We start from the raw sequence: 72,089 nt of genomic DNA on the forward strand, positions 1-72,089 counted from the left end.
CCTGAATAAGCTCCACTTAATTTGTTCCATTTTCTTAAACTCTTTATTTTTAACAAAATTTAAAGATAGAATAAAATAAATTTTTTTATTAAAAATAGTTTTTATAAAACAAAATTAATTAAGTACTTATTCAGTTCAGGTATTTTACGTGTTTATAATAATTATTATATGCAAAGCTAGAACAGTTTGTTGAATTTTTATTAGCAGTGTTTGTTACACAAAATCTTAATTTTCGTGGTATTTAAATAATGGATGAAACGGTAATAAAAAGTTACTTGAAGGGTTTACTTAATCAACCTTAGATAATATGCATGTTTTAAAGATTGATATTTGTAATTTTTTTTAATTTATTTTAATCTTTACACGATCAGCGGAAAATAATGCATGGTCAATATTTTAAAATTACATTCCCTTTTATATTCGTGGAAAGTTAGCCCTTGAGTATATAAATTCTATAAAATCTCATCTTATACATATATTTTTATAAGAATTAACAATATCTGCTACCAATCTATACTTTAGAAGAATTCTGTCTAAGTTAAGAAAATCGTCTTGGTGTTTATTTTTAAAAGAGATTACGCGACAAGCGTTATCGATACATTACGCGAGAGAGATTCGGCGAGAATCTGTGTGACTAATTAGCGTGTCCCTTTTACCCGCGTGTCCTTCCAGTTCAGCGATTGTCGGCGAGGAAGCGGCATGTATGTCTCGCTCTCGCGAGCCACTCGCATCAATTTAGGTTTTTCTTCCACAGTCAACGAAAAAAAGGGCGCATGATCTTCACGATTGTGTGCGCTCACAAAGCGCCGACGTGCCGCTGAAAACGTTCCGTCGACTTTCTTTTACCGCGCGTTATATCTTCTTTTATCTCTCTCTCTCTCTCTCTCTCTCTCTCTCTCTCTCTCTCTCTCTCTCTCTCCCTCCCCTTCGTTTCTCCATTCTCTCCTTAGTTCTCTTATAACTCCTTCTCCTACTTGATTTCACCCCACCATACTACGTCGCTCCCTTTCGCTCCCTTTAACTTCATCCGTTCCTTCTTTCTGCGTGACGTTTGATGTTTCGCGTTTGTGCCGGTCATTCGGCGCAAGAAGCGCATTATAGACCGTAAATGTTGGGACCAGATGCTGAATTCGTCATCGGCCCGCTGCTCTTTGGGCCCTTTAAGAATTAAAATGGAGGATTATGTTCCCTTCCTTTCGTTAATCGTACCCGCGGCTAATATGTGACGCGAGCTTCTAATTCTTCATTCATACGTCGAGCTATTGAGCGCGATTAAAAATATTCTTCTTGACGGTAGAAATATATATTATTGCTTTATCTGATTTTATTAAGTTATATCAAACACAGACATATTAGTATTGTATTTGGTTGATACAGCAATATTTAAATCGGAACTTAAACAAAAATGCAACAAGAATAGAAGAGAAAGTAAAATATCTTAAAATATTAATAACTAAACAGAAATAATTTATAACAGGAATAAATAAAGACATTAGTAATAAATCTTGAAACAGTAATAAATAAGATAATAAATATACACAGAAAATATTTGATAAATTATAATAGAGTAATTAAATTTTATACTTCGACATATATTGACATAAACGAAATACAGAAAATTAGATCTGCATATGACATTTGCTGTGTCCAATTTCTGTGACGCGACTCAAAGGCTCTTGATGGCTGCAGACGAAGGGACCTTATGCTCAGGTTCTTTTTATTTCGACGACCATTTCCATAATATGGTAGAATCAGTAATCTAAGGAGCGGGGTAAAATGGTCTCGTGAATATTCACAGGAGCGCGTTCGAAATGAGATGCGGATGCGTGTCTGGTCGTAACAGTGCACCAATGCGCAAATAATGACACGACGAAGGAATAAAGGCCGTCTTTGCCCGTCTTTCCTGCAGCCATCGAGAGTCAACATCGGGAAGACTTAATTACTCGGCCCTTTCCACGCACGCGATCTTACTCATCGAGCCGGAAACCTCAGGTACTGGGTGACCGTGAAACAAAGTGAGGGATGTCGTTTGACGTGTGTTACGATAAAGAAAAGCGAAACCTTACAAGATTATATTTAAATAATTAGACAAAATAAAGAATTATTTGTATTGTTTGTTAGCCAGAGTAAAACATAACTAAAGAAATAATTAAAATTATCAATTAAAGGTATAGATATAAAAGTACACACATATTATATATAGTACGCGCTATTGAATAGATATGTAAATATTCTTTTACTGCAAACCAAAGGCAGTTTATTTGCAAAATTTTTCTCTCGCGATCGGGAACTTTTGACTCGATCCACCCGTTAGAGGGGATCCGATCTCGGAGCATGAGTAATTCTGCAGGCTTGCTGGCGACGTATAATGCACCACGGTAAACTAAAAACACACCGATCCGTCTCCGGCGGTTTTCATGTGAGCCGTATATGACTGCAATGCGTTTTATTATCGCGGAATTTCAGGTCAATTGTTAAATTGATCGTCAATTTCCATTCCGGGAATCTTTATCTCGGCCAGCGGCGTCGCCAAGGTCGACGTCCGTGAGCATAGGCGATCGCGAGCGAGATGGAAAGATAATCGGGGAAGGGAAAGTAAAACTGGATAGAGGAGAAGACGGAAAGAGGGTTAGAGAGCGGCGCGAGAGCTGCACAAGCTCGTAAAAACGGATAATTATCGATGTCTGGCGCTTTTATTGCAGCCGCCCGTCGATCATGGTCCCGCCACGAAGACGGCTACGCGATCGCGTGCGTCTTCGAGCTTGAATGTGTTCGTTAGATTTCCGCGATACGGTCGTCGATAATATAGTAATTATTATGATTATCAGAAAAATACCGTGTTGTTTTCCATTAAAACGCACGGCTCTCCACATGTTTGTTTATTAATTTAATTAATAGTGGTAGGTTTTCTCCCCCAATTCTCTCGAAAGTGCATGTTTTATTTTGCTATTTTATTATTATATTTTTATATTATTATATTTTCTTTTTTTTTCAGATAATTTTATTTTAGTTTTAATGAATCTAAATTAAATCAGTGTTTATTCATAATTTCTTTTTAAGTCTTCACATTATTTTGCAGGCAACGGCGTTGTTATTTAAACAATATAATAAAAGATAGAGTAGATAAAGGAATACAGGTGTAACTTGAATAAATGACGGCAGTTTCGCTTTTGCATCGGCAATTAACAAAAATCATGGTGTTGCTAGTGGTAGAGAGCAGGATCAAAAGAGTGATGCGTTCATAGGAGCAAATTAGAGGGTGGTTCGAACTGGGGTAGTGCGGTACGTTTGACGTCGAATGGCGTCGGAAAGCGGCGAGAGCTCAGGGGCTGAACAAATGAAATGAAATGAAATGTTGTTGCTTTCTGCGCGAGGACGGGAGTGATAATAGAGAAAGAGAGATTGTCAGTCGTTACACCCCTTCCGTCTGTGTTCCGTATACCGGCGCAATTCTCTGTTAGATTGCTTATTTGCCTAATTGTGTGAAGCGCCCGATAAATTTCTACAAATCGACGCTTTGTTTTGCAAATTTTGTCCTCGTACGAACATCCAACTTCTGCAAACTCTGAATTTGCTCGAGATTATCAGAACAAAGGATAGTCTGATTTGTCGAATCCGGAATTGTCCTTTGCGAAAAAGGAGATAGAGCGCGTATACGTCATGTAATGAACACACGTAAGGGAGATTGGAGCTCGTTGACCGACTTATCAATTTTAGACTTTTACGAACAGAACTAATAAGAGATTATTATCAAAGAAAAAATCATATGTCAGCTGTTAGACACATTTAAGCCGCCACCTAATAATTTGCTGCATATACAAACAGTAATATAACTATCTCTAGTATTGCGTTTTGTTTATACATTCAATTAGTTAATTCACTAGTCAATAGTCAACTATAAATACTCCCTACAATTATTTCTTTCTAAAAAAACTCTTTGATATTATTTTAACAATACGCACTCTATTTGCACTTTAATGATGCAATGCAATTGATATATTCATTAGTTGTCGCATTTCGATGGAATCGTCGCCAGAAGAATTGTTCACAAGAGTCACATTTAAGTGAAGTTATACCGCGCGCTCTCTGAAAAAAAAACCGAGTATCGTGAAGCATAACTGATAAAATCCATCCGCAGAAAAGACGATCCTCTTATGTAATCCCCAACTTGTGGCTCGTTAGCGAATCGGGATCAATGGGTTCGTCGTGGCGCTCGTAATTTTATGGGATTCCACAACAACGGGACGCATCGGGCGCACGGCGGTTTGGTATCGAGCATAGGGATCGGTGAAGTGGAGTGCGGTCGCGGTCGGGGGGTAGTCTTGTTAAAAGTAGCCCGCCTCATTGCCTCCAATATCTGGTAAGTACTGCTCTTTTGTAAGGGCACCGCGCTTGGAAGCCGAGCATCTCAATAGCCACTCAAACTCACCCGCGACGCCCATATTGTCACATGGGCATAAACCGTGCACATATGCCCGCACTCGCGAATCCGTAACATGTACATATATGATCCTCCTTCAGAGTCGAGCGCGATCATCAAAAGTTTTTACGATTATTATCAATCGAAAGTTGCGACGCGATTGTAAAATAAAGACACTCGCGGAAGTAATGCGTAAGCTATCTTGTACTTAATCGGCGGATGCCAAAAGGAATATCTGTGTGTATTACTACAAATTTGCATTGGAATTATTATATTGTAAATAGAGTACGAATGCGTAAAGACGTTTGCATCTCCTGAATGTTGGTGCTTTCAGTGTCAAAGATGTAAGATAAAACTTCCCGACACTGAGAAAAAATCTGCGAGAAAATGATATTTGCGGTTATTGTTGCATAATAAAATATTTATAAACAGGAATATCATTTTTATAGTAATTATTACTGTAATATTAATAATAATAAATATATGTTTGTAGTAGTTGTTTTATAATATAATATGCTATATTAAAATCTCTGTTTTGGTTATTGCAACTATACTCGTAAGTTGCGTACATCAAAATTATAATTATAACTTTAATACAGTTTAAACAAACTATAATTTATATTGTTGGATAACTGTAAAGATAAATGACTACAAATTATAATAACATTATGATTATATTATTGCAACTATCTTTTTCTCTAAGTGAACGATACTCGATGTCGAACGTCGGAACGATGTCATTTTAAATATAATATTGAAGTCTCGGGGTTCGAAGAGGTTACGGGGAGGAAAACGGGTCCACGCCGGGGTTAACGATGCTGCGGCCTCTCCGATGCCCGGGGGTTACTTATTTCGCATATCAGGGCACGGGTCGGGGCGCGGAGCATTTCTGTACGGAGGGCGCGCGCGGCCGGCCAACACCTCAAGGCAAAACGCGGCCGCATATAAAAACGTGAAATATCACGGGTGTTTCCTTATCGCCTACCCGGCCGTATGGAAAAATGAATAAAATCTCAGTAAGCTGCGCCAGGGGAGATCGCGCGCGGCAGTCAAGTCGCTCCGGGCCAGTCGGTCGAATCTGATTCCGTATACGTTTTTAGCATACTACAAGTCGGCCGAGCATCGGAAATAAATCGTTGCGTGCACGACATTCGTATCCGGCATTCCTCGCTTCGGCGTTCACAAACATTTACAGGCGCAAGTGTGAAGTGCGCCAAGTGCGTCGTTATTGCTACTCTTCCAAGTGATGTAAGCGTGCGATAAAGTGCGACGTTCAATATTTTAGCAGGATATTACATCGATTTGATTAAATTCAATTTAAAGAGACAAGTTGATTCCTATTAGAAAGAAGCGTGAAACAGTAACGTTAAAATGTTCACGGTAGCAAGCGAAAAGAATCTATAAAGGAACGGAGGCAGAGGTAGGCCGCAGCTAACCAGAAAGGAACATCAGGGTTGGACCAAGAGGGAAAACCCGGGGGTGCGCAGGAGAGACGAGAGAGAGAGAGAGAGAGAGAGAGAGAGAAGCACGTAGCGCGCGAACAATAAGCAATAATAGGTAATGCAATTCAAACGTGGAGGCTGGCAATACTCCGAAGCCGACGTGGTGGTTACAATGCCGGGAAATGCAAGACAGGCATTTCCTGCAAAACGCGACGGCGGCGGCAACGACGGACAGGGATGGTTGAAGGGGGAGGGGGACGGGGGAGAACGGAGACAATCATACAATACAGGACGTTCGGGGTAGTCTATCGCATATTTGCCTTTACGCAATTCTCCACTCCGCGCAAACGCTTCGCCCGCGATATTACGCAATCGCGATTTATCCAGCGCGAGACGCGACGCGACGCGACGCAGTCATCGTCCGGAAGCGTGGCTGTATTTAATCCGCGGATGCTTCCAGCGCGCTCCCTTCGTGTTACCGTGATGAAAGCGCCGCCCGAGTATCTGTACCTCGCGTTTCCGCAATATTGGCAAAATAACCACGACGACGAATGCCATCCCGTGTCGCGACACATTTTTCCGACGCAGGGCAAATCATAGTAAGTTAAATGTACAAGTACGTAACTAATTGATGACGTTTTTACAAATTGTGAATTAACGGCTAATAATAATAAGTGAACTTGAATGATTATTATTTTCGCGAAATTTTATGCTATTCTATAAGTCAGAATTAACTTAGTTATTCTCAGGATAGCATTGTATTTCATATTGTATTGCAATTACCTTGAAAATATTAATTTAATTAAATATATTGAAGTAGTGAATATGCTTAAGCTTATGCTTAAAGACAACACGATATTTCTTATGAAATTGTGACTGTATCTTTAGATTTGCAATATGATCTATCTTTAGATACATAGACTTCGAAGACGTGGCATGTTTATTAGAAATTCATAAAGTTGTTTTACGTTGCATAAAAATTTAAAATGAATTATTACTTGTCAAAAACACAAGTTTACATATTTCAGTCTTTCCAAAGGCTAGAGTCACCGTTGCTCCTTCTATTAGTGCTTAATGCAATAATGCTTTCAAAATTTGAAATGGATTCCATGCCTTTGTTACCTTTGTAGTTCCTCTTAGAAAAGAAATCTACACACACATGTAAAATAATTTAAAAAGTGATGAACGTAGTACAACATAGTCAAGTTTATATGTACGTCATAGTTATATCTCATTGTCTCAGTCGTACTCCTTATTTAATTATTAAAAAGAAAGATTCTTATTATTTAAATATTTAGAAAGTCAAACATTAAGAAAAGCAAATAACTTTTAAATCAGAAAATGACCAATACCAGGGTCAAGGATTGTTCATCAATAATTTATAAAGTAAATATTTAGATAACTGATTGATGGTAACAAAACTAAGTTTATTTTAATTTAAATGAAAATTGTGTATTCAAATTGATGACTACTCAGCTCAGAGTTTACATAAATCATTATAATATATGCAAAGCACATAGTACAGACTTTTATAATTTGTAATATGGATATATATTACGTAAAGGCATATAAAGAACCTAATGTCACATAAAAAATTAACTTAATTCTTTATATTAAGATTGTGAATAAGTAATTACTAAATATTTGTATACTCGCAGAAAAGACTTGTTTATTCCTTATAGATACATACTAGGCTTTAAACATTTACTTACCTATATTATGATAGACTATCAAGTGCTTTCTTAAGTGATTTATTCCAAGAAATACATTAACATTGCAATTGCAAAATTTAAGATTTCATGGGAAACAAATTCATATACGCTTGGACATATCGTGCTTCTCGTAACAGCTAACAGAAGTTGATCATAAGACGCTTAAATTGTATAACTGATAAATATATCTGATAGTATAAATAAAAGGCCTTTATAATTTGTATCGAAATTCTTTCTACCAAATCTCGTTCCTAACGAGTCTCTTCTCGCTTCGCGTAGCAAGATCCCCGCAGAGAAACTCGAGACGAAACGTCATCGGTCTAACTCAGAAGGCAAATGACACGAGAAATATAATCCATGCCACCTCGGGCTTTGAACCCGGAGAACTTCTTACCCTTTCCACTCGACATCGTTATAACTCCTTACAGGCTTGGCCTCTCTTTCCCTTGCACCCGCTTTTCCCCTTTCGTCTACGTCAATCCCAGAGAAAGCTGGGCATTGTCGTGTCGAAATTGTGCGTAACTACGACAATAGTTCGGCAGGATTGGGCGAAATTAATGAAAACTCGCGTAGGTTCCACGAAGAAGGGATGAAGAAAGGGATGAGACCTCCCCAGAAACGGATATTCCAACCGTTCGGGAAGGGAGAAGGTTCGGCTAATCGTGACAAATACTGATCCGGGATTGCCGAATTATAAACTAACATCTCGAACAAACTTCTCCCGGAATAACATTCTCCTGCAGCTCTATCTGATTACCCCTTCGAATGCTGGTTCAACCAGCTTGTACATCTTAAGAAAGTTAGCTGTTCTGAATTTTATTAAAACTTTTACATACATAACATAAATAAAATACAGAATATACACGTTTTGTGTAATTTATATCATATTGATTTATATTTAAATATTAATTATTAGATATGAACTAATTAATTCATATCTTAAGTTTATGCGGAGAGCATGCTATTCGACTGTATTGCATCATTTTATTTTTATTATTTATATAAAAATATAAAATAAGAAAACAGAATAAGAAAAGAATACCTTAGGCCTTTTGACGAGACATGTAGCGCGACAATAAAGAGTAAATTAAACAACTAAATAGATAAATCTCCTAATGCCTATGTCTTTTGTATTACCTTATATGGTTTTTATTGTAGAATGTGGTGATCATCAGATAAGAATTCCGCAATTGCTTTTTAAGCTAAAGATCCAAGTTCAAATCCATCCCGACGTATTTGATTTTTAATTAACCACCCCCTCTCGGAAGATAATGCAAAACTACGGAGAATTTTTTTTCATATTTCACATGTCAATAAATGCGTCAAAATTAGATGTCATAATTTTCAATTAAAACATAGATTTAATAAAAGGAGAGACACGATTTTTACAAAAAAAATTCTATAGTCTTTCTTCTAGACTTAAAGGAATAGTTACATTAATAATCGCAATATTTGTAATAATGTTCCTTAGGGTCTACTTGAAAACTTGCAACTGCTTATTAACTATCGATATTCATTGCTGCATCATTGGATTCCACTATTGATTGTTAAATTATCACATTCACATTATTTCTCTGTTTCCCTGTATAAAAGTCTTTAAATATTTACTTACCTACATACAACAATTTCAACTGATGAATCAAAGAGGATGATTTCGCTATCTTTATATCTAGCGACCGGGCGTGTAAAGGATAACGGAAAGTGGGTGGTTGAAGTTATAGGATGAACGTGAGTAGGCGGACGAACGGCAATGTTCCGACCCGGCGAAGAGAGAAAGGAAATTGGATGATATTTCCCGCAACGATCAAATCTTATTGCCAATTGAAAGAGGAAAGTTCGCGGTACGTTTACTCCGAGAAATCACCGACGACGAAGAGGTGAGCTGGCGAAAATGGCCGCCGCGATCTGCGATTCCGCAAACCACTCGTAGCTGTTTCCATCGTGATAACAAACTCGTCTGCGAGAAAGTAATGCGAGAGTAATTATAATCAGATTGAATCAGCGAACAATTAACGAAATAAATTTATTTTGCAGATACAATTTAATTTCGTATTTAGTGTCTCTTCTATATAAAAATTATTTTCAAGATCCCTCTTAAAAAGAAAAATATTTCTTGCATTCTTTTAAAAATGGTGTTAGAATTTCTTATGATCAGAATTACATTGGAACGATTACCGAAAGTAATCTCAGTGACGTTCTTAGATTTGTAAACTTATGGCAGATTGCAATCTCGTATTGGACGATTTCCTTTCATTTATTTGTATCCCCTTATCACATCGCACATCCTAGTAATATTACCAGAAGCCAAAAGATTGTACGGGCTGAAGATCGCGGTCCAATTTCGATATCCCTCCTCATAATTTCATCTATCAGTATCCGCAGAAGAGAGAAAAAGATAGCGAGGTCAAAGCAGCCGTTTTCGCGGGAAGATCACGTTCGGGGAGGATGAGGCGGGTTGTAATGAGCGGACGAAAGCGTCAGCAGCATCTAATGTCAGAAATTATAGCATATTGGCAATAAAATCCGGAGCGGGGTCCGCCCTCGCGCGAAAAAGCTCAACGCAGTCGCCGTATCTATTTGTGGGTGGTCCGTTTATTGTAACAAATGTCGGAATCACGTTTTGCCATTACACGGTCTCGGGGGAATATCTGATATATACACAGATAATATTCCCAATCACTAATCGTACCATTGCCCCTTATGGATATCATAATAGATATTGATGCAGAGCATCTCTCGCGTAATAATTGTAGTCCCGCGGCCTCGTAATAAGTTTATTCGACTAATATAATAAATCCAATGATGAAATTTCAAGACACTTTTTAAACTTTGAAATGTATTATACATGTGATCCCGATTCAAAATCAATTTGCACACCATCCTTTTCGTTAACTGCATAAAAAAGTTTGTAGAGATAAATTAATAAAAGTTTATTAATTTATGAGCTAAATGTGTGTACAACGAGAGAACAACACAGAGACAGCGATACGAATTAAACATGTAACAGTTGGATTAAAACGTATAACATTTGAGACATGTACGATTTTTTCTCTGTTAAATTTAACAAAGTATGACACGTGTTTAAAATTGTAACAAAACATTCAGCGGTACGAAATACATGAAATACACGAAACACAAATAAATGTCAAATTACTTTAAAATACACGCGCAACGCACAGCAATATTCTTAATATCAATAATTATATACAAAAATTATATATATAATTAAATCTTTAATTATTGGCATAATGTGTCGTTTACTGTCACTCTGAATCACTATTAATATCTGCGTGTTTAGCGGAGAGACGGGAAAGTGCAGTTTTACCAGAGATTCTTCTGACTTTCATCCAATCTAGTATTTCCTTCGTGTCTTTGATATCTGGTGATCTCATGTTGAAATTACCTTCCATTTCAGACCTATCAGTTTCAGATGAATGTACATTTGACTTTACACTGCTATCTGTCTGAAAATTTTAAAGATGTAGGATATTACACGTGAGATCTCTTCGTTATGATTAAATTTTCCCATTTTTACGTGCACGCTAATGTAATAACAATTCACAAATTTCTTAATTTAAAAAAAAATAAAAAATTCTCTATTTTAACAGTTAAACGTCATGCGTTAATCGTTTAATTTTCGAAATTATATAAAATATTTATTATTGAATTAAATACTACCATTATGTATTTTATATTGTTTGTACAGACCTGGCAAGTTTTGTCATCGCCGAATTTAATGCTAATGCCATCTTTCTCATCGGAAAAAGTTGTGGAATCCTCACTTGGAGCTGGCGAAACATTTAATGTCACCGAACTAGCGTGTTCAGGCACGAAGCAGGAACTGCTCGCGAAACTACTTTCGGTTTCATGGTCTTTTATGATTTCTTCCGGCTGTCTTTGATTCTCAGCTGAAAATCCCTCCGAGTTATTTGAACTGTTCGCAACAGTTTTAAAATGTTTTTCCTTCTCTTCGATTTCATTTTGAAAATGTCTCATTAAAATCTCATATTTTTGTATTTTAGCATCTCTGTTAGTTTTAAGTAGAATTACTTCCAGTTCTTTATGCTCTAGTTGCATCTTTAAACGAGTTATTTCATCTTGGTTGTCACCATAAGTCTTGTAAATTTCGTTCTGGAGCGCTGTACTATTTTTAAGTTCCGAGAATCGAGATCTGAAATCGTGAATCTGCGCTTTCATAGTGTCTTCCACATTCTTACGCAAATCTTTGCAGTAATGCAGATATTCCTTAGCCGAGTCGATACTCTCACTAGTTTCGTTAATTTGCTCGCCTAGATTTCTCGCTTTCTTGCTGTTCGCAACGTTTAGGTCAGCTATATTGCGTACTTCACTCTTCAACGAGATAACTTCGCCCTCCCTTTTTGTTATCATCATCGTTAATTTCTTCAATTTATCCTCGAGGTTCAATTGGGTCTCCGAGCATTCGTACAATCGCCTGCAAAGTTCATTCCTGTCTCTTTGACATCTGTTCCCAATAATCTCGAAATCGTGTATCTTCTGAAGCAATTCGTCGCCTTTCGCGAGCTCGTGTTGCATCTCAGCAACCTTTCCGTCGAGCTCGTTTATCTGCAGAGTTTTTTGCAACACTTCTTCCTCTAAACTATCAATCCTCGGTAAGTGTTCATTTGCGCACTTACTGAACGCTTTGTCCAACCGCTTACGCATCAAAGATAGTTGATTTTCAAAAGCTTGAGATTTTTCTATGTATCTTTCTAACCACTTGGAAATGCGACTTTCATTTTCTTCCTTGACTACCAGCCTGCGGATTAGTTCACGAATTTCGCATTTATATTCCTGCATTTTATTCTCCATCGCCTTGAATAAATCGTCGCGTTTGGCTGCAACTTCACTGTCCTCTTCTGTCAGTCGTTCCAGCGCTCCTTCTTTGCGCAGACACTGACATTCGTTCGCACAAGCCGTTTCATTTAACGCATAAATCACATCCCGGATAGTTTCCAGATTCTGAGACAATTCGGTAACGTGTAACGTCTCCTGATAGTTACATTTCTTCGAATTTACTCCATCTATCCTAAACGATTCAACGGTTTTCTCCATTTGACTACACTGGTCGACGACACAAGTTTGCGTGGACTTGTCTTCGTTTTCGCGAATACTTGTGCGATCGCTTACACTGATAGATCTCCGACTTTCGTTTTGTAATTCGCAACTTACACCCGAATCGTCTTTGCTGCTTCTGTCGCTCGATCTGGAAATTTTACAATCAGTATTACTTTCGAGAGTTTTGCAATCGACATTTGATACGTTCGAGAATTTCTTCGTTGATTCAACATGATTTGTTGAGACAATAATCCAATCGTTAAATTCGTGTTGCTCGACAGCAGATGAATTTACGCACATACGTAAGGAAGTTTTCTCTACGGACATGTTATCCAGAAAAATGCTATCTGCTGTATCGTCAAATGAAATATTAGTCGATCGATCACATTTGCACTTTTCATCGATCATATTCTCATTTTGTGTATCAGTCAGGCGCTGTTGTATTTCAGCAAGTTGTCTTTCTCGCAATTGCGCGTGATGCTGCAGCTTGACGATGCAAGCCTCTTTACGTGAAAGTTCCTCCTTCAGTTCTCTTATCTTGATCAGAGTGTCGTTCAAAAGATTCTCCGATTTTGACGACTCCTGTTGCGCTGCAGAAGTGATTTTAGCATCTCCCTTTTCCACCGCACGCATATATTCGCTCATCTCTTCAAGTTTCTTTCTGGTTCTTTTTAATTTTTCGTCCATTAACCCTTCCAAATTATTCATGAGACAATCGGCATCGTTTTTGATGTTTTCAATATTGCCACCCCATTTACGAATCCCAGCTTGCGCGAGCTGTCGAAACTTTTTCAATTCTTCTGTTACCAGAGCCAGTTGAAAGCTACAGTTATTCTTCTCGCAGAGAATTGTCTCGTTTTCTTTTTTTAACTTCTTCATCGCTTCTTTCAAAATCACCATTTTGGAGGTGACCTGCGCATTCTCAGCTTTGAGCTCTTCGTAAAGCACGCGGCTATCGTCGACGTAGTCACCGCTATCTCGTCGCCTTCTCTTCTTATGCCGTAGATTATCGATGCGCCCTTTATAAAAGTTTTCGACCTGCCTGACGGACCACTTTAGCAGATCGTGCCCGTCAGTCTCGAGCTTCTTGGTATTCTCCTTGTAAGTCGCCTCCAAATCTTCGATCATGCGTGAGTAATGATCGGCCAGTTGTTGCCGAATTGCGTACTCGCAATTTAGCAGATCGCTTTTTACAACTTCCAATTCTCGCTCCAGCCGTCTGTTTTGCTCTCGTATATTTCTGCACGCCACCGAATCGGTACAGCCAGTCGATTCTGCGGTCTCGAACGAGCTCCGTTGACTAAACGGTGATGCCATAAAGTCATCATCGCACGTTTCCAGACTGTGAGGGGTTTCTCCAAGTTCGCATAGCTGTTTGAATTCCTTGCGATGATTATTCAGCAGCTTTCTGACTATATCGCAGAAACTGAAAATGCCCTGCGTTTCGTCAGACAGACCTAATCGAAAGGCGATGTTTACTATAACGTTTAGATTTTCTTCACCTGAGAGGGCCCGTTGACATATCCTCGTTAACTTGGACTGGCGAAACGGCGCCATCTGATTCTGACTCACAGCCTTGAGACATCTGCCGAGCACGACCAGGCTGTTGTTAACGTTGCTCACCTCACGTATGTGCGATTTCTCGAAATGCGTGGAGCCAGCCAGGTCGCAGAAAGTCAACGTACTGAGTGTCACTTCTTCGGCCGCGTGATCCTTCTGGTACCTCAACAATTCCATCGTGAAAATGGTGTGCGATGGAGAGCCCCTCGATTCCGGGTTTGCGACAGTTCTCAGCCTCGACTGGCCTGCCATAAGGATCCGACAGGCCTCCAGCGCAGTTATGGCGTGCACCTTTTGCAAACCGCAGACGTAAGCTCGCCCTTGGGCTGCGTTCATGTACAATCTCAACGGGGAGCGAGTTTCCGCGTCGTCCAGCAGATCGTAAACGTTTCCGTTGTAAATCTCCGCGAAGGACAGCCACACGGCGCACATCGACTCGCTGCAGCAGCCCTCGCACTCGTCCGGGGGATCCGCGTCCGCTGGCCGCAAGTTCTCCAGGAACAGTCTGGCCTCCGCGGACGTCGAACGTCCGTCCAACACTCGCGCCTTCAGCTCCATTTCCGCTGCCCGTGCTGTTTCGTTCAGGCGAAGCACGGTGCTCTGAAACGTCGGCTTGTACCAGGGCGCGATGGTGCAGTTTATCGCCGAAAACACGAGATCGATGCTACGCGTTATTACACCGGGCGACGCGGGCGTGCCGAACAGGGTGTAAGTCTTCCCGGAATCCCTCGTGCCATAAGTCATGATGGTCGAACTTTTACCGCCGAGGAACTCCGCGACTCGATGTTTTATGGATCCCTCGAACACCTCCGCCTGCGAAGTTTCTGATCCGAAGATCTTCGTAAAGGTATGCTGCCTGCCGCCCCCGGCCTCGCTCGATCTCGCACACCTCGAATTTCGACTGGATTTATCCTCGAACGGCAGAAACGTTAAAAGAGTTCTCGGATTGAACACGGCGTAACTCTTTGGAATAAGTGTCTCCGGCGTCGGCCTGATCCTCAGATACATCTCGACTGTCGAAGCGGATACTTTCGAAGCTCGTCGTGATTCCATATCGGTGATCCTCTTATTGCATCGCGGCGAAGGGAAGAAACTCGTCTTCATTTCCTGGCCGCATCTGCTTGCGTACGTGTCAGGGCGTTCCGAGGGATTTTTTACGGTTGACGTCATATTGAATTTCGACAGCGAGTTAGAAGGTGCGATAAAATAATCTATGTGATTCCAAATATTGCAGAATTAGTATTTGTCTACGATAATCAGAGAGATTATTTCATATCCATGCTTTGCGATATTTCTGGAAAATTAGAAATTAGAAATTATAATTGCATCAGATGCACCATATAAATAAATTTGTAAATGAAAACTTGCTGATATGTAAGTAAAATTACGTGAATAAATATGATTTGTAAATGAAGACTTACTTCAAAGATTTGTACATATTTTGATTATTATAAGATTGATACTAGTCAAAATATATGTGCGATAAAATGATCAATTGATATTCCGAATGTTTGTCCGTCAAAGAGGTTATTTCATATCCTTTTCACATGCTTTGCGGTATTTCTGAAAAATTTGAACGTTATCAGATGTTTGACAAAATAAATTTATTTGTGAATAAAAATTTACTTAAAAATAATTTCAACTTTTACATGTTCTGAATACTACAAAATTGATGGAAGTCAAAATAAATGTGAGATGAAATGATTAATTGATTCCGAATATTGTAAAATAGATATTTGTCAGAGGAGAAATGGGTTATTTCACATCTATGCATTATGGTATTTCTGCAAAATTAGAATGTTGTGTCAGATGCTTGATAATATAAATAAATTTATAAATAGAAATTTGTGCGCTTACTCTTCGAAGACACATATTCTTCAAAAAATTTTCATAGGACGTCTTCAATTTTATGACACTGCTCCCGCCAATGTTGCTGTCACAATCTTCGAGATCGTGTATTTTCGTTCCTGAATTATGTTCAAGTTGAACAATTAAGTTATATTCACATCTAAGAACAGAAATATAAAAGACACGTATTATACGTATAGATTCGGTGCTATAAAACATTTTACTGTCACTTAACCTTGGTTTCTATGTACATTTTGACGTGTAACAAACGATAAACGTGTGACAATACGTTTGATGTTTGGAGATACATGGAAATCAAGTATTAACGTTAACACATTATTTTTAGGCATCTTCTGTGTATACGATTAAGTCATTTACGGTAATTTTCATTACTGTTACAAATATAAATAGATTCTTTAGCGACTTTTATATATACTTAAACATTTCTAGAAAGTATTTGTATTTAGTGGTTATTAAAAAAAATATAAATGCTATAACCAAAACTATAGCCAACAAGCTTAGAGAAATGTATGGTTTTTTTATATAAAAATTTATAACTTTAAAACAAAACTGATTTAAAGAAAATTACTTTTGTAATTTAAAGTTGACCTTTGACAAAAATGTATAAGTATAGGCTTTAATAAGTAGAGTTATTTAATAATTTGTGTGAAAATGACACTTTTTAATATGTAATATAAATAGCTATAAATTGGAAATATATTGCACTAACATATTAAATAATGTATTTTTTTAATTAAAATTTTTTTATTAAAATAGTGTTACAAAAATTTAAAACTAATTATAGACAACATGTTAAAATATTATTTATATTTAATGCAATTGTAATAACTTTTCATTTTAGCTAAAAATTACTGCTTAAAGTTTAATTTTTTTAAATCTTTATGAAGAAATTTCTTCAACATAATAATGAGAATTAATTAAAAATAAATATAAATATGTATACAAATAAAAAATTGAAGTTTTTTGAAACATTCTAGTTCGAAATCATGCTTGAACTGAAGCAAATGCATCAGGCCTATTCTTTAGGTGTGAAAGTTTTTTAAGGGAGGAATACGAGACAGTTATTTATAACAGTTCATAGAATAGAAATGCGTTGAGTTATTCGTATCAAAACGTGTAGATAGAAGGTTAATTATAGTACTTTGATAATTAAAATAAAACAAAGAATGTAATAAATCAAGCCAGTATCATAAAATCCCGTCGCGCGACTCGCCAGCTGCACCGTTCGAAGAAGTACCTAACTTCGTCGCTAATATGCATGTCGTAGTTTACTCGGGGAGACACATTTCCTCTTTCGAAGCCATTCATCTGTCGCCAAGGCACGCCGACGCGTGCTCTGACCGCGCAGACGAACCCGCAGAAATTCGGCGATGACATCCACGATACATACGGCAAAACGCGCGGATGGGAGAGTCCGAAGTCGAGACGTCGAGGGAGGAGGAGGAGGAGGAGGAGGAGAAAGAGGAATCCTCCCGCAACCGCCTCGAAATATCTTCAAAGACGAGCAAGCGGCAATTTATATACACGCGTGTCGCCCGGCTCATTAAACGCAGCCAATCAAAGCCGAAGCTAATAGCGGCCGCGGCGCGCACGGCGCGCGGCGTGTCCCGTAGGATGGGACGCGCGATGCGCGAAATCCGCCGTAATCTCGGCATCGGAATCGGACGGAATCGCGGGCACAAGTCGGCCACTGTATGCACCGCCCGTGCGTATGCACCGGCACCGGCCCGACCGCCGAATGCGGTCCGAGATCGGCGGCGCCTTTCAAGCCACAATCGACCCCTTGTATCGACAGCGCGCGGCGGCCGTCGCCGACCCCACCGCCCCTTTTCCTCTACCGGGATTTCGCTTTTCGTCTTAGCCGCTCCCTCGGATGTATATCGCCTCATCGCACGCGCGCGTCTTCAACCGTGTCTCTTCCCTGCGCCGGATTAAAGCTCTCGCCGCTGCTCGCCGCTTCGCTCCTTCGGTGGTCCTTCCGCGTCTCCGTTAATCTCGCGTATCAATGTGTTTCTTCGGTAATTGAAAATGGCGCGGCGATGGAAAGGAGGCAACAGAACGATACAAAAATGACGTGCTATGGAAAACGTGAGGATCATATATTAATTGACTATATTCGTATTTTACATTGTTTCTTTTCAATCAAACTGATTTACTTGCAATCATTTTTTTTTTTTCTCAATAATACAAATCTCCATAAATTCGCACTCTGGTTTATTTCATGCGTAATACAAATTTTTTTCTTATAAAAACTTATAAGGAGCTCGAATCACCGGCGTATCGAGACGAAACTTAGTCCAGGTCGGAGACCATAACAGAAACTCGAGGGATCTTAAGTATTTACGTCATAATAGACACATCACTTTTGATCTACGGCATAACTCGCGATACGGTCCAACGTGCCGGTCGTAAAAACCTCGAAGAAGAAGAAGAAGGAGAAGAAGAGAAAAACAGGAAGAAACAAGAAGAAAGGGGAGGTCCACTTTACGGTGAGAGAAAGAACACGTCGATATATAGGCGCGCTCGTATATAAGATGTAGCTCTGGTGTATGAAAAATAACAGCCGTTGTGCCTCGCCCCCCTCTATATCGGGCGTTAATGCCTCCGCAGTGGATTGATGTTCCGCCTTTATGGGTTATTTATTTAATACTGACAAATTTCACCCGTTGCCGCGCCCGCCCTCCTTCCTGTGCCGCCGATGGTCCCGCCGACCATCGCCGGCCGCTTCTTTTATAGCGCTTTTGATGGCGTTGGAGAACGAAAATGGCACTCAGTGCCAATGATTCAACGGAGAGTCTCGATACGAACATAAAAGAGGAATGCGCGTCTTAAAACTCTCTGCGAATCAATTCGGACATTGTTCTGTCACAGTATTTTTCCATAATCTTGTAACATTTTCTGTTCCTAGTGTCACTGTTAAAGAAATTATATGAAAGAATATTTGTTACAACGCCATACATTATAATCAAAAAAAATTTGGAAATATTTGCAATTTTTCGCATTTTATGAAAAATTGAGTATGAAAAACCTGTGCAAATCAAATGTACTGGCTAACAATTTTAGCCCATTTTTGTTGTTGTGTTATTAATTAAAGATATTATCTTATGCATTTGTACTTGCATTTTTATATTGATGTATTAAATCTATCTTTTATGCATTTCATTTGTGATATTATATCCAGAGACACCCGCACAACATTTTTGTTAATGCACGACATTTTGTTAAAAGATGTGACGTATACATCTTATATTATAGTGCGTATCTCTGAAATCAATTATAATCGAGACGCCAAACGTTCGTCCACACTGTCCACGGCGGTAATGCAATTGGCAGTCCTCAGTGCGATTGATCCGTCTGAATCGATAAGTTTTATTACGTGCATGCCCGGGGCGCGTGTGCGTCGATGCGTGTCTCGTGGCAGCTGCGGCGGCGGCGGCGGCGCGTAAGGAAGAATGATGATGATGATGAGCACGACGACGACGACCGTCGCACGCGAGCCGAAGAGGGGAACGCGCTTACACCGCGCGTGTTTCAAATCAACTCAAATAATAACGACGAGTTATAAATGCCACTAGACGGCTAACCGGCCCAGACTGATCCCGGGTTAAGATACGTGCGTATCTTCGCGCATCTCCGTGCATCTCTCTCCCGGCGACGACGTCGCGAAGTCATGTACATGTATGTCCACGACTTTACCAACGTAACGCCATGCTCTACGCGCATCAAGGTCTACGCTAATCACGCCGGCAGTGCTCTCTCTCTCTCTCTCTGTCTCGGTCGTTATGCATTATCGGTACGAAATAAGTACAAAAAGATCGGAGAGATTTACCCGAATATTTATTTTCTTTTCTTCTTCACGCGCGGCCTCGGTGACTCGGTTAGACGCGACTCGTCGGGTGGTTGATGAACGTCGCGCATGTAAAAATAATAAATTCGGTAAATACGCGCGGTAAAATCACGCCCACGCGCGCGCTGATCGAGAAGGGAAAATTCCAAATAAACGCGGTACGGCATTATTAAAGCGAACATCGCCGGTTGCAGTCGGCCTGGTAATTAGATGCAGCGAGGTAGCGAGTGAGTTATGGCCTGGTAATTGCAGAGCAGAGACGCGCGGCGTTACCCGCAAATGTTAACGATTGTCCATGTATCTTCGTGATGATCGTGATCACAAAGAAGGAAACGGGTAAAGTTCTCATAAATATCACTCCGATGCAATACGCACGTATACCCGTACCGCATGCACTCGATACGACGAGTGCGATTCCCGGTCAGCTAATTACATCGTAAACGCGTGTAAAGCTGCACGAGGCTACCTGATGTCGAAAGTCGCGCTCTCGCCACGGCGGGCGAATAATATTTGCATTACCGCCACTTTCTGCGTTAATAACGGCCAACTTGCGGACCAATTAAGACACATCGCCGAGCACATGATCGAAGGGGCCTTTAGTGACAGTTGGCCGTCATTAAGGCGCGGCGATGACCGGCCATGCGAGGGGCCCCGTATTCGTTTTTAAACAATTTCATAGCACGAGATGCGATCCCTATCGCCGCGTATCATCTCTGTGAGATCATCGGTGATCGTCGTCCGCTGCGAGCGCAGCGTCATTTCCGCTCAAAGCCATATCGGTCGGATTAATGCGATCGTCAAACATCTGTCCGTATGAGGTAATGCATCTCGATCGATTTCGATCGAAACTCGTGTGAATGCAGACAGTTGCACGAATAATTTTACGCAAATGCTTGTCTCAAATAATATAGTAATACATATAAAATGCTATTGAGAATGGAAACAAATGCTTAATTTACTTTTTTTTCTAGTAACGGTCATATTTAACAAATTACAGTTATTCACAATTAATTCCATCACCGTAAAAGATAATAATTTAAAATAAGAAACCAAAGATAAAAATAACTTATTAAAATAAGAACTTTATTCAACGATTGAATTTATTTTTATCAGACAATGATAGGAAACGATAATATTTCTTTTGGAATAAAAAACGATAGTTTAATATAATAAGTAACAAGATTTTGTATCGGTTTCTATATCGCTTTCTTCGTAATATTGTTGATAAAAGAAAAATACAATCTTGACAATACACTGAAAAAAGTCTTGTTGAATTAATTGAAAATCTGGTTGATGTAAACTTACGGTTCAGATTCTAGTTGAATCTACCAGATTTTCAATTAATTGAACAAGATTTTTTCTTGAATTAATTGGAAATCTGGTAGGTTCAACTAGAATCTGAACCGTAAGTTTACATCAACCAGATTTTCAATTAATTCAACAAGACTTTTTTCAGTGTAATAATTAACAGTTTGTAATTAAAATATCGATTTAATTGTTTTTTATTCCATAATTAATTTTTTATATTAAAATTAATTTAACGTTGTGTGTACAAGTATTCTTTTACTTATGACAAAGTTACGTTACAATACTTTTGCCATAAGTCGAATTGATCGTAAGTTAAAGCAATAAGTTCAATAAATTATTAGATACTTAATTTATAAACATTCAGAAAACATACGTAGAAAATAATGATTTTATTACTAAAGATTACTAAAAATTACTATAAACTTTAATTTTAAAAATAACTTTTCTGAAGAATGTAATTTTTAATGTATAATATTTAATATTCATTATATATATAACAAGTAAATAAAAATCAAATTTATCACGATCGTGCATACTATAACGCGAGTTAAAGGAAAACATACCATGTATAATTTTGGGTTTTTCTACTTTAATGAACTATTTTTTTTTATTCAATTATATTTAAATATTACAACATCAAAATATAAAAAATGTTCTATTATAATTTTCAAAATATACTTAATTCCAATCTTTTAATAAATCCTGTTAAAGCCCACACATGATACTTCATTTTCTCGCGACTAAGAGCGAGAAAAAATCCATCACAAGTTTCATACAAGAGAAGATGGTTGAATTTCACGTCTCTAGACATCAGTTTCTCAAGCGGCTTCGGTCGTTTCGCCTCGAAGATATTAGATTTATCCATTTGTTTGCCGAAAGTCTCATAAATATAAGCTCCCTTTGACGGCATCCCACGGGTCTTATCCGCCGTCATGATCTCATGGGTAGGCGGATAGATGAGTGCGCGGGGTGCGACGGCATACGACAGAGGGGATGGGATCGATTCCGTATAGTTCGCCTTCGTACCGGCATCAGTATTCCCAATTAACGGGATCCTTTCATCGGCCAAAGATACGACGACGGGGGGGAGAGGTTACATTTATAAATATGATGATCGTAAAAGGAGGCATTACCATCGATGAGACGAGGCAGATTTTCCGACGCTTCCTGGAGAAGCGAGACTTTGTAGGAGGGAGAGAGAGAGAGAGGAGGGATGGGGAGAGGGACGCAGTTATTGCACGGAGAAAGGGACGAAATTGATGGCGACGCAACGGGACGGGTATGGGAGATCTTACGGATCGTGTCGAGCGTAATCTAAAGGGAATAATTAATGCCCGCTTCATTGGCGTAAGCTTTCGCCAATCGCGAAATTTCCAAGCTAATCCTCATGTTAATTAAGAATGTTTCTCGCATTCCGTTATGCACGATTATGGATTATTATAGGCATATTGATTTTTTACAGACGCAATTCCACAACGAAAATACTTCTAACATCAGATTCGATATATGGAAATAAATTTAAATTCTTCTCGTATAAACTTGACGCCCTACGTCACGTGGTGTGTTTACCAAGGGAACGTAACTCATTAAATGTACTTTCTCAGAATTGTTTACAAATAATTGTTTAATTAATCTCGCGGTACCGGCAGTTGGTTCTAACTTTTGACGGTGTTTGTATAACAACAAATTTCAATGCATGGAACGACGAGTTAGACGCAGGCAGCTGCACGAGGGCTTATAGGGGCGTCGCTGGAGCTGATCAAAGACGATGAAGCTTCGGGGAGGAAAATTGGTAAAGAGGGACTCTATACGCGCGCTACAAGCGTATCCGTCGAACGGTTTTACGCGAGGCGTGGAAGAACAGGAAGGAGGGGTGACAGCATCAGAACTAATACTCTGTTATATCAGGAGTTAGAGGTGTTAGCGAATTATGTCGTTTACCGGATGTAGCTAGAAGAGGAGAAGGAAGAGAAGAAGAAGAAGGCGAATGCCGCATGTCAAAGAGATGGGAAAGCAAATTCTTTACCCGTCACTTATCGTCTTTTCGACGCGATTAAAAGGGAATGAATAATTATCGAACAACAAGTTATTCATTATCATTTATATCTATTATTTTAATTGAAATTAGAAAGTCTTAAGCTTGTTTATACTTCAATATCCCCAATAAGCACTAACAAATAGTTATAATTTCCTAGTCAACAATAATATAACTGTTATTCGTTATTTAACAATTATATTGCTGAACAGAAATAATTTTCTGAATTATAACTAACACTAATATAACTGTTAGTTGGTGTTTACTAAATTGTGGACTACTGAAGCTGGTTTTATAAGCTTTAACTGCGTTGGTATATATCTCTAGATCTCCGAAAGAACGCGCGTAGCGCGTAGAGAAAACAGAATTGATGCTTCTTGGGCGTATTTTCCCTTAATATATATTAAGTGTCGCGCGCGCGAATTGAGAGCGGAGAAAAATCGTCGCCGGTAGCGCGAAATGGCCCGGGCGAACCTGCGGTCCACGATCTGTCCACAAATCATCGACGGGCATCCGCCAAACTGTAATCAGTGTTCATTAGCCTGGCCAGGCCGCGATTCTACGGGGTTTCTCCCGTGGGGAGATCTTTTCAATAACTCTTGGTCGGTGGTAATTGGCGGCGGGCGATATCTCTCGTAGCTCCACTCCTCGCCTTTTCTTGCTCCGGGGTCCTCCACAATGTCGTATATAACAATATCCCCGGCTGTCTCGACCTGACCGCTATAGATAGAGAAACATTAAGTGTCCGGGACACGCACCCACACAGACGACGTGCTCGCACATCGTGAAGAAACAACAAGTAACCGACGTGGATATGTCCTGCGACGCACATTGACAACGATCGACCGCGACAGCGTTCGAGAGAGGAGGACGGAAATTCGTGTTGGCTACCGATGCCCACCCTTCTTCCATTTCATGTCTTATAGATACCTCTGGACCAGTCGTTCTCATTTCCTCTTCCGCCAGAACGGTCTCGTGAAAAAAATCGCGAAAAGATAAAAACCATTGCTTAAACTCACGATTAAACACAGTTTACATTATAAAATAAAGTTTATCAACGTATCTCTCGAAGAAAATCAAGTTTTTCGTATGTAACAATATAAACATTTCTATAAGCTTAATTATTATTTATATTAGTTTCTATTTCTTCATCACAATATACTACTTATGCTTATGATTGGAAATCCAGATTTCTAAGTAGACTTCTTATAATAATGTTTAAAGGTAACGCACAGATACAGATGGCACATATTTGAGAACCGCTGGTAGAAAAGCGGTGGATTGGAAGGGGCTTGGCCAAGGGGGATTGAACAGACGCACATTGGGTCATAAACGTTTATATTGCGCTCATGCGCCAGTAATGCCGATATTGGCAAGTTATTGGTCCCCTCCTTGAATGTGGGACCACCTCCGGGTATCAGCAAAAGGTTGCCGCAAACGAAGCGTATTTTCGCTAATCCTGGAAAGAGTATTGCTCGGTACAACGCGGAAAGTTTAATTGGAAATATCGGGGAAACCGAAAGTGCCGGAGGACAGGGTCGGTAACGGATGTCCCGAACTGGCGTATTAAACGAGAGTATTCATCGTAACAGTAGTCATATCCGCGTTATCGAGACACTTTTTCGTGAGTTTCATGTTAGTTATGTCGGAGAACACAGTAACTTATAATTGCCTTTAATTTAACTTTTTGTTTAGATATTTAAAAAATAGAAACATTGTATTTTTAAATGTACTGAAATTACATAATACGTCATATATCTGAGTTGAATAAGATCCAACACTAAATAAGGACCACTTTTGAATTTAGCACTGAAAACGCACTTTATATACTTAAAAATATGTGTCATAGAAGATAGGCAAAGAGGAGCTGAGAAATTAGGTGCATATCTCACAGAATTTTCATTCAATATATACAAATATTATGACAGAAAAAATTAATAATCAAGTACGTTTTTTATTATAGCATTATTATAATATTATAACAACATTGCTATTTCGCAGAGTTTTTGCAATGAAATATTTCTACAATCTTCCTTTGTTGTTATGGTCTTAGAGTGAATTGTTGAACTTTTTAAAAGTAAATATAATTAGAGAGAATACGCGTTATTCAGATCAAATTATTACCTTTCTTTCTTTCTCTTTTTATTAAAAAAGTTGATGAAATCGGGGGCTTCTTAGAGAACATCGAGGCCGGAGGAATTTTCTTCCCGGCGATACTTGCTAGACCCAATCAACTGATATCGCGGGCTTAAGCCTCCCAAGAGCAGCAACTCCTGATACGGCGGTAGTTCGACGACGGTTAGGCGGCTTGATCACGAGTTAGTGGTTCGAGATGGCAGCGCTGCCAGGATAGACCGTGGAAGGAAGAGAAGGCCAAGCCGACTTTATGTCGGGACGTAAGCCGGTTATAGGCACTGCCGATGTTATTTGATGGCCAAATGCACTCCACGAGCGCGGGGGTGACCTCAGCTCCGCTCGCCTTCTAGCCGATCTCTATCGTCCGGCTAGAAGTATTTTCCGAGCCACCTCCACGAGCCTGATCTCCCCTTCTATCAACGCGTCGAATAAAAAAAAAAAAATTCAGTACACCATGCTTTGTAAAAACACGGGATATATATTCCTGGGAGCGCGCGTTATCAGTCTCAAAATTGATGTTTAAAATTTCTACATCTGCAGATTTCAAAGATATTCGATTCGATTTGACTCGACCTCGCAAATGTTGGATTCGCACACCTCTACTTGCAGTTATGTATTACTTACTGTAGAAGTATTTACGCGGAAATCTATGCGCGACCAGCGAGACCGTATTAACCGTTGGATTTAGCGAGTGACTGAGACGTATCTTCACTTTCTTCCTTTTTTTTTTTCTTTGAGTTTATCGTGGAGAAACGACCGTGAAAATGGCAAGCCTTCCACGCGCGAATATTAAAGGGCCATCGATAGTCGAGCATTGCGCAAAGGTACCAAGGAACGACGCCCAGCAGCGTAGTGGTAAGGGCGGACAAAGGGAGGCAGAGAAAAGAGAGATTCACCGCGCCTCCACCTGCCTCTTCTCTCCGGCCTGACTCGCGCTCGGGCGAGCATAAAACGCGCCGCGCGCATTTCCCACCCCCTCCGCGCGCATTAATACCTAACCGCGCCCGCAAAACTTAATGAATTCTTTAGCGAGATCAAAAAGAACTCCGGTCGGCCGATACGACGAGCGGCGGGAGTGGGTTCCTACTTCCTCTTTTTTTTTTCCTTTTTCTTTTTAAAGCGCGGGGAGCGAAATTGAACGGCGATATTCCCGGTACGGTTTAACGACGACGTACACCTCCGACGTACGCCCTCCCTCGCTGCATCCCCCTATGTTCTCCGTTTCTCTTAACGAGGCGTGTTCCACCAAAACTTCACAGTCCTCTACCGCCCTTCCTGTCGCGAGGCGTTAGCGCGATATATTTCATCGATTTGGAAATCGCGCGTCTTTACAAAAAATTCATTTATTCATTATCGTTACATATTTCGTCTATTAAAACATTGAAAGATGTATTAATTAGTGGTGACGATTGGACAATTTGAATAATCGCAATCTCTCTTTAATTTAACATTAATGATAACGAAGTTCTTATCCGAAATTAAAAACAACATTGTTCAACGATGCCGTAAAGAGTTAACGAATTAACTTTATACTTTATATCGAAGAAATTTAAAATAGATGTGATATATTTTTTATTTACCACTTTTTACTTACATCTTTTTACATCTACAGATGAATTCGTGGACAGTGTCCGACGTTGAAATTTCAGCGAAATTTGTAACTCGGAATTCTCAGAGGAGAACAATTCATTACCGAAAGTCTACAAGATTTAATAAGACAGTGATATGCCAAGGTGGTCGCCGCGTGACATAAGAAAAGAGGAAGCAAAAGAGACGGACAGCGACACGCCTTCGGTGAGCTCGCGCTATTCAAGAGAAAACGGCCACCACCTTGGTGCCCTGGCTGAATTGCTCGCGACTGCATGTCTTAGGGTGATTGGGAGTTATGACTCCTAAACCGTACTCCTGGGCGTCGGAAGGACTTGACACAGGTCAGATACCGCCTCGTAAAATGTTATGAGAATTAATGTCATCCCCCCTTTTATCCTCCAACCGCCACCCATCTCTGCCTGTTGCCACCCCCTTTATTCACCCCTTGCTATCCGAGCATTTCCTCCGACACCGACGACATCACCGGCGCGATGTCCTTTCGGTATAGCCAATTTCGTCGTTACGGTGACCACAACTTTTGTGGCTAATGGAAAAGTCGATACCCGATTGCCCGGCACCGACCATTAAGACAGCGAACGACCAGTCGGTGCGTTAAGATTCGCCCGGCTGCCCAGCGATCACAGATCAATCGTGAGATTGCTGCTCTCAATTATAGTTTGCGTGACGTTTATACGTTTGAGTAACTTTATACACATATGTATGACTTTAAATTGTATTCAATATTTAAAAAATTAATCATTTCAATATTATAAATGTGTTTCTCTCTGACACATTATGTATTTGTGCCACGAAAAATTTATCTTTTCATGTAATATTTAGATGTTTTTCATTTAAAAATTATCTATGCATAATTATATAGAAATAAATATAATTAATTATATATAAAATATAGAGAGAGAGAGAGAGAGAGATCCATAAATATATTTTATGTATAAGTTTTCTGTATTCCATAATATTGAATACCTATATATAATTGCATCTACAATTTTATATTCTATTGTATATTAATATATATATATATTAAACAATTTTATTAGTTCTTCAAATTTCACTTTATACAGAAAGAGAAAATTATTCTTTTATTTTTTAGATTTTCTTATTTTTCTTATGTATACGAACTGATGAAAGAGAATACGAGAGATATGAGATAATAAGAGAAAAAACAGAACATGAAAATATTTTGTGTAATTATATTTCTATTTATATATGTAATTATACATATGTACACACACACATATATATATATATATATATATCGAATTATATATAATATAAACTTGCTACTGAGTTTCTATAATTTGTAGTATTTTTCATATACTTCGATAATCAGTTATTTATTTCTTTAATATTTTTTGAATAAAATTTTTTTTTATATAACATAACAATTTATCAAACCAGTTGCGTATTATTTATATTATATACAGCCAACGATATCAATTGAAACTTGTGCTCTGTTTCATTTAAGTTATGAAACGCCTGCAACTGAATTCAAACATGTTAATATTTCGATGGATACGTGCGTATTATTGAATACGGTTAAAGATTTTATTTTCCGAGTAATTATCGAGAACAAATTTAATTAACTAGGCGTGTCGTCATGATGCCGGTGTACGATAAACCAGAATTTCCGTATTTCTCTTCTCTCCAATTTCTCCCATACGTGAACATTCGAGCCGTTGAACGAATGTATTACATAGCCACACATCAATGTCGACAAGTGAGTCACGGCACTAATTATAATATCTTCTCTTTTTTCTTTTTTTTTTTCAATCGGAATCTGTCACAGCGGACGCTATGCGTGACGATGCAATCATTTGTGTGACACACTTTTCGTTTCATATCAACAGACTGCATCCCGCATCGAATTATAACCGGAACCTTTTAAAATGATGTACTTCCTGGATTTAACAAGCTGCGTTGAGTAAAGTGTGAAGCGCGCGTGTATTATGTGGGTATTTTCGAAAACTTTATTAATTATTAATTTAATTAAAAGAATGACTATGAAAATTTAATATTTTCTCTCTAGTTTAATCAATTACATTTAAATAAACCAAAAGTTATAGAAGAAAAGAGGAATTTGAATTTTATATCAATTTTGCTTTATACAACGAATATTTTACCAATTAAATCATTTACCAAGTATAATTATACAATTATATTTTTTCTTAATTAATAAGATTTTAATGTTTATGTTAATAGGAAAAATAAATTAATAAAATAATCTTTTTTTATAACTTATTGTGTTAAATTTATCCTAAAATGTCTGACATTTTTTATTGGTGGAAAGTAACTTTTGTCACAAGACTTAAAGAAGCACGCATTCTGTTTTGCTGTCAAAATTATTTGCAAAATCGAAAAATATACAATCTACCCAACAATGCGCGACAACGGGTTCGCATAGACGAGCGTTCATGGTAACGTGGCCTCATAAAGACGCTATACATCGGCAATCGCTGGATGAGTGGCCTTTTCCGGTCGCCCACCAGCGTTCCATGGCGTGTGTATATATATTAGCACGGCGGTGTTGCGGCCGTCAGTTTAGACGATGATTTAGTGGAGGCATTGATTGGGTCGATCAGAGGCCATATCATCTCATTTAAAGCCTTCCATCATCGGTGGCACTATTTATAGAGTGGCTTATCGCGCGTTCGTCCGCCTCGGCCGGCGGCCGTACGATGATGATGATCGAATCAATTTTCGTCCGCGTTCCTTTCGCGCGCGCGTGTCTACATCCGTGTAAATGCCGGCCGCAGCAACGATTGGAAGATTGCGCAGACGGAAGTCTTCGTGGCGAGACCTCCCGTCCTTTCAATATCGGCCTACGCCATTCATACGCCCGCGAGTCATCCGCGCCGCCGTTCATTAATCGACGCAGACGTTCGGTCGAAACAAACATGTTGTTTCGTGGTGCAGAATCGTAGCTGCCCGCGTCTTCCGAGTAGAATTAATTTTAGACGAAATAATGAGAGAGGTCAAAAACTGTCTGGCCCGCTCGTTTGTAGAGTATGACACGATCGCGGGCTGCGGGGTACCTCTCTGTAACAAACACATCGTCCACATCACCAATAAAAATAACAATTCGAAAAGGATGCAAATTACATTTTTTCCTTCTCTTTTTCTCTTTGCGATTTATAACGCGCGCTGCGATCCGAGCATGCGAAAGGGATGCGTTAGATATTTTAAAATGAATCGAGTAAAAAGTCGACGGTATAAAAATTTATAAAAATGTATGTAATAATAGTTCTTCTGTGGATAAAGATCCGTTCTCCGCGTGTCCGGCCCATTCCTCTTTATAAAAGAAGACCATGTATCCTGAAACGTCAGAATTCACAAAAAACGGGAGCTGTTGCGGGAATGACGCGTATTCTGTGTCCGCGATTTCCGAGTTACGTAAAATTCATACGAAGAAGAGACCAGCGGCGGATGATATGATTTGTTGCGCGAGAAACGCAGTGTAAAAGACCGCTACGCATGTAATTACGAAAAACATAAATTCTTACCGTACGCTTCGTATCATAATTAAAACGAATGTTTGAAATGTAACACTGCGGTATCATTGAATTATCCATCCTCTGTCGTATCCAAGGGCTCTTATGCTAATTTAATTCTTTGAAAAACCAGATTCGGGAAACATACGTATGTGAAAAGCTGTGCTTGTTAATAATATGCACGATGAAGCGATTATGTATTCCATATGACCGAAAGAACATTTTTATACGTTTAGAAGTGAGCACATAAACAAATTTACATAAACAAATGCGTCAATGAGTGATAAGAAAAAATTAAATAATTACTAAATGTATTGCTATATACAATTATCTTCTTATAGAGAAGAATTATATTAATAATAAGACTAATAAGTATAATATAAGTAAAATATAATAGGTATAGTCAGGATTGAGAAAGTTAGTTTTTAACAAATTAATTTGTTATCGTTATCGTTACTTTTTACGTTTTTAGTGCTAAAACAGCATCGAGTTAAACACAAAATTTATTTTTCTAATAACATCTTGCGTATTAAATTCGTAAGATCACAACAATTTAAAGAGAAATTTTTAAATGCTCAAAAAATGTAAATTAAAAAATTTAGGTCTTTATTAAATTTATGAATTTAGCAGAATTTATAATTTTGGCACCCTCAATTTTGTATTAAAAAAATTTTAACATGATAATTTTAAACTCAAAATTGTTCGAAAAATGTATGGGACAATATGATTAGTTTTTAATAACATTTTAAAAGTATATTTAAGATGATTTCAAACATAAACTACATATATTAGATGGAAACTAAAGTTTGAACATACACAATGAAAATTGTTATAAATAATTTTAAAATATAAAAATTAATTTGTTAATGTTATTTAAAGATTTATAGTATTGCGATTATTAAAAAAAAGCACAACACTATTACTAATCCATTATTTAAAAAATAATTGTAACGCGTTATTTTTTACCATAATAGTAAAGTACTCATATTGTTATAAGAATATATCAGAAAATAAATAAGTAAGCTGAAAAGGATAGATTCAGAATTAAAGTAGAGAAATCACAAAAGTATATAGAATAATGGCAATTTACAGCCAACACTGCATATGTACAAAATGTATCATCAAAAGGAAAATTACTAATAAACGATTTGGTCCGTTTTTGTTTTTGACCTCAAAGATGATAGCTCTCCAAGCAGTCTACATCATTTTCATTGCTTTGTGGGTTTTATACACGGAAAGAACAGTTTTACTAAAGTATTTAAAAATTTAGTTAGATACAGATCTGTGAACATAATTTTTTTAGATTATCATAATAATTATATGCAGGATGCCCAAGCATGACGAGCAGTGCTGCAAAAAATTCTGACATTCTAGCAACCAACTTGAGCGTCCTACATAATTATTTTGACAGTCTAACAAAATTATTTTCAGATATGCATCCTAGCTAAATTTTTGGGTACTTTAGTAAAACCGTTGTTCCCGTGTGTATTTGACTGCTTGTTTTGATATACTACGGAACGTTTTTTATGACTATTTGCCAGTTATTATTTTATCTACTAATTTAATTTACTGAAAAGTGTATTTATTGATTGACTCGCACCGCTCACTTCTTTATTCGGTAATAACGAAACAAGTAATTCATGCACGGTATTTAATTTTAATTTTACTATTTGTAATATGCAGTCTCTCAATTTTATTACATGTAATTTATTGTACATATTGAAAGTGATTCAAAACCAAACAGAACCGAAATGTTAATGTGTAATTTTTGTTTAGATTTATATATTTTTAGATTTTATACATTTTTGTATACACACATGCGAACATTCAGTGTTGGCTCTGAATTGAAACTGCTTTTTTAAGTAAATAAGTATATTTATGATTATATATATAATAATTAAGCATAATATAAGTATACGCAAATAAATTAAGCTAAATTCAGAACGGCAGTCTCCCGATTTCGAGATTGAACAACCCTTTCTGCACCAATTAATTAATATAGTTTGCGAGAGATCGATGGCGAAGCTCTACAGAATCGGCGGCGAGGAGAAAAAGTTCAAACGATTGATACGGAGCGATGTGATCAGACGTAAAGGAGGAAAGAATATCGCAGAGCGAGAGAGAAAGAGAAAGATTTAATTAGTATAATAACAAAGGAGTCAAGAGGCTATCGGTATCGCAAACGCAATATTTTTCCATCGAACGTTCACACAGAAGGAAAGAGAAGAGGAGTAAGAGGTGTGCAAATTGCCTCCCCTCTCTGTCTGTCTCTCTTTCTCTCTCTCTCTCTCCCTCTCCCACCCCTTGTAAATTTTCTCTTCCTCTTTAACTGGCATCTCTCGCCAGCTCCGATGTTTTTGAATTAGCGCGGCAATGATTTTTCACGGCGAGAGACAAAGCGTTCCTCGTCGGTCCACATTTTAATCAATATACGCGTCTTTCTGGTGTGCCCACCGCGAGAGGCTTCCCCTATTGTGCCCCCAACCTCCTCCCCCTTGGCTCCTCCCTTTGGATCTCGATAAAAATTAATATTAGGACCCGTGTTTCTTCGCACAGAAAATATGCCGTGCACCCTTCGTGTAATAGGAGGCATTGTTTCCTATATTGGCTCTCACGTATCAGTCTCGGATCAAAACAACGACCGTAATATCGTCGCCCATTGACGGCCGCTGAGAAATTATTTGAATCGGTTCTTTGATGTCAATCTACAATTTATTGATGTTTGACATGCGCGAATAGTCGCGCAGTGTTCTGTCTCATGCGCGAGTTGCGAAATATACGTATGTGTATCTGTGTACAAACGCATCACGAAGCGTAGCTTCGTCGAGATTTCGTTTATCGTTTAAAAATAATTGCTTCGTAAAAGTAAATAGTTTGCGGCGTTGATCACGGAAAAAGAATTCGCAATGAAAAAGAAAAAAATGTATAAACAAGCAGTATCGTGGAGAAGGGTAGGTCGATTAGAAATGACGATCAGTCAGAAAGAAGAGAACTCGTTATCTGTGAAACATTATCACGCTTATATCTGGCAGAGAGCAAAATGATTCTTCTGAGGAAAACGAGAGATAATCGCGGGGACGTTCATTCGATAGAGGCAGACATCTACTCCTCGCCGATACGCCGCGCTCATTCTCGTCGCTCGTGAAAAGCGCAATCGCGATTTCGATTAATCTCCGAACCGGTTGTAAGGGCCGACGCGCGAGATTGTCTTCCCTTGTAAGGGGGAAGACGGTGTAGAAGGGACTCGATATTCCGGCCTCGTCGCTCAGGTTTCCCGACGCGGAATTATTTCCGAGGGGTAGCGGCGAGAATTAAGGCTTCTTGCGGCATAAAAAATCTGTGTAATCAATTATCGAACCTTTTACCCCATATTTCACGGCCAATGAGTCGCCACCCCCGCTACCGGCTCCTTTAAGCAGGCGAGAGACTTACCGACCCTCTCCCTCGGTACTTTTTAGCCGCGATCCTTGGTCCTTCCTTCACGCAGCCTCACCCTTATCTCTTCCCCCTCTTCCCCTGTCATTTCGGCTCTTCGCCAAGGAGAGGAATAGCCAAGTCTTTGTTTGAGATATCAAATATTTATTTTTTTAAATAACGCAAGAAGCGCCCGGGAGGGCGGATCGCCAGCATTTTTTGCCTTAATAAATTATCAGCGATTATTGGCCGCGTTTGCCTAAGTGAAGCGATTTCTTTATTCTTTTTCTTATCCTCTCTCTCTCTCTCTCTCTCTCTCTCTCTCTCTCTCTCTCTCTCTCTCTCTCTCTCTCTCTCTCTCTCTTTCTCTCTGTTTATCTCTTTCCCTTTGAGTAATTTTAGCTCCTTGGATGCTTTACGGTTAAGTCTAGAATCGATTTGACTGTCTGATTGTGAGACAAATATATTGGAGCACGTTGCAAATTTTCTATCAAATATTAAAATCCGGCCGTTTGCAGAAAAATGCAGTGTAAGGAATTTCAGTCGATAGTTATAATAGACACACATATCCCGGTTGAAGCAAAGTGTACTTTGTGGTACTACTAGATACTTTTGGAGAAAAGGGGAGAAAGTTTTTCATAAAAAAAAAAAAAAACGTAATTTTAGTTCGCTAGAATGCAAAGAATTAATTTTACGGGCGAGTACACCGTTTTTTAATTATCATACGGTAATGTCCGTTGGAAGTTGCTGTACGAACGGAATATGAGTATTTTTGAGACAATTTGGAGAAAATTTCTAAATCGGTTACATCTCGCCTGCTAATTATTTACGAGGCAGTCGCACGTTACTCGGCCGCTCGAGAAAGCCCCATCGAAGTGCAAAGGGGTACACATAAAGGGTAACGACGGAGAACGAGGAAGGGTACGCCCTTTGACACGGCATTGATGTAATATTAATATAAACGAGCGAAACTCAAAGGGCATACGTCTTCGTTCAACGAGTTCTTGTTCGCGCGCACACAATGTGCCGACACAAGTAAAACAAACAACAAAGAAATTTGAGCAGAAAGCCAGTAGAACTACAGTAAAGTACATATCTGATTTACTTTTGGATATGTCAATATTAATTATAAAGTAGCATTAGCTCTAACAAATAAATCAATAAGTAAGTAGTTTTCTGTGTGAGCCTCCATGTTTGTAGAACATGCAACACAGTAATACTGCACTAGCTCCCAATATTTTCTCGGATGGACTTGTCAATAAATTTAGCTTTTTCTGAACAAAATTAAAAATTGCCATCGAGAAAGAAAATGTTTTGAATTTTCCGGATTTAACATTAATTTAAAAAATTGTTATTTAATTTTCTATTTGTACTATAAACTTTCGCCAATAGGTATCTTAATTTTTTCTTATAACACCCTAACACAAAAAGGTATTATAGGTTTGATAGATAAAGTTTTATGTTTATCACATCCTTAATTCCATGAAAAGAACTTTGAACTCATCATTAATATCTTGTTAGATAATAAAATATTCACTAAATTTAATTGTTTCTAACATTAAAAACTTCACATTTTACCAACTTAATAATCACAGTATCGACTTTTATGCTTTTTAAAAACAAAAGAATTTACTTCTTCATATGTAATCAATACAACTAATAAGTTTACTCAATTTTTGTAAAAACATCCCTAATTTTAGGTTATCTCTTTTAGGAATTAACAAACTTAATAAATTTAGTAAGATACACAAAGGTATCGTTTAATCTCGCTTCAATATTATTTACAAAATAGATTATTTAAATTGTGAAGCCTTATATGTTGAACAAATCCGTAGATTGCTGAGGATCAGAATTAGTACGAGAATAAGTATAAAAATGATATTTATTATTGTAATATAATTTATTTATAATTTCTTTATAAGTTGTTCCTTTTTCTTTGTTATACAAATTAACCGCGGAAACTCAATAGAGTTGTGGAGCGTATATAGACAATTATATTTATTTATTAAATCAATATTTTAAATTTGAAAAACTTTTGCGATGATTTGTTTTTGATTTGTCTTGACATGTCTTTATTTTTTTCTTATTTTCTATATGTGATAAATTGATGAGGTTTTAAAAGTAAAATAATTATAAATTTTAGTTATTAAAAAAGTCTATATTTAAAAAAAATATAATTTACAGCTTAGGTATGACTCTCACACGAGCTTATTCGTGGTTACGGATTAAAAAGTGCAATTAATTCATATTACATATTAATAACTTTAGTCGTTATAACGTTTTTAAGGTGTTCAAGATTTGAAAGCGTAATTTTATTTCTATTGAAACGATTAATCGTAATCAAAATCATAAAAACGTGCGTTTTTATCATTCCTGATTTGATTTTCCAAGTACTTTGGTGGCTTTCCGTTCGGCGATGCAAAGTAGCCGGGAAAACAAACGTTATGACCCTAACTGAAAAGGGAACGACGGCAGTGGCGTACGCGTGCACAACACGTGTGCGCACACGCGTGCGGTCTGGGAAAACGAGCGTCGAAGTGCCAGACGAAAACCGTGAAAAAGTCAGCGCTGCGTACACAGAACAGCCCTGCGTTTTGCCGCGAGCGGATTTTTCGACGGGGGTCGATAAAGAGGGGTTGGCGGAGGGTGGTGAGAGAAGTCGTCCGCGAGAGACGACAACGTGGACGATGTCGACGAAGACGAGGACGGCGACGAAGACGATACAGGGGCTAAAAGGCACTTCTAATGGCATTGTTTAAACAAACACGTGAAATGCTTAGCTGTTTTTAAAATTGCGGGAGGGGGGGTCTCTACCGTACGCGCTTTCACCCATTTTCCATTTCTTGCTCTGTTTTTTGGCTACGACAAAAATATCAATGTGTCGTTAATATTATATCGCGTGATTAACGTTTTAACAACTGTTAATCAGATTGATTGAATGCATCAAACAGGGACTTAAAAATTTTATAATATATTTATGATATAAAAAAAATAAAAAGAGATTTTAGAATGCAATCTTAAATAAATATTTATAAATTGTTTAAACATTGAAAAACACTAGATAATATCAAAGTAAAATTTGTCACTTTATTGAAATTTCGGTGATTGAAAGGCTATTGATAGATACATAAAAATTGTCTGCAGCGTTTATGTTTCGTCTTTTACTTGTCGATTTCTGACACAAAGCGCCAGCCATACGATCTTTTCATTAATGCCTGAATGAATAAATGCCACTGTACCTCACCCCTGAATTCTTAATGCAGCAAGCTGGCTGAAAGTACTCCCGGGCCTTCAAAATATCTTTAAGAAGTTTAAAGTCTTCCCCCGATAGCATGTAAATATTGCATGTAAAGCGCGACATCAAAGAGATTCTTCTACGGTATAATGCTTTAAATTTCGACACAAGGAGAGATTAAACAACAATGTGAGGAGATAAACAATCTTAAAATATATCTTCTATATTCAAAGATTAATTCTCTGTGAAGGAAATTCTATCGATTACGATTAAAAGTGTTTATTGCAATTTTGAGGAAGGAGACAGTATCTGAAGTATACAGGGAAAATTTAATACGTATTTTCTCGAGTTAATAGTTGCTAAAAAGATAAAGATTAAAATCAAAGAATGTATAATAATAAAGGTCACTGTATCAATTAACAACTAAATAAAACAACGTGATAAAATTTTATTTTTAAGTAAAAAATAATATTTTAATTTAATCTATATAAAAATTAGATCTAAAAACTATTAATTGATCTGCAATTAATAATTTTAATGTCTCATTATCTTCATTATTTTTCTTAAACCAAGTCATTCACTAGTAACTCTTGTTCGACTGGTGTAACGACATTATGCGCGTTTGCTACAAATAAAATTACTCATATATATTGTTATTTATAGATTAGAAATTTTGTACTATTATTTCTAAGGAAAAAAATCTGACAAATTTGCCATTTAGTTTTCCTATGGTTTATACGGTCGCTCGTCGCGCATAATCATTCAGAATACTTAGGTAACGTTTAAGTAGTATCGCAGTAGTGAGAAGGTTAACGGAGAGCGGCAAAGGGAAGACATCGTTCATCTAGCAAGAACCGGGTTCGACGCTCACCAAAGAGACCGCAGAATCTGTACTAGCCTCTCTGCCAGGACGTTCCTGAAAACTTTGTTACATTTTTGGTCGAGTCCGCATACGCGATACGCGCTGGACGAGTAAGTGGATCAAAGGGACACAGGAGAATTCCAGGATGACAGAAGAAAGAGGGAGCGACAAAGAGAACGAGAGAGAGAGAGAGAGAGAGAGAGAGAGAGAGAGAGAGAGAGACGTGCTGAAAATTGGTGGACTTTCCTATTGCTCTATCTTTGAGTGCTTCGTCGAGCTTTCTTTCAATGCCACTGTGAAAAAACCTTTCGAAAGTTCTTCAGGATACCAGAAACAAAGAGAATACCGAACAAGTGAGGCTAGCGTGCAGAGCGAAAAGTAGATCAGATTGATGCAGGAGAATTTAAGTTAGATGCAAATAATTAATTGATGCCCGACATTTAAATAAATATCTAAACAATATATAACACCTGTAGACAAAAAATTAATAATATAGTAAAAATTAATAATATTTTCTCTAATGCATTCTAACAATTTTTTTTCTCTATCCAAAATAAATGCTTCGTATTTAAAAGAAGTATAAAAATTTTTTATTAGAGACATGTACGATACAGGCAAAGAATTTCAACTTTTTATATCATTTAAATCTAATTTTAAGCATCAACAGGCGCTAAAATCTCCCTATCGCCGCAAGAAATCTCTAAAGTATTCTAAAAAAAGAAATAATTAGATTTTCGTAGAGAACGACTAGACAGAGTTTGTGATAACAGAGCATTAAAGTCATGCACTGTGCTTGAAAACGTGATGATGACGTATGTGTATTTCTTACAGAAAAATGAATTATATGCTATGTCTAGTAAGAAAGAGGAATGGAAAATAAGAGAGAAAGATGGAGCAAGAAGAAAGAACAAGAATAACACACATTTACACGCACAGAGAAAGAGAGAGAGAGAGAGACCCCAACGTGAGTCGCTCGCGCTAAAACCACGTTTAAAACAAAGGGTGCCGCCGGCAAATTAAGAACGATATTTTAACGCTCGACTTAATTGCATTAAATTGCAAGTGAGAAAGAGAGTTAACAGCGAAGAGAGCTATGAAGAAAAAATGTATGAACGTGCAAAGCCGAAAAAGGGACGAGAAGGGAACGGCAAGAGTTTCTGAAGAAAGTGACCCTTCTCTCTCTTTCTAATTCTCGTGATACGAGCGATTACACGAGAAACACGTACATCATATTCCATATATTTCCTAATACTCCATATTGTGAATATACAGAAAAAGAGGAATAGATTTTTTTAATTGTCAGTTGAACCAAGGTGATATATTACAGGAAAAATAACTTTTCTTTTCATACAAATTCGAATATATTCCTATATAGTTGGAAAAATATTCTTGTCGTAATTGTAACAATGAAATAAGAGTTGATATAAATAACATTATTTAATGTTTATGATAATAGTAATTATTATGCATTACTTAAGTAATCAGTAAGTTGTAGATAACGATTTCAAGAAATGTAAATATCACAGTAATAATAGCACAACATAAATAACAAATTATTAAATTATAATAATACATCAATATGTGCATATCACGTGTACATATTAAATATTTAACATACAAAGTTTGAAGATATATCTACTTAATTTCATAGCTTTTTATGCCAAATCAAGAAAATTGCGACTATCAATATAAATTTATAAATCATACAGACAAAGAATTTTTACATTACAAATTTATGTCTTTTTGTAAAATACGACGTACTTTACTCGATAACACTTAAATTTTATCTTTGAATATCAAAATTTATGAAAAAACTGAAAAATTAGAGACAGAGACTAGACCATGTATCTGTACATCTTAGTTTAATAAATGTCAAGAAGTAAATTCAAAATTTTGCGAGTTACATCATCGATTACAAAGTAAATTCTCATCCAGAATTAAATCGTGAGTGTCGTAAATCTTATTCCCGGCTCTGCAGATTCTCAGTCTGAATTGAACTCTCGGTCTTGTAAACGACCACGTTCGCCGAAGCGTTCGACGCTTCGCAATGTAGTTTTTGATGATTCTCCAGGGTCAGAATGGTTCTCAAGTACTTACCGCATTTCACGCAATAGAGATTACTCTTTTCATGACTCTTGCGGTGCTTGTTGAACAAATCCTTGCGCGTGAACGTTTTGTTGCACATTGTACAAGAGAACCTACAGGGATTGATGTGTAGCAGACTGTGTCTTGCCAGATTGTCCAGCCTCGTGTACTTCTTGGTGCAAATGTCACAGGTGAACTTGATCTTGAAACCGAAGTGACATTTCTGATGGTGCTTCAGGGATCTTTTCGTGGCGAACGTCTTTTTGCAGGCGCAACAGATAATGTGATTGCTCTCGTTCCTTTTCGGGTCCATGTGATTTGTCAATTTCTCGTACGTCGCGAATTCCTCCTTGCAAAAGAGGCAGGCGTATTTCTTCTGCTTATTTCTCTGTATATTCTTGAGAAAATTTGGATCGGTCATAATTTTATAGAGAAAGGAATCCTTCAGTTTATCTTCTGGCTCAGCGAAGGTATCTGATGCAGTGTCGTTAACGTGATTAGAAGTATCCTTTATTGACAAGTTTATGACCTCGTTATTGTTGCTGTCGTTAATCGGCAGCGATGAATTTGGCGTGGAAGATAAAGTCATCTCTTTGTTCGAACTAAGAATATTTGAATGTGATGTGTATGCCTGTTAAAGATTTGTGTGTTTTATATGTTAGAAAACTTATAAAAGTACAAAACATTTATGTTAAAATTAGTTAAATTTTTGTTAAATTTTTTGTCCTAATTTTTTAACATATTAAAGTTTTAATTTAACATAATGATAATGTGATTATGTTATTTGAAAATTTTGTGTTAAATTGATATCTACCATTTCTTAACGTTAAAACTACACAATTTATGATTAATTAAACAAATAGCATATAAACAATGTAGTTTTAAATGAATTGTAATATTAATTAATAAAATGTGTTTGTGTAAATATATTATAAATCTTAATTTTAAATTTCTGTTAAATTTCTAACACAACTGTACATTTACTAGAAAAGAAAACTTAATGTAATTAAAGAATTAAGTAAATAAGAAATATTGTTTAAAATTTTTTATGTCAAATTTTGTCGATCATATATGAATAGTTGTACGACGTGATATTTTTTAAATAATCTAATCACATAGCTGCACTTTTCTGATAATTATTGAAAAATTCTGATAACTAAATTTAAAAGAATTAATTCTAACATGTATAATAAAATACAAAATATCATATGATCATTTACCTGGTATGAACCTCGACTGTTTATTGCATTTGTAGAATCGTAATCTTTTCCAACATCACCGTCTTCCGAAGAGTTCCTTGATGCAGACGCAATACTCCTTTGGAGCATTCTGTGTCTTGGGACTGTTTTAATTCTCATACTTGTACTATACTATAACTATGACAAATAATTATAAGATTAATTGTATATTAATATTATAATAAATGTTAATTGTAAATATAAATTAGAGAATATTAGATTTTAAATTATATAAAATCGAGAAGGTACTATATGCAAATTATAAAAATCTGACCTTATACTTTAATAAAAAATGAATATTTATATTAATATAATAGTCATTAATAAATTTAATAAATTAATAATTTTAATAAAAAACAAAAAATCTAAGATTAATTTTAAATCTGAAATGCAAAATTTCTTCAGGCTACATTTGTACTTACGTTCGGAACAAGCGAAGATGCTCAATGATCTCAGTTTCGTATTATTATAAATATTATTCAAAATTTTTGACACATTTCACCGATTCGTATAAGCAGCACGATACATTCTATACGAAATACCGATCACGACTGACAGGATTACCACCTAACTTCGAATTGGCCGTCGCTCGATTGACCCCGTGCGACTTTGATGAGCGACAACAAAAGCCCTAGAGGAGTCGCGGAACTGAGAATCAGAGTTTGCAAACATAGGTATAGTTTCGTATTCGCGGAATTACGGAGGCTACACGTTCTTCAGTGCCATAAATTCTTTCGTACAGACATAGGTATTCATGTTCAAGCACGTTAAATATTTTCTAGGATTTCGGAGATATAACTTCTCTCTGCCACTGGCAAATCATGTTTCGACAATAATGTACATATGCATATAAATCTTGCATAATACAACTGTAAAAATACTTATTGCAATAATGAGTTTATAAATTTATTAATTTTTTAAATAAATCCTTTATTATAATTATATTTAAATACGTTAAAATGTTCTGTACATTTTTTTAACAACAACTGTACCTCCAACGTATGCGGATAAAGTAGGATAAAATAATTACTCTGCGCACAATACAATAAGGTAATATAAAAATTTATGGCGTGTTAATTATTCAATACAGTTGAAACAAAAGCTGGCAAAGCAGGCACCAGAATTTACGTATCGATTCTCCACTTATACAGAGTTGAATTGACCATCTCGACTACATGGCTGGGGGGGAAAAAGGTGGAATGAATATTTTCCCTTTCAGATATATTTTTATAACCCATTTTATTCGCTCTACAGACAGGGAATAGTGCCGTCGCGCCGAACAGAGTAAATCGACGTGATGCTAAAAAAGATATCGCGACGAAATAAAAGAGAGCGCAGAGGAGGGAGGGGGGAGGGATAAAAAAGGAAAATGCGCGAAGGGGTCAAGCATATAATTGGTAAAAAAGAAAAAAGAATTTCGCTGTTTGGTACGATATCTCCCGTAGCGATCCTTGTACCAGTCCCAGTCGTTAATACGACATAAGGAGGAGCCAGGGTTAAACGAGGGTGAAGCGAGGATTTTTAATTGTAGTTTGGCCGATATAACCCCGCCCGACCCGTCGGTATTGTCATACCGGGACGGGCGCTTTTCTTTATTTCCCCAGTGGCTGGATGAGGTTATACATTTTTTTTTAAACTACGGCAATGCCTCCGTCTTCTTATTAGCAAAGCTAATTGGAAATACAAATGGTTATTCACGGTAAGAAGGAGAAGGCTGTGCCAAAGAGTGGCCGGGGGTTTGCAGATAGAAAGAGAAAGGGAGATTGCGACAAGGGTAAGGGGCAGGAGGGGGAAGGCGCTGGTACACTTCTGCGTATTAAGGTTGTATTTGCTCCGGATAATTAGGACTTTTTCCCGGCCAATTCGGATGAATAATTGATTTTGCTGTTCCCTGCGCCGCGCTGTCCGGACGCGCCTGTCGCTCCTGGACCTCTTCGAATGACAATCACCGGGAGAAAAATTCTGGATCTTCGCGATGAAATATTCAATACCTCGACGCAATGTTATGCGCCGAGAAGAAAGAAAAACGCGGGGTGATAAAACGTTCCCGAACACTGCGAGGTATATGTGGTAACGACGGGTGGTGTATTTGACTTCTGCAAATCAATAAGTCATTCGACTAATGCATTTTAATAAATTTTAGGCAAATCTTATACTTTAACAGACTTTTGTGATTGGCTTAGAGAGAATTTGAAACCTCGCGAAAAATAACAATTTCCTGACGTTATTTTATTTAAAAAAAAAAACCTAGTAAAATAGAACAAAAACAGTATTGAAAATTATTTATCGTAAATGCAGGATTAAATTTAATAAGCGCTAAATTCTTTTCCTGCAAATACCTTTGTCGACGCAAATAATTCGATTCAACCTTCGACGGTGAGAAGAGGGTCGATCGACCACCTATGAGCAACGAAATCCGACAACGGGTATTTTCCACCCTCTCTTCGGTTTAACGGAAAGTTCCCCGGTAATTTCGTCGGCGACGTGAAAGCAATGTCGAACGTTTCTCGCGAGACATTTTGACATCCAGTACATCACGCGCATTTCCTTCATCCAGTTATATTACGTATACAATATCTGTATATCGAAGTTGGTTGATCCTGGGCGAGGATCCCCACCCCGAATCCGGGCCATACATCATACCACCTTCTTTATTAAACTCATATTTTTCAAAAAGTCTCACCTTCGCGCTATCTGGAGCGCCTCCTCTCGCTCGCAACTCGGAAATCAGCCCTGGGAGAACGAAAAATTCATTTGGCACTCAAGGATAAGATAGATATGAAAATTTTTACACTAAAGATGATTTACGTTCGCGTCACGGATATCCCTCGAGCTTCTCATCGTGCGCGACGTATCTTCCGCAGATAGATACAGACAACGCCTCTATTCGATAGAAATTATAATATTTCGATGCAATTAATAGAAAATTAATCAAAAGTTTAAATTGCGAAACTTGTAAAGTCGAGAGACCTCGTTCGATGACACCTTCGCGACGATTAACGTTGACAAATTTTCGACGAAATGAATTTTTCACCATCGAAATGAGAAGAGTGTATATGTGTGTACGGGGTCTGACGAAAGAATGGCCGAGATCCTTTAACGAGTCACGCTTCCAGGGGATATATCGCGCGATGAGTTCGTTGTCTCTTCGTAGCGCTGGAAAGTTAGGCCACTTTCCTTCGACGCGCGGAGGAGAGATTGGTCGTTTGGCGGGCATAAAGAAGAAAGCCACCCCCTTCAGTTTGCCTTCGAGCGCACCCTTCGCCATCTCGCCCCTCACCTCCCCGCGCCGTCGTGGCCCAAAACCGCGGACGGTTATAAAGCATTCTTCCAGTTTATTAGACGGAGACTCGCGGGCCTCTCTTTATATTAAGCATGTGCATTATTAATGCGCCGGTATAACCGTAAAATGCTGATGAAAAAAAGTTGCCGAGCCCCGCGGGTGTTTTCTTCCGCGGCAACGAAGGCGAAGGAGGGTACGGGCTTCTCCGACATTGTTACCGCAGGCTGACTGACTGACTGACTCCTCGACTGATTGGACATTATGTCGCGCGAGATTCGAGCATGAGGATCAATCAATTTTTCTTCGTGGGAAGAAATATAAATTTGATTGCAAATAAAAACCCTGGTAATGTTAGAAGAAAAACTGTGTCCAACGATATCTTCAACTTTGGCAAGTAATCGGAGATGGCATCGCATTTCGGTGACGATCTCGAGTGATATATGTCGTTTTTGCTTCGAACTTGGAGCTGTCTCACCCGATAAAAGACAGCGCGGCAATCTGGCGCAGCGCAGGAGTTACGCGCGGCGGGGATTTCCATGGAAATCGATGACACCCTCGACAACGTAAGTTCGAGGACGGGAGAGACTCGCCGAATAGGTTGCCCGTAACTTATCCAGATAAGGGGTTGTAAAACGATGCTGTAGCTATCTGCCAATACGGTCTGCTCTCCCCCTTCGCGCGGGAGGATGGGGGCCTGCATCCAGGTTGCGGGTAGATATAGGGAGCAATTTCCCAGAAATTGATGCCATTTGAATATCGCCTGCGCCACGACACGCGCTTTCAAGGCGATGCCGTTCGTAAAGGCGTTTACACGATTGTCGGAGATCTCTATCCGTCCGTGCGCGGCTTCCTCGACAAATACTGCCGAGACACATTGGTATTATATGTTTCTCGTGGATCGTATTTCCATTGCGGACCGCCCGCGCGGTACTTCATGAGGAGATGGAGCGACTAACGTAAACTGGCGTCTGTCTCTCGACATTTGTTTCCTCGCCGATTTCGGAAGACGATTCCTCGACGAGGGGAGGAGGATTGAAGTAGCCGAATCTCCTTCCGCAATCGGCAGCATCGTCTATTATTTCGATTTGATGAATTATTTGATTATTCGGACATTGTATGTAAATAAATTTTGTGATTACGAATTAAATATTTTGTCTTTATAGAGAATTACGTTTTCATACGCATAGTTATAATATGTATACATTTGTAAAATATCAAAAATAAATGTCAGTAAGAAATCGATTCTGTGAATCTTCCGTTAATCTTTTTGTGAATGATGAAATTATTTCAAATCTTGAACATCAGATTAATTGTATCAGATTAGAGAAAGATGTTGTTTTCTATTAAATATTTATAAAAGTAAAAATTAATTTACAGTTTGACTAAAATGCTTTATATCTTCCAATTTCAAAGATAAAAAGAATAAAAGAAATTATTTTATATTACTTTATTTTATCATCTTTATATTATTTGAATTGTTTATTAAATTTTTATATATTTTATATAATGTAATTAAACATTAAAATGTAAATGTAAGGATATAAAAATATTTTTACTTCTTTGTATAACTACTTTTTAAGTATATTGATCAGAAGTATATCATAAATATAGTACTTTTAATCAATATTACAATTTTTTTATGTTAAGAGTATATTAAAAATAATAATATATGTTAATGTTAATATTCAAAAAAATATTTTAGAACTGCTTTTGTGCTTTTTGACAATAAAATGAAAGTTGCACAATGAAAAATGTCAAAGTTGACCACAGGTACACCATCTTTCCCTTCAGTGTCATTCACCAAAACATTTTCGGATAGCTTTAACAGGGCGCATTTCTACCCCATGGGTGCGATTATACTTGGTGACTTCCAGATACGTGCTGGGGTTATGTCACGTTGGCGTTACCAAAGTCTTGTTTATCAAGTGCGTCGCTACAGTTGAAGTATACATACACATGCACATACAAATACACACAGACACACGCTCTTCTCGGTGCCCGTCAATAGGTGCTTCTTAGCTTATGCATAAAGCCCCTTTTCGCCCATCACCCTCACGCCCCGCCGGTCTCGGTCTATTCGCATCTACCTCCTGCAACCCCCTCATCTTTCATGATTTCATCCCCGCCCAGTTTCATCGAGGCTTCAACCCCTTCTTCGACCGGTAGTAGCAGATCGGGGTGTCTTGCTCGCTCGCTCGCGAGTATTTCCGCAGGATGTATCGCAAAATCTATAGCGGTTTGAGGGGCGAAACGAGGGGGGTAGAGGATAGGAGAAGGAGTGGGCGACGGTGGCGGAGGCCAGGGTGGTTTTCGAGAAGGGTGAGCCCCGTCACATTTCACTACAGACTAATAACTTCTGAATATTCATTTCGTGTTTCTCCTTGCCTGCTTGCGAACCCGTAAGCAAGGCTAATGCGACGTTCACAACGGAATCCGTGATGCTGCTGAAAATATGCCGAGAGCGGCAATCAAATTTTGGCAATGACGATTACCATACGTGAATGTCGCAGTAGCATAAAGATTGTGGAGGTATACGTTTTAATTGACCGGTCATCCGAATCGCTTGGGAAAGATCATCGACGCGTTCGGTTCCGTGTGAAACGAGTTTAAGGAGTATGTACTCTCCTTCGTCGAAGCGAGAAAAACAGAGTAGCTCGAAGGCGAGGGAAAAGCGAGAGACGGTCGTCATGGCAACTATGAATTAAGTAATCAATGAATTATTATTGACATTGATGTCTTCGCCCTGTGCTTCACCTCTCTTCCTCCTCCTCTCTCTCTCTCTCTCTCTCTCTCTCTCTCTTTTCGCTTCTCGCGATACTTCAAGACTCATAAAGCAGGTTGCCCTGCGTTCCTGATTAATACACCGGCAGTATATCTCACTGGATTTCAAGATAAAGAGACGGAAGGTCTGAAGCAAAAGCAAAACGGGGCTCGTACAGCTCGCTCGTGGATGGAAAATGATCCGGGCGCGCGTGGCGGATTTCCCCGTGTAAACATAATTTTTCTGCTCTTTACATTCAATACGGGCGGCGCAAATAAATAGCCATATACATCTCGCCGTGATTCGCATGCGATTAATAAATACATAAGCCGGAGGTTTCGCCCATTCAAAAATTTTATTGATCCTCTTCAGAGATTATTGCTGCCTGTAATGCATTACAATTGCTGCTCTAATTTCTTTTCACCTATTTAGTCTTGAAGCTCTATTAATTTCTTTGCATACATTAGCAAACAATTAGGAAAGTCGAAGAGACGTAATACTTTAAAATAGTGGCAAAATAAAGTAATAAATCAGTGGCACACACATGCACTGATGATTACACAGAATTGATGATCTGATTTAACTTACAGAATATTGTTTCGCCCGTGATCTTCAATCGTTGTCCAATTTATTTCTTCCCCCCCCCCTCTCTCTCTCTTTTTTTTCTTTTATGTCACTAAGATTTCGAATGTTCGCAGTTTGGAACGGAGCTCACAGAAAATGTGATAGGACACTCCTAGGTATCGCGAAAGAAGAGCAAAGGGAGAAAGAGGAAGGGGCACGGGGCGAGAAAAGCGCATGGTGGAATTCCGAGCCAATAGAAGAGACTCCGCCAGCTTCAATTCCACGATTTTCGTGACAAATTAGCACGGACGAATTTCCGGCGTCTCTGCGCCCCCCTTACGTCGCGTCGCCGCGTCCTCTCACGGAATTTCTCTCCCGCGTTTTTCCGTCCTCTTCGATCAAGTTGATTGGCAAACTCGATTAGTTTCTACGCAGGTCTGTCACTCAAAAATTAATTATTGCTTTTTATCATTCGACACATTGTCTGATCTTTTATCGCCAATATAAAAAGACCTCGTCGATACGCGAACCATTAAGAGAATACAAGTCAGTTGAGTATCCGTATGCGGTGGCAGAAGTGACGAGGTGGAACACGGTGTAAACAGAAGTGGTGAAAAACGAGCGCGCGAGAGATTTCACAACGCGAAACTTCGAACAACACCCGCGCGGGGCAAATGAACGAGAAGCGGTGCGCGTGAAAGGCACTACATCTCCGCGAGCATCCGGCGTGCCGGTTGTAAAAATGACTTGGCGTTGCGGATTAGGATGGAGGGATCGCGACGGCTTTTTACGTTAAGATCGGAAGAGAACAGAGAGAAAGAGAGAGAGAGAGAGAGAGGGAGAGAGGAAAGAGAGCGGCTATAAAAAAAGGAAGCGGGAGAGGGCGAATTAAAATTTCACAACGACAACTGACAATCGTGAAATCCCATCCCTTACCCCGCCCCCGTATCGTCCCCCCCTCCCCTTTCCTCCCGCGACGGTAGACGGTCCGGCGTTACCGACCCTCCATTGTCTCCGACAAAACAAAACTCCCTGCCCTCCCCTATTTCCCACCCCCGGTTAGGAAACGTGCGATAATAAATATAGAGAAAATGAAAAATTATTAAAAACTTCCTTTTTAACCTTGGTAATCCTCGTCGCCCCTAGAGATGCCGCATTAAAAACTCGCCGCTCCCCGCCCGCCGCTCTTATCCTCCGTCTCCGCCGCTCTTGCTCTTTCTGCGCCCTCGTCCACCCCGCGGTGGTCCTCGGGGTTGGGCGCCCGGACACGCGAATTATTTATACGCAGGAGTCTCTCTGACGACATTACCACAGTGTTAGCATTAAATCATAATGTACGACCCGTTACGAGCCGCTGTGATTCGGCCTCGCGCACGCCCTCGTGTCAACGAGTGCTCTTCGCTCGCGCTCGCGCGTGCCTCTTGTTTTTGTACTTTTAAAGAGCGCATATAATTATTCCCCGAGAATAAGGCAGAATACCAGCTGACGTTCGCGAGCGTGAAAAGAAAGAACAAACGGATCGTTCTCCATTTAATGAGTTATCGGTGATGCATTTAATTTTTGTAAGGGTAACGCTTTAAGGGAATGTGCTGGGGACGTCTGTTTTACCGACAAAAGTATGCGCATTACTGTGCATCAATCTGTGTTATACCAAGAACGAAAAAAAAATTGTTAATTCGCAATATTTTTAGTCGAGTGCGGTGTCACTTCGTAATAATATTTGATTAATATAATAGATCGACGATTTGTACTTAAGAAATTCGAATTCATAGATTGGTAGATGACAGGAAGAAACAATGTTGAGTTTCGAAAGTTAGATTTTGATGTTTAATCGACGAAATTGCACTACGAAAAAATTTATATACGCGTGAAAAGTCGATGAGTAGAGCAATAAAAAAATTCTGTTGATATAAAGTTTATTTCACAGATTGATATTAACACGTGTATTTTAATTCTAGAAAAAGATTTCCAAATCTATAAAAGGATACGTACGAAATTTTGTCAATGATGCGCACGAATAACTCTACATTATCACCCCCGATCAACTGTGAGGAGCATTCTAACATCTTTTTAAAAGGGCAAATCTAATTTTAAAAATCTTGAATTACAGTTTGTTAATTGCACATAATTGCACGACAATTACGCTAATGAAAGTTAAAGTTTGCTACGGTTTGCGAACGATTTGTATTATCGGGAGGGAATAACGCGGGTATTCGTGTATCACCCGGCCAGGCGGATGGCTTTTTACCTTTACACTGATCCACGAGTAATCACGCGGGATGGCGCGAAACAAGGAGAGACCGCGCCGTATAATAAACCTATATTAATCTCGTAGAGGAAAGAGATAAAGCGATATTATCGAGCGGGTCCGCCGTTCGAACGTCAACTCGCCTTCCCCCGCGTCGTAACTTTTTCATGAATAATCCCCGGGCTAATTTGAATAAATTATAACCGACGGCGTTTGACGGGGACCCCCGAATTCTCGGCGACGCTATTGATAGCCGTGAAAACGGAAGGGGGGGGATGGGGAAAGAGGGAGAAGGGGTCCTCCTGCCGTGGACGTGCTAAAGTAGAAGGATCTCTGCGGCTTCCATTAATTCCTTTGTCTCGCGATCCTGTCACGCGGCTGCCTCGGGGGCCGATTTTCAAGGACCTTTTTTCGCGGAGTCCATTAAAATATCAATTAAAACGGCCGTGTCCACATCTCGCCTTCTCGCGGGATCTGAGAGCCTTTATTTCCCGACGGTTACGTGTCGAATCGATCTGCATAACCGCGCGCGATCAACTCGGCCCATTGTTTAAGGTCAAGCAGTTGTCCCATTGTCTCCGGAGAAGGCACGAGGGTGAAGTTCCAACGACGGTGAAAAATACGCGCGTCTTACACTTTCAAGTATAAATTCACGCTTAATCCTCAAGGGGATGTTAAAGTGCCCGTCAAACTTGATCGGAATCGATAATGTAGAATCATTCGTGCATTAACAAGATTTCGTACGTATTTCTTTTATAGATTAAAAAATTTTTTTTCAAAATTGAAGTACACGTATTATCAGTTTGTGAATTGAACTTTATACCAAGAACAAATTTTTTTTTTCATATTCTACTTTGAATTAATTTTTTGTTTGTTTTTGGTATAAACTCCATAACATAGACTCGTAGTAATATGTATGTTTTAATAGAAAAGGATTTTCAAATTTAAAAGAAATAAAAAGACTTTGTGTTACAAAAATTATTGTGTTCTTTTTGTCGGTAAAACGGACGTCTCGAGCATCCCCTTAATTCTTTCAAGGTCAAAACGTACATTTCACATCGTGTTACCTTTCTATCCGGAATTGTGATTGGCTTTTACTCTCGCGGGTTTGTACCAAGAGCCGATTTAATTACCAAGACCGACGGAACGCGTAACGCGGGCAATTACCGCAGAAGAGCATCGACACGCGGACACGCGCGGATACGTTTCGCAACAATAACGCTGTCAGAGTCAAGCTGCGCTGATCGTGAATGCGCGCATTCATCCGGCCCCGATAATCCAACTTGAAAGGTACACGTCGGGGGCTTTTTCTCTACTTACTACAACGGCGCTCAGAAGCACGTACGTAACGAACAAACGTTTCCGGAATACCTGTTACCTAGGGCGCTGGAAAAAATATGGGAAACCCCATCCTTGGAGAACGGAGTAAGGGAGGAGTAGCGGCGTCGGGGGAGGGGGATGGAGGTCGGTTTACCCCACGTAGAAGGCGCGCACGGATTGGCGTGTGTATGTGTGTACGCGCGTACCGATGTGCTCGCACACGAGTGCGGGCGGCGCGCACTCGCATGCGAGCGAGCGCAAGGGTTGAATTTTAATTATTTTCTCTTTGGTAGGTATAATATTTCAATGCTCGGCGGAGCCTGGCCGACCGGGCTCGCCTCTCGCCGCCATCTCTGTCAAGTAATGTTATTATAATTATACGCGTGTGCGCTTGGTCGGTCATTTCTTGTGCCCGTCCATCCCCCCCGGCCAACCCTTCGTCGCTCTACACACGGCGCATCCTCTGTCCGGCTTTCTCCTCTTTCTCGCCGCGTCTCCGCCTCGCCACCCCCTCGCGAGCGCTCTCTTTTCGCTTGCCTCTCGTAGCCCGCTCTCTCCGTTCCCTATGCCCGGGTATTGTGCAATTAAAATGTCGTAATTGTCCGCCGGAATTCATCTTGAAATTCGTGCCTAACCAGTCGGCGACCACCACATTGACGTCTGTCCTCCTCGAGCGCGTGTACATACGTTGCATACTCGAGTAACGTGCGTAAGAGAGTGACGATTTAAACCGATCCCTTGAATATTCAAGCGGGTGATTTCTTTCTTACGTGAAATTTTAAGGAATTTATCAGAATTTTATTCATGAATAAGGCAAGTTTATGCGTAATTATTTTGCGAATGTGAGAACATTGTATTATAGAATTATATTTGCCACGTTCAATGTAAAGCTAATGTTTCATGCTTTTAAGTCAGGTTCGTCCAAATTTTTACGAGTAAAATTCTTTTCTCCTCCGCTCGTTAAGTAAAAAGGAAGAATAAATATAAGAGACAGAGAGAGAGAAAGGAAGAGAAGAGAATAGACATTCATGGATCATATATAACACTATCATAAAGTATCATTTATTGGATTAATATAAAAATCCTTAGCCCTTTCTGCTTTTATTACAGTGTGTTAGCAGTGGCCTACACTTTTACATCTAACATTATTGTAAGCAAGACATTAAATAAAATCCACTTGTCATTTTACTTAAAAGAATTCTTATTTTTTAAATATTTTTTTTATAAAATTAAGAAATTCTGTTTATAAAGTTGGTTTAGAAAAATGTGATTTAAAGAATTGAAAGTAAAGTTTATAAAAATTTTATTTAATGTATAAAACTTTAAAAAATTAAATAAATTAAATATATCTTATTCAGCCCAGGTATTTTATACAGGACCTTTTATGAATTTGTGTACAAGCTTATTCTAAACAAATCCCACATTTTCAAAAATTATATATAATCTTTATACTTATCACATTTATAAATATTACAACATCAATAACTAAAATTAACATATTATTTTTAATCCTCTAATATGACAACAGAATTATTTTAAGAGGCATGAGTATTGCATATGTGATGACCGTTTTGTTCACCGTTGATGATTTTTATTTGCGAATTCCTTTGTGGGAGAAATCCACACAACAATAAAAAAAGAACTCCCATGTAACTGTAGTTGCATAAGCATTCGGCAAAGATTCCAGCAAAAAAGTCCATAGCGGGAACAAAGGTATAACTAATATCGGATACTCTGCGAAAGTAATACAAACCGCAAACTTATAACGTAATATGAACATCTCGTGTGTTCGCACGCGTCTGTCGCCTCAGAAGAATATATCGCGGATGGCCGCGCGGTCGATGCTCGCCGCGGACGGAAGGCGAGCAGAACCGGACGGCGTATGTATGCGATCACCTGAAATTCAGAATTGCAAATTCTTTAATTCACGGGACGCGATGGCGACGGCGACGGCGACGGTCGCGCACAACGTAGGTCCTCCGCTCCTCTCTCTCTCTCCCTCTCTCTCTCACTCTCGGCAGGAAAATACCTTCGCCTGACCTATACAAACATCGCGGGAGACGAGGGATGTGTATTCAAAAATTTACATAGGTACATTCTGATTAAAGTGTCCTAGAAAGCAAATCTAATACAGCAGCGCGGGCGCGCCAAGTCTCCCTCCTCCTCCTCCTCCTCTTCCTCCCCCTTACCGTAGCTTTTTCCATCCCTCGCGAAGGGAGAGGAGACTCGTGCCTTTTCAGGGTGCGAGAGAACGAGAAATTGTGCGGGACGGATTATTACGTGTCCTTCGGAAAGTTTCCGCCGGACCCGGAGAATATCGGGGCCGAATGCGGGGGATGAAAGGACTGGATGTATCTCGCCGCCGTGTCCAGTATATCATGATAATCGTGGGATTTATTACTCGTTACCGAGGTTTATTATCCCCGGTAACGCGCCAGGGTGAACGTGACGAGAACGTAGAAAACAAATAAAATCACGGAGCGAGGACACTAAAAAAAAAAAAAAAAGAAGAAGAAGAAAGAGGGGACCGCGGTCGGGCGGCGGAACGCCGTAATAAATTTCTCCGATTGATAATGACGGAGAGGATTCGACCGCGCGGCCGCGCGACCGGAAGCGAGGAGGAAGGAGAGAAAGGAAGGCGAGGCACGCGCCGATATTAAGAAAGGAAAATCCATATTTCCTCGACAGCGGCAAGCAGGATGCGTCTTGCGCCTCCCTCCCGCCCTCCCCCCTTCCTCTTTTGCGACAAAGCGAGAGCGTGCATTCCACGCTCGACGATTGGATTCGCCAATTAATCACCGGCGGAGCACAGATGAAAGAATAACGACGCGGAAACGGAACGAAATTTAAATATTCTCGCGTTGCTCGCGAGGAGGAAGGCCGAGGGGTAGGAAAGGACGATGCGTATCGCGGGCATTCCTCCGCACCCCTACCTCTCCGGCCAGAGGGAGGAGGGGGAGGAGGTGGCGAGGGGAGAACGGGCACACGGCGAGCACACGGTATAATTGCAAAATTGCATTAGCTTTGTGTTCTTCCGCCGTTCGCCCAGACGTAAGAGATACGCGTGTGTAGCGCGCTGCAACGGACGATTTATACGAATTCTCGTTTCGTCTTTTTTTTTTCTCTCTCTCCCTCCCTCCCTCTTTTCGTTCAACGTCACCCCGATCCGCCGCGCGCACTACGCGCGTCGCTAAGTGACGCCTTGCCCGGGTTAACGAGGCAATACGAGAATATCGCGTGTCCCTGCCCTTCGGCTCGCTCGTCGAATTGCCATTGCGACGGCCGGAAGGAAGGAGAAAACGCGTGGAATTTATTTTTCAGCTCCTTAACGTTAACACGACGATAGTCTTTCCCGCGTTTAATTTTCCCCTCTCGCGACGTTCGATCTTATCGGGGAGGCAAATCGAAAATCCCTTCGTCTGATTGCGCGAGTCGATAGTATCTACGGGAGCATCGAATCTCCTCGTTTGAGGTTCGATGCGAACGAAGGATTCGAGGGTCGAGCACGGAGAGAATGCAGAGAGAAAGAGAGAAAGAGGAGAATCTAGTCGTCTGAAAGCGTTATTTGCACGGTTTCGAGCACGAATCTTCCCTTTCTCTCTTTCTCTCTCTCCCTCTCTCTCTCACACTTCCCTTGCGAGCGCCCCTTAAACCAGCTCGCCATTTCCCCAGCTCGTTTCGTTTCTCCGGCGACAAATAAGCAACAGAACGAACCGCGGCCCTATCTCGCGTCGGCAACGATTGCTCGAGAAACGCGCCAGATTCCTGATTCCGAGCCGCTCTCTCTTCTCGACTGAAATTTATCTTCTTCGGCCCCTACCCACGCGCCACAGACACCACCCTCCCAGACTGTCGTTTCAAATTCGAATCGGATCCTTATCTCCGTCGGATACATTTTAATCGGAATTGTAGGGACATTGAACGTCGACATTTGAATACTAAACGTATTAATAACTTTTTGAGTTTAACAAGTTCCATTTTTACCAAGTAAAGATGTAAGTGTCAATAGAAATGAATATTACGTCGTTCCGTTTACTATTATTAATACAATTCGCAAATCATTTTATAGACATTTTAGAAAACTTGTTATTTTTCAATAGTTTATTAAAATTAATATTTATGTATTTAAAAATCAAAAAATCTGGAATAAAAATTTAAGGAGTGCTAATTTAAATTAAGTAATGAATATAAATCATTGTCAATTGCGATGCTGGATTATATAAATTAATACCAATGTGTTAAAAAAAAAATCCTAAATGAAAATTTAAGATACGCTAATTTGATTTAAATGATTAATTGCAATATTTTCAGTGACGATGTCGGATTATAAATTTTGTAATCCTAAATTTTCAGAACGATAAGTTATAAATATCGAAGAAATATTCTTATACGACAATAAATGTCAATGTCTCGTTAAATGCCGGGAAACGTGACGCAAACTGTTTATACACGTGAAACGTCTTCTTCACGGAGGAGAGACGCGCGAGACGCCTCGACACCGATAATACGTCCGTTTGTATTCATCCAGTTATCGACGCGAAGGGTGCCGGCGGCAGAGGCTCGACAAGGTATTGTAATACCGCAAGGTTTTATGGGAAACCCGGGGGCGTCGTCGAGCTCAGCTTGTGTGGGACGAAGGACGAGGGGGGGGGGAGGAGGGCGAGCAAAATTGAAAATGAGCATAAAAAGCATAAAAAGCGAGGCGCAGGGCAGATTGCCGTGGAACATTCTTCGGCAAAGGGGCAATTCATTTTCGTATGCTATATCAATTTCTTGCTTCGCCTCCTCCTCGCCACGACCATCTCTCCTCGGCGCGTCCCTAGCGTTCGCACAGCCACGAACCTCCGATCTATACGCGTTTCATCCCTTAAAACTGTTAACTCCGCCAGACATCAAGGGGAATGCGAATTAGCCCCGGCCGTCTTATCCGCACCGATAAAAATGACGATGAAAAAGACCCGGGCCTCGGTTAGCTCTCCGGTCGTCTCCCAATCACGAGAGTCACCTTTAATGGGAGGAGTTATGCCTTAATCGATCCGTTCCGTCGTTTAAAAGTTTTCACGTTCGAAATACCGTTGGCCGCGCGGTGTTTACGGTGGGCGCAAGTTAACGACGTTTTGGCGCAAGTAACGACCTACCGGGACGAAGGAATTAAGATTTACACGAGATAATTAAGGATTAAGTGGAAATCCCCTTCCCCCCACCCCCGTCCGCGTTCGACGCGTTTTCGTGGGGTACGTTTCGTCAGGCGACGGATACGTGCGCGGAATAAGGCGGACTTTTTTGGTTTAACAAATAGGTGAAACACAGCCTGGAGACGAATGCGTTGACGTGTTCAGGCGAGCCGGTTTCTTCTTCTCGCGCTTTGATAAATATTTTTACAACTTTTACGAATTATATACGGATTCTTCTTTCTTTTCCTCATTTCTCCCATTTCCCATCGAAATGCCGGATATTTCGCGAATATGGAAATTCTTGAAAAGATTCTCGACATGGATTACCCATAACATATGTTTGTACTTAAAAATCATTTAAATCACGGTATCGCGGATGAAAAATGTAAGAACGGAAAGGAGTACGAAACTTGTCAAATCTATCCGTGTCTCGTACACTTACAACATCTATTGTACACGCGCGCGCGCGCATGGAATCCTCGCACACATACACGCGTTTTCCGAAGCGCGGGAGCGAAAGGGTTGAAGGAGGAAAGCTCGGGCTACGATCGATCATGCATTATAGACTGGGAGCTGACACCTGGTGATAGATCGTGGTAATTAAATAACTCGTTGCGATCAGGCCGGGCTCGAGATTCGGCCGAGAGTCGGTAGAGGAAGAAGAGAGGGTGGGTGGCAGTTCGGGCGCGCGGGTACGGGTCTACCAGCATGTGCGCGTCGTCCCCTGGACGGGATGTAATTGACAAGGCAATTGATAATCGCCGTCGGGTTGACAGTATCTCCGAGAATTAGCGTTACGCGAGCGTCAGAGCTCCCCCAAATTGGCGCACAAATTACCAAGACGGCCGAGGAGCGAGGACGCAGGATTTCGTCGGCGAGCGCATACAGCTTGTTGGAGCCATTTTACTGTACGATAAATTCTCTATACAGTTCTGCAGTACGCAATGTTGTAAATAATCTCAATTGAAGAAATGGTCGGTGATTAATTATTATAAATAAAAAATAATTATTTAACAATTATTCGATACATCCGGTAGATTTATAATGTAATTAATTAACAATTGAGTAGAAAAATTTTATAACAATGCACTAAGCAATAGATTTTATTAGCACAATAACATTTTACAGTTAAACTAATAAAGAAGAAAATAATAATTGTGTAAATTTTGATAGATGTGCGTGCGCGCCTAAGGGGTACAATTTGTAACTTTATAGTAAGCTTAGCGTATTATTCATCCGAGGCCAATGGTCAGTCGACCTTATCAGAAAATCGAGAGTCGAGGTCGGCGAGGTAGCTACGACCTAATTAATAATCGCGACTCGGGCTCCACTCGACCTTAGGGCGAGTCGACTCGCGGTCCAGCGGCGTTTAATTATTTCGACGTAAAATATGTATGGCGGGTGGTCCGCAGAGAGAGAGAGAGAGAGAGAGAGAGAGAGAGAGAGAGAGAGAGAGAGAGAGAGAGAGAAAGGGTTGGTCGAAGCTGCGAAACGACTGAGTAACCTTATTCACCATTGTCGAACCGAGGAACAGTCGGGGTAGGAAGGGCTTTGTTCGACCGGGGGTGGAAGTGAGATACAGAGCTGGCCGAACCGACAAAAAAAACACTGCCTTCTGTTTAATTTCATTTTTAACTTGAGGCTATATTTAATTAAGAAATATCACAAAATTATATATACATGCAAGATGGCCGATAAACGAGTTAACTCACCACCCATCGACTTGTCGCAATAGAGAGGAACGGCGAAAGCGATTGCGGTGTGAATGTAAATTAAAAAAGTCACGGCCAATGTGTAGAACGAACTCACGCTTCGAGAAAAAGAAAGCGCGGGAGGCCAAGAGAAAAGAAGAAAGGTTAGAAAGAAAGTTGCCATAGCCGAACGTTTGTAAGGGGTAAGCTTTTACGTAGGAATCGACGAATGTTGCGAGAACGCGTTACTTCACGTGCGCATTATCGGGCTAATTTGTGTGTAACTTTAATTCGGTTCTTATCACTTTGAAGCAAGCTTACAGAATAGCCTTTGCGTTCGCGAAATAATTATTTGTTGGCAACAAAGTATTCAGATTTTTCCGTGCGGTAATGCTACCGCATGTATAACGATATAATGATATAATGAGTATAACACATAATTAAATACTTTCCAGAGCGTATAAAAAGAAAATAATTTTGCCAACAATCGATCACATTGTCATCAAGAAAGTACACGCACACCTTTCGAAAGGTCTAACTCTTATGGAAAAATACTACTGAAATTGCGAACAAAGTATTGGAACCAACAGTTTAACAATACGTGTAACAATTTTCTAATAATTTTCAATTTTTACAAGTTTAATAGTACTTTTCTAGAAAAGAAGAAGATCCATCTGCATAATTGTAAGTTTACTATAATTATTCTAACTAATTATTTTTTTCTAATTCTTAGAACAGAAAATAATTTTAGTGAACATTATGAATATCTCTAATAATCATGAAATAAAAAAGTAATGTCTCACATGCTATAGTGTTGGGGAAAATAGAAAATAATAATAGAAATATTTATTTAAAGAGCATCTTTGTAAAAAGATAATATTTGAAATTAGTATTTTTGTTTAATAAATAAAAGAAATAATATTTAATGTTTATATATGTAAAAAAATAAGTTGTTTTTTTACATTTATGCAATGGATAAAAGTTTTCTCTATTCTTTATTGTTTACTTAGTATTTTCTATTTATCGAACAAAGTATTTATTTCAAATAATATTTCTACGGATATATCTTTTAAATAAATATTCTATTGAATAAATTTCAATTATTTTACAGCTTTGCTAACTAAACAATTTATATTACCCTTTTATTATATACTGTTGTCTATTTAGATATACACTATTAATAGTAAACATCTACAGTTTATATTATCAATACTATAGATGTTTATTAAATAGATTTTTTATAAAATAAGATAATTTTAATTTAAATCTGCAGATTAATTAAAAATTGCTCATGACCAGAAAATAACTACATACACAGAATTTTTTTTTTAAGCGGTGCTATTGGCTGTCATTTTTTCTGTGTAGATATAACACCAATTACATCGTAAAAATCAATCATAATATACAACTAGTAACTTCTCAGTGTTGAGTCAGAGAACTTAATCTAATCAGTATTATATAGATATCTATTACATTTCGAATCAGATCGACTAGATTCATACTCGACAGTATAGATTTTATACTCGGTATACTCAAAGTTATATGAATCGAGATTAAAAGGTTAATTAGTGCAAACGAGCCTAAAGATTATATCCGCCATTTAGCAAGTACAAGTATGCTTTGTCCAACGAAATGTAAACTCAAAACGCGCCTTTCCTTCCGCGATGCATCGGGCTCGTTTCGTGTTCCACCCTTTTTTCATGCAAGAGTGCGCAGATCTGCGCGTGCCTCCCTCTAGAACGAGGGCTGATTATATTTATTCGCGATTTACGATGGCTAAGTGTATTTTTGGTTCTTCTGATGTCTCTCGCGAATGATCCTAAATTGCCGGTTAATGGCGGTCCCGGCGTTTGTCGGAGCGATTACCGACAACCGGGAGGCAGACCGGTAACGCGAAACGCCGCGGCGACGAGGGCTTGTAATTTCTGCTCGGTGACGCGAGATCACCGTGTTGCCTTTGACTCGAACGAGTAACTTTGCCTATTAACTTCACGTTCTAACTACCGATATACCATTGTGTTGTACGAGTGCATTGTCGAGAGAGATCGCCTCTCTAAGTCATCGGCGAAATTTAGATGCGCGGTTTGATCGACGTGTTTCTTCTATGAAATTATGAGAAAGAAGGGGCGGATTTCTCGCTGGCCTAGTAAAAATCCTGCTTTGACAGTTTGCTTTTATTGTTTTCCGATAGTCAAATATTGCGCTAAAACAAATGTCATTTATCACGTCTGAACGAGCAGAAAAGACCTCGGTGACTCGCAACATCGTTTTCCCTTTCCACTCCCCATCCCGTAGAAGGTGCAGCGAAACAACCCGCACGGCATTATTATGTTTCGCGCTCTGGCATCGACCAAATCTTAATTATTTGCAATTTTACGGACGGCAGAACGTAATTATAATGCGAGCAAAGGACCATATCGCCGTAGGGTCGCGTGGTGGTTGGTGGCGCAGTTACCTATCCCCTGACCTCTATCCGCCCGCCGGCCACCCTTTCCCCCTCTCGCTCTCACATCATCTCGCCGGCGTGCGTTTCCGCCTTTCTCTTTCGCTCTCCTGTTCCTCTCCCTCTCCCCCTCTCACCCTTCACCACCGCTTTTCTCTCTCTCTCTCTCTCTCTCTCTCTCCCTCCCCCCTTCTCTTTCCTCAACGACCCTCCTCAGAAACGCCGTGGCGGTGCACACGCCGTGAGCATTTCATCAGAAGCGCCGTCGAGTTCCACAGACCACTTAACTCATAAATGAGGGATTATTTCATCGTGTAATCGTGTATGGACCAAAAAGCATTACAATTAATGCTAACCAACTGCGCGGCGACGCCGTGCACCTGCGGCACCGCGATGTCAAATAGAAACACGCCGCTGGGCTGCCGCCGCGGCGCTGGTACTGCTGTGCGCGTCGCGTTGCCTTTGGATATTATTGTGAATTTATTGCGACGAAAGCTTCGGTTACATCGCCGCTTGTAGAGCGCTCGGGATTTTGAAGATGACGCTTTGTTCAGGCGATTAACAACAAACTTTCGCAAATGCGTGCATTTAACGCCCCCCTCCCTCGTTGAACTGTAACTCTTTCGCGCGCTAAACTCGGGAAATTCGAATTAATACACAGCGCTTGACTTTTTTATCGTGAATTTTGTGGGATATAAATGGTTGGGAGCCGTGAACGTGTACAAGAGGTAGGAAGGGGCATTGTCTTTCCTTTCTCCTAATTTTTGACAAAAAGAAAAAATAAAAATAATTTTTGCGATGAATAGTTAAGTACTCGCTTTGCTTTCTGAGAAGAAAAGAGTAAAAAGAAGAACTTTCTTGAAATCCTGGATGCGCCTGTGTTGGGAGCTCTGCACTCAAAAGAAAAATCTTATTGCTTCTCAACAAAAATTATATGTGCATAAAAATTTGCTGAGATAGATAAATGATTGGCAAATATTGTGATATGTATATGTATTGCACTTAATCAATCTAACTGACAGAAGCGGAGTTTACGTGACAGCCGAAATTGTAGCAGATACAAAAATCAGCGATACATTTTGGTCGTGACATCAAAAAATCTCTCTACATCAGCAAAAAATATTTCTAGGTGTGATAACATTTCATTGGCATAGAAATTCATAATTAATTTAAAGTGTCACGATATTCTCAGTAAAATCTATTATTAAAGCAATAAGAGGCAGTGGACAAGTTCTATTTGGACGACGAGGACCTACGCGCGGTCTGCCATAACGCAATCATCGCGATTCTCCAATTTCGCGTAGAGCGTTAATACACCGGGGCCGGTGTGAGGTAAATCGGGCGATCTAAATCAATCGTACGGCCGATTAGGCTCCTTTCCAAAACAAGATGGCAGGAAGAGGCGAGATTTATCGCCCCGGTGCAGTCTTTGATGGCGGAAGCGGCGAGCCGACGATTCTCCACCTTCTTTCGCACGCGTGATCGATCCGCTCTTTTCCACCCTCGAAGCAATAATCCTGACTGGAGTTAATATATATCGCGAGACGGAGGGAGACAGAGAAGGGGGAGAGGGGGGAAGAAAGAGCCACGCCAATACATCACTCCGTCGGCCGTTCGGCGCGGCAGACCCGCCAAAATAGCAATTACCCCCGCGGAATCAAATGAAATAAAATTGCATTATCTGGCATGCCATGGCGCGATCAATCATACACCCTTTAGTCGGCCCTCGCCGAGGCGGGCACCTTCCGCCCCGTCTCCCGCTGCCGCCCGCTCGCCAGTCAGTCGCTCGTTCTTTCAGGATACCTGTCTATACCTGTATATGTGTGTGTGTGTGTGTACGTGTTGTGTTACAAATCCCGCCGCCCCGGACCCGAAGAAGGTGCCGACGAAGACGAAGAGGATTCCATTTGGCGCGACCTGCGCGATCGGTCATTGGCTGACGCGAGGAGAAGTCGTCCCTTGATCCTTTTGGTCGAAGATGGAGGTTGCGGAGTGAACGGCGGCGCTGTCGCAACCGTGAGATTAATTGCCCGACGCGTACTTATCTAGTTCTTCATGTCCTCCGTCGGCAAATTCAGAATTTTTTTTATTCAGTCGTAATAATATGAGTATATCAATTCAATAAATTATTGAAAGATATGCAAAGTGCGCGTTTGCGTTACGTACTCCTTATCACCGCAGATGTTAAAAGGTAACCGCTGATATTCATAAAAGTAACAGCGGTCTTGGAATATTAATTCCCATTGTCATATCTCTCTGTTATTGACGGCGAAGCACGAATTTGATAAGCGGTCCCCGTTCCTTTCATTTCTCCCGGAACGTTCGGGGAGATACAAAAGCGCTCACGAGCGAGCGCTTTTATACCGAGAAACGCGATAAGTTCGTACCGCCACGGAGCAGTGGCATGATTATTACTATTGCTATTATTGTTGCGGTTACATCGACCGCGATCACTCAAACTCGTTAAAACTTTTGGCATTAGTACCTACTTCGGCCTGCATTCCACCCGCCTTCGTGCACTTTCCGCCCACGGCCACCTTCGCCCCTTTCCTGGCTTGCACCCCCGTCGCATAATATACACAAAAGCACGCACGCATATACATAGACACACACATATACGTATATGTACACAGGTATGATGCCACACGCATAACGTTACTTGGCGAGAACTTCTTCCGCGATTCCGTGCCTCGTAAAATTGAGAGCACGGCTGAGAATACGCCGAATAATTTTGGATAATAAAAATATAGCACTCTGTTGTAAAAGATTCTCGTTAAGTATACTAATTAATATGCTGATAATCTCGCAACTGTATAGCTAACGTAAAAGATAATGAAAATTGTCACAAGACGACTTCACTGATACAGTGTAGGGGAGAGTTGCTGAATAATCACTTAAGTTATTTTTTATTATAATATTTATTTGTTGATTTGTAACAATTAAATATGAAAATTGTAACTTTATATTTCAGGTGACTATTAAATATGTTTAAGCGCTTATTATTAAAAATAATTTATTATAAATCCCTTTACAATATGCTGCTGGCTTAAATTGAATCTCCTTTAGAAAACGAAATTTAAAAATTATAATAATTAAAAATATAAGAAATCATTAAGTAAGGCTTATTTTATTTTATTAACTTATTTTATTAATAATTTTTTGAAGAAAGAATAACATATTTTATAATTAATGATAATAATTAATAATAATAAAATTGTTACAGTACACAATAATAAAGATGAAATAAAATTAATTTAATTATATTTTTGCACTTGACATATTTTTATTTATATCAATTATTTTAGTTTTACTATTACCACTTATGAATCTTATTAATATTATTTATTGTAATTTATTGTAATAAATTTTTGTGGTATCACAATTCAGGAAACTTAATTGATATTATAAAAATATTAATTTAATCTTTATAATACTATATTGAAAATATTTTATACAATAATTGTATTGTATAATATAATTTTTATTTATAAAAATATTAAATTGCATAATTACATTAGTATCAGTTACATAAATAAAAAATTAATATCACTTGTATCTAATTTTTTTCATGTTGTTCATATGCTCATCACAAGGTTTAACATTTGAAACTTTTGTTCTATCAGTCATTCTGATTTATTTCATATTTTTGTCTAATTGTTGCTTATATTAAATAAATTGATAAGATATGATTTAGGCGACCAGTACGCATTCAGTAACTGTTACCTACCATTAAAGTGTACTTTCTTTCAAAAGATTCCAGAAAAATGAAAAATTACTTAAACTCAGTTCTAATTTTACTCAAACGTCGATAAAATTAATTAATAATTTTTGTGCGCGTTAATTTGATCAGCTCGCTTTATCCATCGCCTAGTTCGTATCGTTCGATTGCCGCATAACCGTTGCGTTTCACCCTAGAAATTCCACCTGAACTTAGTACCACCGTAATTCCAGGCTACGGCACAGATATATTGGACGTACGTTCAATTTTTTTTTACTTCCTCTCGAAAAACGGTGCTCGTAAACACCATGAAGGCCGCGATGGCGGCATGAGGTATGAGTCTGGCGTGCGGACGTTAGAAAGTATCTAGGAATACGGAATTAATCGCCTCTTTCTGTTCCATCCAACGCGCGCTCGTATATGCATAATACGCACACGGTATTACCAGTGTAGAGATATCTGCAGGTAGAATGGTAGCCGCCGGAGAAAGGAATGGCGATATAAAAATAGATATAACCTGGAGAGAGAAGGAGCGAAAAAAAGGGAAAGAAGGGATGGTTTAGGCAGAAAGGCGGAAAGAGGCGGAGGTTAGAGAAAGACAGAAGAGAAATCGACGATGAAAGCGGGGGTGGGGGGGGTGTGAACGGCAAAAGGGAGAAAGGCGCGGAATGTATGGAGATTCGGAGTCATGCGATTCAACTATAAAACTCGGCGAGTTTTGCAGCTGGCGAGGCGTCGTACCCCTCACCCTCGCCCTTCTTTGCCACCCCCGCTCTCCCTTTCCTTTCCGCCGTTCCGTGGTTATTTACGATTTGATTCGCCTTATCTTCCCAGCCACCCCCAACTCCCATCGTCCTTTCTCTCGTATTCCTCGCCTCGGCCGGTACCCCGAAAACCGGTACCTCTCCTCTCCACCCCTTTCGCTCCGTAAAAGATAGTCGAATCGCGCGGTCACGGACTCCCGCATCACGCTTGTTGTTAGTGGTGGCCATTTCCGGTAGGCTCGATATTTTACCAATCCAACCCACGAAACGCATCGAGATTTTCTTTTTCATCGTGCAGCATAAAATTTATGAACAATTCAGGTTCGAACAAGTACTTAAAATTTTTTTAAAATTGTATAACAATAGCTTATTTAACTGATTTCGATAGGTTTTAATAAAATTCAGAGACATTATTATTGTCGTGTTCGTTCATTATCATATATTACTTTTACAAGTCTATAAAAATTATTAAAATATTCCTACACGTACTTTAATAATTCTAGAACATAATTATATAATTTTTAATATAAAAAATATATAAGTATTATGACTAATTCAAACCAACAAGGGAAAAGTACGTTTTCATATAAAATTTATAATTTTGAAACACAAGTGATTTGAGGGAAAAATACTTTTGTATCTTAAAGTTGACATTCCCGAGTACAAAAAGTTCCAATGCTGACTGTTTAAAAAGTTGATAATGTTTTCTGTTTTGCATAAATGGATATACATTGAAAGTATACTACATTTACAATTTAAACAATATCTCTTTCTAGTTAATATACAAATTAACATACAGTATTACAAAAACTTAAAAGTAATTCAACAAATATTTTTTTAGTATTGTTTATAATATTCAATACACACAAATATATAATAAAAATGCTCTTCACATTTTTACTTAAAATTATCGCTTAAGATTACTTAAAATTAACTAAAGAAAACAACATAAATTTTAATCGTAGATAAAATATCCATATAAAAGAGGCACTTTGTGTCATTCGTATCCAAGAATTATTTTTTGAGGACGGATTTCTGGACGAAAGACATGCACGAACTTAGACAATGCACAAAATCAGTTCTTTAGATGTTAAATCTTCTTTAGGAAGGATATAAAAACTGTTGCTTAGCCAGAGGATTTTAATATTTCAGGAAAGAAGTGGGCAGGATACAAATGTTCTAAAGTATGCATTAAATGTTAATATCATTACTACTCAATTATCAAAAATCCGACAATTTGAATGTATTAGAAGTACGAGGAAATAACCTCAGAAACTAACCATTTGTAACTTTAACGTACAATTTTACAGCTCGTTGACGTTCAAACAACGAATGCAAATTCCAAGCCAATTAACGAAGGCTTTTCGTCGATTTAGAATCGAAACACCGCTGTAATTCGCCAAGCCGTTCATATTCCGAGCCGTACACTGGATTACATCTCCAAAGCAAATACTTGCGCCTCGTTAAGGTAACAATATTCAAACAGGATCTGCCTTAACTGTTGCGCAGCTTGTTTTGGTTTGGTCCTTCGACTTATCCGTCCTGCATTATTCTCCTCCGTGGCTACGGAGGAAATGGGAATATCGAGAGTTACTCAACTTCTCATCGCATTAATTCTTCAGCAAGAAATTAAATATTCAAGTTAGAGGCGAGGACGCAGCAAGATGTGCACTGGAATTAAATAACTTTTTAGATAATGTTTCGGCTAAATTGCAACTTCTTACTTCGGTTTATTGCAGCGCGTGTAGTATTTTACACTGGCCGATTTGCATTTTGTATCACGAATTTTACTTCTAATACTAAATCTTTAATTGTAATCGTTAAAGATACAATTGTCTTAAATTTGACCTGTATTTCTATTTTTTCTGTTCAATATATAATTTGTAGTTGTATTAACAAAAAAGGTTTTCTTGGAAATTAAAAAAATTATGAATTTTTATATAACTTATAAATTGGCAGTATATATTATATAAAGAAAATATCCTTATAATAAACTATTTTAAATATCTAAATATAATATACTTAAAAGAATATTTAAATAATAAGATTTATTATTTAGTAAACTATTTTTTTTTTCTTAAAGAGAGGGGAATAAAATTAATCTATAAAATAGGCTTATTTTTTGCTTTATTATTTAACACAATAATTACAATAAAATTACGTTTTGACAAATTTTTTAATTGATTGGCGATTACATACTCTTGCTGCAAACAAGAATTTCACTATGATTTAGACAATAAATTTCGGGGAATTTAAAAAATGGGCAATAGAATTCGAGGAAATATACACTCATATACATATGTATTTGAATACTCATGTTGAACGTTCGCGACTGACATTACATACGTTAATGTTATCGTATTATAGAAAGCAGACTAACAAATCGACAATAAACTTGTAATTGTGTACTCCTTTTCTCGACGATACGATTTCGTTACGAAACAATAAAGCTTATTACAAAAAAGTATATACATAAATTTTCTGTATTAAATTTTGTTCTTATCTTCTTTTATTGATAAATAATAAAACAAAAATGAAAAAACTAGTTATAATTTTACGATATTAACTTTATTCTTTCAAAGTAAATTTGAATGTGAGGCAGAAATAGTTTGTTACACATCAGGATATCGTCTATGTATTGTCAGTTTTACTTTTTGAATTTTTGAATTGGCCATCTTTTCCTCCACACATATTATATATAATAGAAACAAAAATAAAAACAATATTCGATTATAGATCAGCAATACCGAAAATTGAACTTGTTGCTTCTAATTATCGTCTGTCCATTGGTTTTAACTACTGTTTACCCCACGCTTGATTCCTTATTACGATGAAATTGAGTTTTGTACGGAAAGGTGCTGCAATCGTGAATACTGCATCAACGAGCATCAATACTAAGATAGTATGTATGCATTCAGTTACACCGAGCACATACGGATATGTGTTCGCTGAAGGACCCGTGGCGTCTTAGGAATTCTGCCAATTCCGCATTGAGCTTAGCAACGGTCGGACACGGTCGTCTGTGACAGCCTTCTATCCGTCTGTTTATCGTCTATTCCGACATTTGGACAAGAGCCTCTCCCTCCAACCGCGAACACCAAGAGTCGTCGTCGTCCGGCGATCTCAAAAGCCCCTTAGTGCCGTTTCTTGGCCCCGTGTTCCCCTACGTCCGGCGAAATACTCCTTGAGGATCAAGGGAAGGAAGGTCGGGAGTCTCAATGGACCAGACAAATCACAGAACATCTATCCGTCGTATACGTATTTTGATTAGCTCAGTGACAAACCGCTTTGACGTATTCTGTTCGCATAACACAGTACTGTAAGTGCTACCGCTGTACTAAATAATTAGCTCAACGCTTTGGCCGAACTAAATCATTAGACGGCTTCCATTTGAAATGCCGCTTCCTTCAGATTCTTTTTAAAGATAAAACAGCATAGTTTGTATGTATTTCGATGATGAAGGAATTAAACGCGACCAATGGAATACCCCATCACAATTAGTACTCGTTAATTTATACCGATGATACATCAAAGCGGGATTACACAATTGTTTCTGGGCACGAACCGCTCGTTGACTCGTTATAAGACTTCCACCGTTATCCCGTTCAAGATCCACGGCTTATCGATATTCGGAATCGTCTGGCGGTCTAAGAACAAGATTTTCATGAGACTCGATGGAAGTAAGCGCCGAGCTTTGGTCGTCAAAGACGAGGATAGAGGGCGGATGAACGCGCAAGGAGGGTAGCTAGAGAGAGAGGGGGGGGGGAGAGAGAGAGAGAGAGACCGAGAAATGGAGAGCTGCCGGGTACAAATGCTTTCGCTATCAGTTGGGTCTGGCAGCGAATTCTGCCTATCCGTCCATACCACAATGCGGAGATATTAATTATGAGATATTACGATAAGACCCGAACAATACGCCCGTATTGAATGAGCGATCCTCCTCCTGCGATGCCACCGCGTGGAGAAACGTGTCTTACCACCCCGCCTGTGTGGCTGCGGAATCTACATCTAATGCACCTACCGATACACACGCATGTGCGCGCGTGTGACTGACGAGTTTCGACGTAAGTGCATGTAAGAGGGCTGTTTACTGATTTCATAACATCGCCTGAGTCAGACGTTACCGCTGCATTGTGCTGTCGACAAATAAACTTCTCTGGTTGATGATTGCCGACCGTTTCATTACGTTATTAGTTGTGCCCACTTTCGACATATTTTCCGTTGTAATTATGTTATAGAAAGAATTTTTTAACAAATAAAACAGACTGAATTATTGAGAAAAAGTGACGCACAATGACATCCCGTATACGTATCTAATTTCTGCCATTTTCTTTTTTTGTATAAAGATTGTTTCAGTTAGCTAAAAAAAAAAAAAAACGCTTCAATTAAAATTTAAAATAATTTTTTTATCAAAAATTAATAAATAAATACATTTTTTATTTACTAATTATCCAAAAATTTTAGAAAGCGACTAAACCAAATGCAGATATAAAAAACAATCAGAAAAGTTTTTCAGAAATGCGCAAGGAGCGCATTTCTGAGGGATTTTCAGGAGCGCAAAGTATCCGCGATCATCCATGTGACAACCCGACGTTCTTTAATATGATGCCATTCGCAAAAATATTCCAGTTCAAATAAAATTACCGTCTCTAAATTGTTGACACTCTCTATCTCACTGCATGTATACATGTATTATGTTTGTTTTGTGATCGAAACCAATTTATTCTTAAGAGTCGGTATTACGGTCATTTTTATACAGCGTAAGTACAACATGGTCGATTTGGTGGCAAAAAAAAAACCGAAGATACAAATAAATCAGCACTTAAAATAAAGTTCTACCGACGAGGTGTTTGCTTTCATACAGGAATACAAGCCAAACCTTATTCGACATTGTTCGCAGCCACGTCCATCGAACTATTCGAACTTACGGGAGTGCTTTCGAGACATTGCTTCGCGGAATATGACTTGGAGTACAGATTCTGATGGGTTGGCCGGGAACGACAGAAGAGGGGAAGGGGGAGAAGGTGAAGAGAGAAGCTGGTCTCCCTCAAGATGGCGCCGCTCGCGAAACTTTATTAGATATTTTCTTCAATAGGATAGAAATGCAAATAACAGTTGTCAAGTAACTTCCTCCGAGAGAGTGGGAGAAATAGTGCGAGGGCGCGAGACGGGGAACGAACACGGGGTAGAAGATTGAGAGGAAGTGAGCGAAGGAAGACGCTGTCGGAGTACCAATATTGAGCCGTGGTAAAAGTCCAAGTCTCTCCCTTTCCTACTCCTTCTCCCCTGCCCTTCCCCTCCCCCTCCTTTACGCCATCCGTCGTCTTTTCCGCCGCTCCCACCACTCCTCCGACCTTCGTTCCCTCGTCAGTGAATATTGTAGAATATTGCATTTCAAGATTTCCTCCTGGGATACAGTCAGACGCATTAACCCTTTGGCAAACGAGGAGAAATTTACGAGCGAACGGGTCTTAAGGAGTCTGTGAGAGCTACGACGACGACTTTCGATCTGGCAACGAACTGCAGGTCATTCGCGTTCATTTCCTTCAGATTAACATTAACATTCCGCTCCGAAGTAATCAATGGCCGCCTTCCACGGATGATGCGTTGTTCCGATCGTAAATATATTATTGTAGACATTTTCCCGTAAATCTCTACAGTTTGAAACGTACACTTCAAAAAGCTACAATTAGTTATGCTAATACATTATGAGAAATGTATTGACGGCATTGCTGGTGATAATCAGATATTTTAATTGAGAGAAAATTCCTTCTTTACACGAAAAAAGAAAATAAATAAGTAGTAGAGTGATTCAACGAAAGTATAGCTTGCTTCACAAATTCAACGTTCATAATTATAAAAAGATTTGAATTTAAAAACAAAGAGATTATGGCTGAAAACAATTATCAGTATGCTCAATGAACAAGTTCTTTGCTACGATAAAAATTGCTAACAAGTTTTCTTTATTATAATGGCAAAATATGCCACAGTTTGATTAATATGTGTTTAGCTACAAATTTTAATTCCTATATTCTAATTAATTTTTGCAAGAAGTCTTGCAATATAACAATTTTTTAATATAAATTTGCTACGCTATTATCATAAATATAATTAGTTATGTATTAATCTTAATTAGTTGCACAACCCTGCTACTTTACCACAGAAAGCTGGCTGTATTTGCTCAATAAATTCTTGGTTCTATTAATATTTGCAAGGAAATGCCACAAGACGTCTCTCTAATGTGCATTAAGAGCATTGAATAAAATTTATTATTTTGCAATCATCCATTTGACAACGCTCATCTCGAACTTAATCGCAAAAAATGTATTTTTTGAAGGGTCGTAATCTTAGATGCAAAACCCTGCCAACAATTATTCTAAATATTTATTTATTATATATTATATATCTTTAAAAAAATGTTTATTTTTGACCATCTTGATTAGTTTATCTGAATTACGAAGAGTTCCGAAAGTGGCGACTCCCCTTTTTTATTATTATTTTCTATATATGTTTTTCTATATCCTTACTAATTTTTGTCGAAAAACTAGAGAAACATCCTGTGGACATTTTCAAAAATTCTTAGTTGTATTAATAAATAATTTTTTCCCGTAATATTGTTTGTAATGTACAAGAATATTTAGACTGATTGAGCGAATGCAGCTAAGGAGCATGAAATTATTAATATGGACCACACTTTGTAATATGTACGACGGCTAGGGCTAAATGAACATCCGCCAATAAATTGGCAATTCGATGATCATCGCTATTTCTGTCTCTGATTCAAT

The 72,089-nt window shown here is 38.9% G+C and overlaps 2 protein-coding genes across 3 annotated transcripts; both read right to left on the reverse strand.

The window, feature by feature from the left end:
* Window positions 1–10,500: 10,500 nt before the first annotated feature.
* On the reverse strand, window positions 10,501–16,849 carry LOC105840816 (kinesin-like protein KIF20B). Of its 2 annotated transcripts, none has more exons than XM_036284668.1 (3): window positions 15,860–16,849; window positions 11,283–15,773; window positions 10,501–11,038 (listed from the first exon to the last, which is right to left on the reverse strand). In XM_036284668.1, the coding sequence occupies exons 2-3, from the start codon at window positions 15,378–15,380 to the stop codon at window positions 10,838–10,840; spliced, it is 4,299 nt and encodes a 1,432-aa protein (XP_036140561.1). In that variant the 5' UTR covers window positions 15,381–15,773; window positions 15,860–16,849; the 3' UTR covers window positions 10,501–10,837. The 2 variants fall into 2 exon arrangements, with proteins under 2 accessions (XP_036140561.1, XP_012543345.2); XM_012687891.2 differs by having other exon boundaries at window positions 11,283–15,504; window positions 15,632–16,849.
* Window positions 16,850–39,311: 22,462 nt separating this feature from the next.
* Window positions 39,312–42,171, reverse strand: LOC105840815 (oocyte zinc finger protein XlCOF26). The gene is made up of 3 exons (XM_012687890.3): window positions 41,761–42,171; window positions 41,321–41,476; window positions 39,312–40,731 (listed from the first exon to the last, which is right to left on the reverse strand). The coding sequence occupies exons 2-3, from the start codon at window positions 41,456–41,458 to the stop codon at window positions 39,976–39,978; spliced, it is 894 nt and encodes a 297-aa protein (XP_012543344.2). The 5' UTR covers window positions 41,459–41,476; window positions 41,761–42,171; the 3' UTR covers window positions 39,312–39,975.
* Window positions 42,172–72,089: the final 29,918 nt, after the last annotated feature.

This window comes from Monomorium pharaonis, chromosome 3 (assembly GCF_013373865.1).
Source record: "Monomorium pharaonis isolate MP-MQ-018 chromosome 3, ASM1337386v2, whole genome shotgun sequence".
NCBI classification, from domain to species: Eukaryota; Metazoa; Arthropoda; class Insecta; order Hymenoptera; family Formicidae; genus Monomorium; species Monomorium pharaonis.

What these genes read in the sequence shown, in the direction of transcription:
- LOC105840815 (XM_012687890.3), bottom strand. Translation starts at nt 41,458, where the DNA reads ATGAGAATTAAAACAGTCCCAAGACACAGAATGCTCCAAAGGAGTATT. An exon ending in ACAGTCGAGGTTCATACCAG is followed by an intron (nt 40,732 to 41,320) that starts GTAAATGATCAT and finishes AATCTTTAACAG; the next exon opens with GCATACACATCACATTCAAA.
- LOC105840816 (XM_036284668.1), bottom strand. Translation starts at nt 15,380, where the DNA reads ATGACGTCAACCGTAAAAAATCCCTCGGAACGCCCTGACACGTACGCA. An exon ending in GCGATGACAAAACTTGCCAG is followed by an intron (nt 11,039 to 11,282) that starts GTCTGTACAAAC and finishes TAAAATTTTCAG; the next exon opens with ACAGATAGCAGTGTAAAGTC.